Source organism: Melozone crissalis, unplaced genomic scaffold (assembly GCF_028551555.1).
Source record: "Melozone crissalis strain CALT ecotype California unplaced genomic scaffold, PUWL_Pcris_2 ptg000012l_1, whole genome shotgun sequence".
Classification (NCBI taxonomy): Eukaryota; Metazoa; Chordata; class Aves; order Passeriformes; family Passerellidae; genus Melozone; species Melozone crissalis.
In genome coordinates, this window is record NW_026535790.1 from 16,046,513 (window position 1) to 16,114,471 (window position 67,959).

Consider the following 67,959-nt stretch of genomic DNA (forward strand, 5'->3'; position numbering starts at 1 on the left):
TGCTGTGTGCACTCTGATACAGCTGGAATGCTGTCCCAGCCTCAGCCAACACTAGATGGACCAAGCAGTACACTCAGAGCTGGCTCGGGTAGAGCTCAGGCTCACAGCGTTCAGGGATCAACCTCACATGGAGCCTGAGACAATTTTTCTTTAAAGCAAGAAGTATTAGAGCATATCCAGCTTTCAGAGGGACAGAAGAAGAGGAGCTGGAAGCAGCAGCACCTTTCCCAGGACCAGGAATGCTGTCCAGGGCTGCTGCCCGCTGGAGGAGGGACATCAGATTGGTTTTTTCCACCAAATTCCTTTGTCTGTCAGATATTATCAGTACGGCCCCCCCACTCCTCTGCTGTGGTGAGGGATGCTGCATACTTGGCATTCATTTTGTGAGTAAATAGAACATTTTGTGCTGCTATTTTAAGGTTAGAATCTGTGTTACTAAATCTTAACATCCCGAGGCAGGATTTCAAAAAGAACCTGAGGCAGGCACTCAGAACATTTGTCAGATTTAAGCTGCAGGAGAGCAGAGTTAAAGATTAATGCTGGGAATAGGCCCCATCCCGGGAGGAAGAGTGGCGGAATAATGCAGCAATAGTTCGCCAAGGATCAGCACTCGGCAGGGCAGGAATGAGAGTGACACAGCATTGCTTGCAGGTGAGCAAAGAAGGCAGCAGAGGTGTGCACGGGCCCTGGGGAGTGAAAGGAGGTGGGTTCTTCATACTTTTCAAAAATTAAGAAGGTGATACTGATTCCTTGATGTGCTGGCCAGATCTGCCAGTTCCCCTGAGTAGCACACAGAGAGTTTGATAACAGTATAAACCCAACAGATTTTGAAGTCTCGCTGCACGACACAAAGAGGGGTGATGGTTTTCACTGCATGCCTGTTACCTCTGATGTTAGATGTAGGTGCTCCTCTGTGGGAGAGGACTTGGGGAAGAACAAACCCCAGCTGCTTCCTCTAAGATCCGAGGGCAGGCTGCACTCTTATAGAAAAGCTTTTGTTCTCCAAGGAACTCGTGTCCTGGGACTTGGACCCTGGATCCCCAACCTCCCCATCTCATCCTCCATGCCCTTGTGCCTCTGAGGCTCCTCCTGCCCTTGCCTGGGGGTGCTCTGCTCGTGGTGGGAGCACAGCTTGCACCAGAGCCTGGCTGGGTTTTGGGCAGATACCACAGAGGGGGCAGTGGCCGCGGTCTGTGCCGAGCTGCCCAGGCTGTGGGGGGCTGTGAGCCCCGGGCTGTGCTGCCCCAGCCCTGCAGAGTGAGCCAGCCCTGCCCGGGCACAGCAAGGCCAGCCGCGGCTTCACAGTCCTCAGAGCTGCTTCACATCTGGGGAGCCCAGCGAGGCCGACGAGGAAACGCTTGCTGCCTTTTAACAAATCCAGTAACGGATGGAGAGTGGATTGCAGTTTCCAGCCCCTGCCTGGCTGCTGCTGGCCAGCTGTGGGCCCTCGGCTGTCCCTGCTGTCACCACCCACTGGCTCCTGCCACAGGGGGACTCCACTTGTGCGCCAGTCTCCGTGGGTCACTCATCAACCTGCCAGTGCTGGGAGAAGTTATTCCTCTTCATACGGGATAAAAGAAATGGCAAGGAGCAAAAGCTGCATTTGAACATGCCTGGATGACATTTTTGCGATGTATATTCTCATTTTAAAAGTTTTCTTCCTACCTTTATTTCCAGTGTTTCCAAACAGGCTCCTTCCTTGCTGACAGCTGGAAGCTGCCCCAGGTGAGCCCCAAGGCCCTGTTTTGGGGGCTCCTCCCTGGCACAGTGCTCAGAGCTCAGCCCAGAGCTGCTCAGGGCAGGGTTGGTGCCAGGTTTGGTGCCAGCCTGGGGTGGGTCCTGCTCTGCCCCATCAGCAGGCTGCACCTGAGCAGAGAGGTGATAAATGGGGGGTGTAAGGACCCGCTCTCCATCCTCCGTGCACTGACAACTGTGTCCCCTTCCCACAGCCCCTGGGAGGGAGGAGGAGGAGCAGTGATGGAGCAGGAGCTGAGCAGGGCTGGGGGCACAGCGGGGCCACCCCCTCGACAGGTACAGCCCCGAACCCTTTGCAGGTGGGAGCCAGGCCTGCGTTACATCCCTGCTCTGCTCCGGGCTGCCCTGGCCACAGCAGGGTCACCCGAGCTGAGCCAGGGCTGTGAGCCCCCGTGTGTGCCAAGGGTGCCATGGCCCCTCTCCTGGCAGCACCTGCATCCCTGGGGTGACCAAAGCCATCCTAGGAGAAACCTGCTCCCGGTTCCAGCGGGGTTTCTCTGTGCTGAGGACGTGTCCTCCCTGTCTCCAGCAGCTGATCCAGCCCTGCCTCATCCCAGCATCACCCTGGGTGAAACTCCTCCACCTCACAGTGACATCACGCTCCCACATTACGAAATGATCCTGTTGACTCTCTTGAATCTCCTCTGGGGTTTTCCTAGGGCAATTGCCACTTGGAGGAAATAAAGTCACGAGCAAAACTTGCCCCACTCCTGGAAGCTCCAGGGTCAGATATGGGCAGCAAAACCACGCTGACACTACCAGCCTGATGACACTGTGATTGCTCAGCACTTTCTCTCCTGAGACACACCAGTCACTCCTCTCTGATGAGCAGCTGCTCATCTGCCATCTCCCCTGAACCCTGAGGGAAAAGCCTAGTTTTCCTAAATGAGACATCTATACTCTCTAGTGGTTATTTTGGCAAATTAGAGGAATTTCTTTTATTACCTCACAAGTTTACAGGTTGGCAGTTGGAAAAGTGGAGCAGCCACGTGCCAGTGAGCAATGGAAGCCTGTCTCAAGGTGGGGTCAGAGCTCCCAGCAGATGCCCTGTGCTGCTGGTGCAGGGACAGTGGCCAGGGCACACAGCGCCAGCTCCACCGCCCACGGCTCCGGCCCACGCAGGCGCCTCCGGGGCTCCGGCCCACGGGCAGGCGTGCAGCACTCAGGAGTATTTACAGTCTGGAGCTCAGATAGCGCTGCCCCGACTCTGTGTGTGTGCCAGGCGCTCTGCTCCCGCTGCCCTGCCTAGCCTGAGCTCCCTCTGCTCTGCAGCCGGGCTGGGGCTCCTGGGGCTGGAGGAAGGAAGGCTCCAGGGAGAGCTCAGAGCCCTGCCAGGGCCTGGAGGGGCTCCAGGAGAGCTGCGGAGGGACTGGGGACAGGGATGGAGGGACAAGGGGAACAAGGGGGAATAGCTTCCCACTACCAGAGGGCAGGGATGGATGGGATATTGGAAAGAAATCCTTCCCTGAGGGGTGGGAAGCCCAGGGCTTGGAGCAGCCTGAGGTAGTGGAAGGTGTCCCTGCCCAGAGCAGGGGGTGAAATGAGGTGGACTTGGAGGTCCCTTCCAACTCAACCCAATCCACGAGCCTGTGGTTCCCATGATGTCCCTCTCTCTCGGACCATCACAAGCCGTGCTCCTCATGTGCCAGGAAGGTCACATTGTGAGCTCACTTGGCTGCTTGGGCAAGGAATCCTGGACAGTAAGAGGAGCAAACCCCCAGCACCAGGGACTGCATCCCCTGGGATGCTGCGGGCACACTCTGCCCCACTGGGAGCACCATCCCGGGGGAGATGGCACATTTCCAGTACCAAACCAAACACTGAACTACTCCACCAAGATGCGGTTTGCTCCCATTCTCTTTTACCAGGGAGATTAAAGGAAACCCCTGGGTAAATAAAGGCTAAATCCGAACTACTACCCCTTGCTGCACACCGCGTACACCCCAAACCCCTGTCCAGCACGAAACCCGCCCCGCTGCTGCCGGACCAGGCAGAGACCGGGTGAGCTCGGGTGTGTAGCCGTGTCAGACACCACGGCCGGTCCCGTCGAGCCGGTCCCTGGGGCCCGGGGCGCTGCCCGGGATGCCCGAGGGCGCTGACGGATGCCGGGGCATCCCTGGGCAGGGCCTCGGCCGGAGGGACCGGCAGCCGCCCCGCACGCCCTGTCCCGGCCCCCCGTGCCCCGTACCTGCCGCCCGTGCGGCTCCGGCCGCGCTCCCGCCGACACCGGCCCCGGCCCCGGCCCCGGCCGCGCCGCCCGGCCCGCCCCGGCCCGCCCCGCCGCCCTGGCCGGGCCCGCCCTCCCGTGCCGCCCCCGCTGCCCGGCCCGTCCCGGTGCCCTGGAGCGCTGCTCTGATCCCTCCCGGCACATCCCGGGAACGGCGCCCGCTTCTGCTGCTCCGGCTCCCGGCGAACGCAGCCCGGGATCAGCGGCGCGGACCTCGCCCGATCACAGAGTTACCCGGTTAGGAAGGGACCTTGGGAACGGAATCCTGCCATGGCTTGGGGTGGAAGGGACCTCAAAGCCCATCCAGTGCCACCCCTGCCGTGGCAGGGACACCTTCACTGTGCCAGGCTGCTCCAGCCTGGCCTGGGCACTGCCCGGGATCCAGGGGCAGTCACAGCTGCTCTGGGCACCTGTGCCAGGCTTCCCCCCCTCCCAGGGAAGGATTTCTTTCCAATAGCCCATCTAACCCTGCCCTCTGGCAGTGGGAAGCCATTCCCCCTTGTCCCCTTTGTCACCTCACTGCTTTACCTTCCCTGGTGCCAACTGTCCCTGGTGCCAGGCTTTTGACTTGGGTAAATAAATGCAGGTGAGGTGCATTAGTGTTTTGAAACAGTTTTATAAGCTGTTTTAGAAAGATCCTATAATCTTTTTTCCTTGGCAGCGGCTGCCTAGGACAGTAGTGGAATCCCCAGCCCTGGAGGGATTTAAAAGCCATGTGGATGTGGCACCTGGGGACAAGGGTTAATGGTGGCCTTGGCAGTGCTGGGGAAATGGTTGGACTCAACGATCTTGGAGGGCTTTTCCAACCTGAATGATTCTTTGGTTCTATGTTAATTTATTTTTTTCTGTAAAAAGCCTCCCTTCACAGCTGTTTGCTCCCTTGCCTGCTGCTGGCAGGAGTTTGAGCACCCCGAGCCTGTCAAGTGTGGACTAGACAAAATATTGATTTTCAAACAGAGAGGGCAGAGCTCGGGGCCACCAATGGACTGATCTGGACCTTGATGATCTCTTTCCAGGAGAAATGAGCCATGTTTCTATAAAATGACAGAATGAAATAAACATGGCAGTGGCATTTCTGTTTGTTTCAGGGCTGGGAGGCAGCAGCTCAGAGGGGCCAGGGTCCTCCCAGCCCAGCTGTCCCCGGTGATTTTCACGGTGATTAGTATGTGCTTTGTGATTTCATGACTTAATCTCAATATTATGTGTCTTGCACGCTGCCTCCTGTTGATCTCATAATTAATCCCTCGGGGGGCTGCAGAGACATCCCCCCTTTTCTGTATTCTCCTAGCCCAGGGCCAGCCCGGTGTGTGCCACGGGCTGGGATCCCTCAGCCCAGCCCTGCTGTACAAACACGTTTGGGGGTAAAATCCCGAGCATCTCGAGTGAAGTGGCAGACGTCAGCTCCTCACAACAGAACAGTGAGCATGTACAAACCTCCTTGGAACCATAAATCACTGCTGAGGGCACAGCATTGCACAGGGGAGTGATTGCCTCTTGCTAGGAGAGGTAATGGCAGATTCTTGTTCAATCAGGACTTGGTCAGACTTTCCCAAATGTCCTCGTGTTCTGTTATTTGGGAACAAAAGGGATTTTATTTTTAACTGGCACAAGTATAGCTCATGCCATTATGTCAGGAGTGGAATGCGGGATTGTGTTTGAGAAGTATCTCCAAGGGAAGCTGGAACGAACAGGTTGGATGGACCAGGACCTGCCGGGTTCCTCTGTCCTGTCACAGTAATTGCCCTGCTGTGGGCACTGCTCTCCCAGAGAACAATGCCAGTTACCAGCTCTGGCAGCTCCAGTCCTGGAAATAGAGCGGCTGGCGTTTGTTCCAGGGTTCGGAACATCAGCTGCGCAGCCAGCAAGGCCAAATGACCTTGAGCTGCTTGACTTTCCATCATCTCTCAATTGTTTATGAGGAAGTTTATTTCATAAGCAAAAACCTCCTGCTGAAAATACAGCTGAAACACCACAGGAAGCTCCCCTGCATCCCAGGCATTGTTTCCCCAGTGGCGTGTGGTGCTGGCACGATGCACTGCTGACAGCAGCTAAATACAGCTGGGACACCAGATCCACGGGGAAAACCAGCCCTGAAAGTGACTCCATCTGCCCGACCCACCACCTTCCAAAAACATCAGCTGCTCCTAAACTTGTCTGATGGAAGGAAAACGTTTTGATGGTGGCTGTGGCCGGTACAAAGGCAGCTGGAATTTTGCTGGATGCTGTTAGGTCTGGATGTACAGATGAAGAGCAGAGGTGCTTGTTCCTATCAGTCCCCATCGGTCCCTGTCGCTGTCACCCACCCAACGCTGGTGCAGGCATTGTGTCCCCACACAGGGAGGCTGCTCCTGCCCCTGCCCCTGTCCCTGTCCCTGTCCCTGTCCCTGTCCCTGCTCCTGCCCCTGTCCCTGCCCCTGCCAAAGGAGCTGTGCACCCAGCCTAGGCTCATCCAGCCCGGTAATTGCCAGGTTTATCACTCGTGTGCACTTCCAGAGACATGCCGCTGTCACTAAATGAAACAGAGTCATTTCGTTGTGACCAGTAAAAGCCCGTGAAGTGACAGTGAGCATCTCACAACCACCCTGCCCAGAGCCCTGTGTCAAACCTGTTAACTGGCCTGTGTTTGCGTTACAAAGATCAGGCAGTAAAACCCAGACTGGTTTTGTTTTACAAGGCGCAGCAGAGGGAGGGAAGGGGCCCCGTGGCTCCTGCTGGCCTGGCACAGCTCGGTGGCCGGTGGCACAGCTCAGTAGCCAGTGGCACAGCGAGGGCTGCTCGGTGCCAGGGTTGGGCACTGGGCTGTGGCACCTCCACGTGTGGCCCTGCCAGCCCAGCTGTGGCCGCAGGGACAGAGGGATGGGGCAAACCCCTCTGGGGCCCAGCTTGCTCAGCCTCAGCACGGTGACCTGGGCACTGAGTCCCAGTTCCCCTGCAGATGACACTGGGCAGGTTCAGCACAGCGCTGTGATCATTTGTCACTGGTGGGGTTTCCCCGACCAGCTCTGTAACTAATTGTGACAGGGCATTAATTGCACTCATCTGCCTTTTCCGCTGTACGAGTTTACTGGAAAAAATATCCGTCCTGCTGTGACTCCAGCATCCTGGGATGTGGCAGCTCAGGTCCTCTGGATGCCCCCAGGCCGCCCTGGTACAGGCCGGGAGTGCCAGCGTGGCTCCAGCAGGATGCAGCAATGTAAAGGTGCCCTGGGCTGGTGCTTTATGGTCCCCTCCCATGTCCTGGGGCAAATGTGAACTATTTTGTGACTGATGACATTTTATAACAAGACCAGAGCTGATTTATAGCAAACCCAGGAGTGATTACCCCTGTATTCCCAGGGGAACAGCTTGTACCGTTCAGGATTCATTATGTAAACTTGGGTGAGAAGGTCTTAAAACCCAGAGGGACGGCACTGGTTGTGACAACAGGGTGATTCACCCCGGCTGGAGCCAGCTGCCACCTCCGCTGTGTTCTGGGTGATCACATCCCGCCAGGACGGCGCTGTGCTCTGCAGCAGGTGAATAAATACAGGGAACGCATGGTTTTAATCCCTAGAAACACATTTGGAAAAGCACATGAGTGGAAGAGAGAGATGTGACCCCTCATCCCACCCCTGGTGCTGGATGGGGCCTGCCTGGCTCAGTTGCTCGGGGATTTGCAGGTTGGGTTGGTTTTTTGTCACCCTCCCCACAGTGTCCCCTCCTGTAGTTTGTGTCTCACAGCTTTGGGAACACTGCCAATGGCAAGGCTGCTGGGGTCACAGTGCCACCGGGGTCCTGGGGGGCTGGCAGGGCTGGCAGCCACGTACCCAGCAGTGAGGGGGGCTCAGGTCCTGACAGGGTACAGCTCCCACCCAGGCAAACTGAGGTAGATGTGCACCACTGGGAGGGACAAGGCAGTGCAGGAGTGTTACAGGAAAGTGCTGAGGCTTGGCTGAAGATTCCAGAGGACAGAGGCAGGAACACTGTGTCCACAGCCCTGGGGCCAGGTGTGTTTCCCTGTTTATGCCCCCGGCTGTGACACAACCAGGCCAGGGAGCAGGCATGGCTGCGGGTCAGCACTGGGCCCGCGGCTGCCGACAGGGGCAGGGACAAGGACAGGGAGGGCTGGAGAGCCCCTGCCCTCCACCACCACTGCCCCAGGGCCTCCACTGCCCCTTGCTGCACACCAGGTACAACCCAAATCCCTGCCCAGCCACTTCCCCAGGGCCGGGTGCCCTGAGTGCACCCTGCTCTGGAGAGGGGTGCCCAGCCAGATGGGACGGGTGCAGGCCGTGCCCGCGTTGCCCAGGCCGGAGCGGCACAGCAGGCCCAGTCTGGCAGCTGGGATGGCAGTGCCCAAGCTGGCCCGGGGTTCCTGCTCCCCCTCCTGCCTTGGGCACTGCTCTCTCTCAGTCTGGTTCCAGGGTGAGCCATGCCCAGTGTGTGCCAGGGGGTGTGGGCAGCTGGTGAGGGCTCCGCATGTCCCGGCCTGTCCTGCTCCAGGGAGAGGCCGCCATGGGGATTAGTGTGGGGCCATGTGGTGGCATGTCCCTGTGGGGGAACTGCTGCAGCCTGGGTCACACTGCCATGGGGATTAGTGTGGGCTGTGTGGTGGCATGTCCCTGCTGCAGCCTGGGTCACACTGCCATGGGGATTAGTGTGGGCCCTGTGGTGGCATGTCCCTGTGGTGGCATGTCCCTGCTGCAACCTGGGTCAGACTCTGACTCACCTGGAACCGCTGTGGTGCCACCACTCCTCCCTGCCATGGCCTGGCTTTGGCTGGGGATGCTCCAGCTGCTGGAAAATGCTTCCAAAGCACTGAGAACAGGCTGGTGGGGATGGGTCAGGCCATCTGTCTGGTATGGGGAACTGCTCCGGGGCTGGCTCACCCTGCCCTGGAGGCAAAGGGGTAAAATTGAGCCATCCACACTGTTTGGCCTCCCCAGAGCTGGGCTTGAGCACAGAGGCTCAGAGCCTGGATGGATTTTCCATTTCCATAGGCATGTGCTGGAGATGCCTTTCCCCAGCCCAGCCCCATTTACATTAATGAGGCATTTAACTCCCAAACCTGTTTGTGGACCACTGGATGTCACCCAGATGTCACCATTCTGGAAGGGACCTGGGCAGTTTTTAACCCTGTCGGTGCTGCCTGGCTACATCTGCTGGGACGGCTTTGGGCAGCTGCCCCTTCCTTCCACTCTGAGGGAGGCTGGGGTCTGCTCTCCAGCCTGACAGCCCCACACGGGCAGGTTCCTGCCATCCAGAAAATCTCTGTGCAGCTGCATTTTCCTCCCCCTCAGCCACTCTTCCCCCACAGCCCCTCCATCACCTCTGGCTTTCTGCCTGCTGGCAGCGGCTGTGGAGGAGCAGAGCGAGGTTCTCCTGCCGTGCCTCCTCTCCTCCAGGGCCGGTCCCGGGCTGCCAGCAGCCTTTCCCGTGAGTCACCGGCACCTGCTGCCCCAGGTTTGTTTCAACACCTCTCCCCAGCCCGTCCCTGGCCAAGGCAGTGCCTGCCATGCTGCCTGCACCTCGGCTGTGGTTTTGGGTACTGCAGCTGCTCCCCGCAGCCCTGCGGTGGCACAGAGCTGCAGCTGTGGGTCTGGGGTCATCACAGAGCTGCAGTCGTGGGTCTGTGGGTCCGGGGTCATTGCCATCCCTGCCCAGAGCTGCCCGCTGTGGCTGCAGCTGTACCCCAGGGACAGGGGGCAAGCAGGGGCTGGGGTGAATGAGGGTGCCTGCTCTGGAGCTCCAAGCAGGGCTGGCTGGGCTCCCAGTGCCTGCCGTGGGTCTCTGCCCATGGCAGGAGACCAGGCTGTCCACCTGAGCCCAGAGCCAGCGCAGTGCAGCAGGGGATGGTGCTGAGCCCTGGGTTTTACAGCCTGTTGTTCCCGTAAACTCCGAGCTGAGTTTCTCAGGAACTTTGGGTTTATGATGTTCAGCGTGTGCCAGTCCTCGTTCTCAGACCCAGTGCCTTTCTGTGTTTGAGGTGACTCAGGAGTTCAGCACAGTGCAGTGTTTAACTCATGATGAAGTAAGCCATTTCTGTAGCTCCGTGGCTCTCTGCCTTCTGAGGATTATTCATACAGAGAAAAGGCGTTGCACCTGCCCAAGAGTAACTGCAAACAGCACCTGCAGAACACCTGTGCTTTTCCAAAGAATGTAAAGCAAGTGCTCTCCCAAAGAGGCATCTATCAGGACACATATCCTGGGCTTTCAGTGGGAGAGCCCTGACATTTCTGCTGCTGGACCACTACAGGTTAGCAGCCTTGCTCTCCATCAAAGGATAGTCCCCTTATTGGAACTGCAGTTCTTGCTGTAAAGTCTGACCAGTCCTACACCTGCTTTTGTGCAGGGTTGGCACTACTCTGTTTATTTTTCAAGGTTTTGTTTTGCTCTGGGGAGGCTTTAGAAGCACAAACCCCTGCCCCATCCCAGGCTGTGCCAGCTGCCAGTGCCTTCCCCAGCCCTGGAGCTGGGCTGGGGGCATCCCTTCTGTCAGGGGGCTGATTGCATGATCAGCACTCGCTGATTGCCTGATCAGCACTCCTGATATAACGAAGCTCTGAGGGCTGCTGGGGCTGGGCAGAGGTGCTGGAGCAGCCTGGGGGGGAGAAGAAGCCCAGTACCAGCATCAGGCTGAGCTGGGGCAGGCTCTCCTTAGCACTGCCTGCAGCAGATGTGAGCAAACCCTGTGGAGAGCTGCGGTCTCAGGTGCTGCTGCGCACGCAGGTACAGATGTGGATTGAAGAGCTGTGCTATGCCCACTTTGTGATGTTTGCTTGCTTTCCCCGGGAGGTGAGCCCCCCAGTGCTCCCTGCAGGCTGTGCTCCATGGCAGCTGGGGGCAGCTGACCCCTCTGCCATGAAAGGCAGGTCCTCAGTCAGGTGTAACGGGGCCAAACCAGCCCCTGTGCCAGCACCACCAGGCTGGCAAGGAGGGGGTTTGTGGTGAGGTGTTCCTTAGCTCTGCACTTTGCTGTCACTCCTGTCCCTGCTGTGGAGGGGACAGCTCATGCCTGTAACACCAAGGGGAGGTGGGGCTGCCCTATTCTGCTCTAGCTCTGTTCTGCCACTGCTGCCCATGAGGCAAGATTGCCGCGATGATCTGGTATTTGGTGCTGTTAGAGGGGATGGGGATGAAGCATGGCTCGCCCGGGGCTGCACCAGGGGCTGAGGCAGATCTGAGGCAGATTCTTCCTGCAGCCTCCAAGGGACTGCTCGGGTGCAGAGCTGTCTGGGCACAGCTGAAGTTCCAGTGGTTTTGGTCTCTTGCTGGTTAACATTGCTTTGTGAAAGGCCTTTTCACCGTTTGTGCTTGCACCCCATGCTCCTGCTGCCTGCTCTGAGCTGGGTCCCACAGAACCCCCCTGCTGCAGCTCTCTGAGAGGCCTGGGGTGTCTGAGAACCCACAGCCCCTGGGCAGGCAGAGACAATGCCTCTCAGCTCTCAGGATGCCTGCAGGGAACTAACTCATACAGCGGTGATTTAAAAAAAAAAGGGCAAAGCAGTTACTCAAAAATATATCTTTATTTTTTCAGTTTATCATATATTTAAATAATTCAGTTAAAATAGGTTTTATTGCACATTAAAGAACCTTTCTGGATTCTCACTGTCATGTATAAAATAAGGTCATAGAGAAAGGAGAGACTCTTCCACTCAGACACCCCTGACATGCTCTGCATGGCTCTGGCCCGACAGACCCCACCAGCCCGTGTGGGGTGGGCTCTGCTCCTCATCTCCACAGGGAGCTGAAGCAGCACGGTGGGCTGTGGCAGGAGGGAGGCCCCAGCTGCCCCAGGAGCACTGGTGGCTGCGCTGCACAGCCCCTAGCCCTGGGGCAGCAGCACAGGAGGTAAAACGTGGGTACTGACACTGCTCTGTGGATGGGACTGTGTGGGGGCAAGGTGGATGAGGTACACAAGGAGCAAAGCTTCCTCCAGGCATTGCCAGCTCCAGCGCAGGCAGGGGGGGAACTGGCTGCAGGAGGAAGTCCTTGCCTGCGGTTGAGCAGGAAAAGAGCAGCCAGCTAACCCCTTGTGAGGCTTCTGGGAAGTAATTTAATGAGCGCCTTGGAAGTTATGTTTAAGGGCTGCTTGAGTGATGTGGAATGGAACAAGCTTGCAGAGGATGCACTTCATTACTGTGCTCCAAATTGGATTTCATGCCCTTTCAGATGATTCTTTGGGGATGACTCGGGCTTTCTTACCCCAGCTGTGTAGTAACTTGCTCTACAAGCCCATTTTTGGTTGTCCTGGCTTTTCATCTCACAAGAAAAAGCTCCTCAGGCCACCATTGGAATTGGGTTTCTAATGAAAATTCAAGTGAGAGCTTTCCTTTCGTGCTCTTTTGTGCCTTGCCCAAGCCCCTGTCATGCCCTTCTTACAAACGCCATCCTGGATTCCTGACAGCCTGGGGTTTTTCCCACAAGTCCAGCCACACAGCAGAGAGCAATTAGTGTTAATGCTCAATGTGGCATCAATCTGCTGCTGTGGAGCAATTCCTGCCCACATGCAATGGGGTGTGTGCAGCTGGTGGCTAATGCGTGCCTTTGCCTGGTGAGACATCCCAGCTTAGCACCACATCCTGCTCCAGCCATCTCCTGCCATCATTAACTCGAGAACTGATGTTGCTTGAAGCTCCCAACGTCTGTGAGCCCTTGGCGTCTGTGTCTGAGCTTTGCTCGGGGCAGCTTTGAGTGCCAGTTCAATCCCTGAGTAAGGGTCTGACCTGGCAGCCCTTCAGTGCTCGTCCGGACGGGTGCCTGGCCCCGGACAGGCGTGTCCGGCCCCCACCCGGGGGCGGGCGTGCGTGTGGCGGGTGTCAGTGCTGGCCCAGCTCCAGCGTGTCGGGCAGCTGCTCTGCGAAGGCCGTCTCCAGCCGCAGGGTGCTGTAGTTGGGCGGGGGAGTCCTGGGCAGGGGGCCGTCCTGGGGCAGCGGCAGGCGCAGGGCCGTGGTGAAGGTGGGCAGGTCCTCGTCGGTGCACGCGGGGTTCTCGTGGCCCTGCCTCTCCACGTCGCCGGCCGCGGCCTGGGCCGCCCTGCCCTGCTGGCGGCTGCTCCACCACTTCTTGGCCCTCTGCCACTGGCGCCGCAGCACGATGGACAGCGAGTCGATGAAGAACACCTCCACGATCTCGATGACGCACACCACGGAGCAGCTCATCCACAGCCCCAGCTGGCCCCCGAAGTTGGACAGGAGAATGACGAGCTGCAGGAGCAGAGAGCGCAAGGTGAGGGTCTGCCGCGGAGCCGCGACAGCAGGCAGGGAGCCGGAGCCGGGGCACCCGATGCTCAGCACTCCCGATGCAGCGGGCCCATCTCTGCTGCTGTTCTCTCTGGCTCAGCTTCAGAAGGAGCCTGGAGCTGAGCTTGCTGTGCAGCCCCTGCACAGGGCTCGGGGCTGGACAGGCAGAGACGTGGCCCGAGATAAGGGCTGGAAAGGGCAGGACCAGCCCAGAGGTGCATATCTGAGATCAGCTTCCTGCCCCTGCCCGTGTGGCATTGCTCCCCTGGGCAGGTGAAACCTTCCAGCCTGCGTGGGAGGAAGCGCTGCGTCTCCTGGGAGTAGGGACCAGCATGCTCACTCACCGTGTTGGCAGGATTCTCCGAAATGAATCTCTCGTTCAGGTCCTTGTAAAACACCATGAGGTTGGCAAGGTCTGTCCTGGGGAAGAAGGAGGCAGGCAGAGGGTTTAGTAAAACAATAACATGAAACATACTGAAAAACTATGCAAATAACCAGTTGGACCAGTAGGGCTGGGCTGCTCCAAGGGAGCTTTTTCCCCAATTGCCATCATTAGGGCTGCTGAGATCGTATCAGAGCTGGAGGTGCAAGGCAGGAACACACAGGGGGACTTACTTGTTCAGCTTCTTGTTGAGTTTTTGCCCTTTGTCCCAAGAGAGAACTCGGAGCATCCAGTCCTGGAGAACAGACAGAAAATGCTGCTCTAGCTGCAGGTTCTTGTGCAGAGACCCTTGGGAAGGGACTTGTGCTCCACATCTCCTTGGGCTAGTATGGGTACCAGAACTGAGTGTGTGACAGGCCAGCTGAGCCCAAGGGGATCTCCCAAGACAAATTTCAGTTTAATGATGAACTGCTTGAGGGGAAGCCCTGAGCTAGAAATTACAGACTGGTCTCTGGGCATGGTATCACTGAATGCTACTGACTACCCCAGGGCCTCCTGCTTTTGTGCTGAGCCTCTGGGGTTACTCAATGCCTTGTGCCAGGCTGCTGTTGTGGTGGAGTGCAAGTGGGGACTGACCTCTGACACGACGGATGGCCACTGAGCAATGCTGGTGGTGAGCGCCCACTCCTTGAAGCTGCAGAGAGAGGCACAGTGTCACTGGTGAGCTCCAACTCCCACACACGCTTCACCTCTGGCTGTGGCAAGGACTTACCTGCAGGCGTCTTTGCAGATCTGCTGGCAGCCCAGCTGCTCCTTCACAAACTTTTCGTGCAGTCTGTAGTAGCAGTACACTGCAGGGGAGGAGCAGGATGTGTGTGAGAAGCCAGAAAGAAAACCTGCTACCTGGGCTGGGGTGGGACATCTGGGGCATAGGTGGCCTTTGTGGCCATCGCCTACATGGTGGGGATAAAAAGATTTATCCTATAAATATTGCAAAAGGCTCTTGAGAAGTGGCTGTCACTTGATATAGGCATGAAAACTGCCACAGCTGGTCAAGCCCTCCACTTGACCGTTCTATGGTGGGCACAGGTGACAAGCCATCAGGGCAAGTTTCACAAGCCAGTCAGTGTGAGCAAGGGAGCCAGTCTGGCTCTGGGTGTGGGGGCTTAAGTGGGTTAAGGCAGATTTGGCTCATCCCAGCATGCTGGGTGTGCAGCAGCTGGGACAGGGACACTGGGGGTGCCGGGGCTGTGTGACAGGGACACTGGGGGTGCTGGGTGCAGGGGCTGTGTGACAGGGACACTGGGGGTGCAGGGGCTGTGTGACAGGGACACTGGGGGTGCTGGGTGCAGGGGCTGTGTGACAGGGACACTGGGGGTGCAGGGGCTGTGTGACAGGGACACTGGGGGTGCTGGGTGCAGGGGCTGTGTGACAGGGACACTGGGGGTGCTGGGTGCCGGGGCTGTGTGACAGGGACACTGGGGATGCAGGGGCTGTGTGACAGGGACACTGGGGGTGCCGGGGCTGTGTGACAAGGACACTGGGGATGCTGGGGACAGGGGCTGTGTGACAGGGACACTGGGGGTGCTGGGTGCAGGGGCTGTGTGACAGGGACACTGGGGGTGCAGGGGCTGTGTGACAGGGACACTGGGGGTGCTGGGTGCAGGGGCTGTGTGACAGGGACACTGGGGGTGCTGGGTGCCGGGGCTGTGTGACAGGGACACTGGGGATGCAGGGGCTGTGTGACAGGGACACTGAGGGTGCATGGGCTGTGTGACAAGGACACTGGGGATGCTGGGGACAGGGGCTGTGTGACAGGGACACTGAGGGTGCATGGGCTGTGTGACAGGGACACTGGGGGTGTTGGGGCTGTGTGACAGGGACACTGGGGGTGCTGGGTGCAGGGGCTGTGTGACAGGGACATTGGGGGTGCATGGGCTGTGTGACAGGGACACTGGGGGTGCTGGGGACAGGGGCTGTGTGACAGGGACACTGGGGGTGCATGGGCTGTGTGACAGGGACACTGGGGGTGCAGGGTGCAGGGGCTGTGTGACAGGGACGCTGAGGGTGCATGGGCTGTGTGACAGGGACACTGGGGGTGCTGGGGACAGGGGCTGTGTGACAGGGACACTGGGGGTGCTGGGACAGGGGCTGTGTGACAGGGACACTGGGGGTGTTGGGGCTGTGTGACAGGGACACTGGGGGTGCTGGGGACAGGGGCTGTGTGACAGGGACACTGGGGGTGCATGGGCTGTGTGACAGGGACACTGGGGGTGCAGGGTGCAGGGGCTGTGTGACAGGGACGCTGAGGGTGCATGGGCTGTGTGACAGGGACACTGGGGGTGCTGGGGACAGGGGCTGTGTGACAGGGACACTGGGGGTGCTGGGACAGGGGCTGTGTGACAGGGACACTGGGGGTGCAGGGGCTGTGTGACAGGGACACTGGGGGTGCTGGGGACAGGGGCTGTGTGACAGGGACACTGGGGGTGCTGGGTGCAGGGGCTGTGTGACAGGGACACTGGGGGTGCAGGGTGCAGGGGCTGTGTGACAGGGACACTGGGGGTGCTGGGGACAGGACTGGCAGCTGAGGCATGGGCAGTGCCACAGTGTTTCAATACTAACTCCAGTTTGGATTCTTCTTGTAGTTGCAGTACTCGGCGCCAGCGGGCAAGGGCTGTGCGTACTGGGCACAGCCACACGACTCCACCATGGCCTTCTGGAAGCAGGAGTGCAGGCAGATCTGGGGACAAACAACACCTGGGGGCTAAGAAGCAGCACCAAGCTCCAGGCTCCTGTGCACCTAAAAACACCCTGCTTATGACAACAGCAGTGGGATGGGAACCCTGTTTCCCTGGGCCTTCAGGCTCTGCTGTGAGTGAATATGGTGCATGGTGGAGGGTTGAGGTTCCAGTGCAAAAAAAAAAAAAAAAAGAAGTAATCTTCATGGAGGATTACATATATGGGGGTTCTGTGAATGCCCCCACTTCCCCTACAGCCACCAGAAGCTTGAGTGTTGCAGTTGCTCTTTACAGAGTCAAGGAGAGCGTTTTAGGCCTGCCATGGCACGTGGCCCATGAATCACTAACTAGGTGTGGGAAGTGACTCACAGCAGCAAACCCTGCTGGTGCCTACTGAGAGAGGTGAAGCTGGGAGGATTAACAGGGCAGCAGAGCTGTGGCTTGTGCTAAAACACCGGGACATGCAGGAACAGAACTTCTCTTTTAAATCCCAGTCAAGCCTTTCGGTCCCAGTCCCAGCCCTCCTGAGCACTGAGTTTCGGTGAAGTAGCGTTATTAAAAACCTGAGACCATGTCTGGGTGATCCTACCTGGCACTACACCAGAGCAGATTTCATATTTCCCCATAAAACAGAAATTCAGCCCAGACCTGGCCTTTGCAGCAGGCAGGAGCTAATGTAAGTACGATTCTTCAAGTGGAGAGTGGCAGAACAACTGACACTCTCCGAGAGGACCCAATTACAGAAACCATGCAAAATTAGTGGAAACTTACTCTGTAAACAAACATCCTGCTATCTGGATACTGATTAGATGGTTTCTGTTATTCTTGGAGTCCTAAAGGTCACAATTTCTGGCTTCAAGGGTTACTAAGCTGCAACCTTTACTTGGCCAATATTTTCCAGTCTCACATTGCTTGAAAATTGCCTAATGAGCTCATGTTCTCTCTTTATCTAACAGGGTGCCTGAGGGAACTTCAAACAGCAACCACTTAGGAATAAAGTTGGATTTTAAGAAGTGCTGTTTCATTTTACATCAGTGGTAAAAGCAACAACCCTGTGCTCAGGCTGTTCCCAGTCTCAGGTACTCAACCACAGACTGTTATAAAGTTTTTCATGCAGGTAGTTCTCAAGCAACTGATAAACCCAAATGCAATGGCTTTACCTGGAGTGAGTAGCTCTTGTTATAGAGATTTTCCACAGGTATGTCAGCTCCTGTCTCTGTGCAGTCACTGTAGGGTTTGCTCAGCTTGCGAGACTGAGTCTGGGAAACAGAAAAGAAAAAACTTGTGGTTTTGGAGTTCATAGACAGACCAAAGCGTTCAGTGACACTTTATCCCAACTCTGAAACTGTAAGTGATAAGGCAGCTTTGAGTAGAATGTTTACCTTTTGCTACCTAAAGTGATTTGTCGATCCCTTGTCAAAACAAGGCTTTTTTTGTCACTAATATCCGTTTCCCAAAAAAGCTGCTCTGCTGGGATTCTCTGCTGTCTTCCTGGAAACCTTCTGCAGGAATGCAAGGTGGTGCAATCGTGGCAGCGAGGACTTTTCAAAGCACAGTAATCCATATGCATGTTCTCTCCAAGTCTTAGAGGCTGTGTGTCTTTACTCTGGATGTTTGTGTTCTGAGGGAGGGCACTTGTTGTCGGGGGTTTTGGGTTATTTTCTGTGAGGATCCCCACCTGCCTGAGCTGCTGTTGCCTGGCTGCTCCTGTGCTGCGGGTAAATAGCACTTGAGGCTCCACTGGTGCTCAACAGCACCTCTCTCAATGCACTCTAAGTCTCCCTCAAACCTTTTTCCAGGTGCTGCTTTGACCCTTCCTCTCAAATGCTAATGACTTTTCCCAATCTCTGCCCAGAGCAAAGAGCTCTGACATGCCAAGCCTGTGCCTGCAAGCTCTGTGAAACCAGGGCTGGGAGCCCTCAAATTCCCAGATCTGATCCCAGCTGCATGGACCACTTCCTGCAGACTGCCCTACCTCCCTCAGCCCCTGCTATCTTTCTGCAGTAATTATCCACTTTACAATAGAGTGGCCTGAAACCACAAGAAACATCCATTTAAGAATCCATTCACTGATCTTTCTCTACAGAGTTTAAAATTAGAATTTAAAATTCTTCACAAAGGATCAATCCAGCAGGAACATGAGAAAGGCTGTTACCCCTAAGGCACTGAATGCAGCTCCTGAGGCCACCTGATAAGAGCATACCTCACCACTTTGTCTACAGCCAGAGAAGGCTCTGGGCCATTATGGTGCAAGTCAACACTTTTAGAGATGTTTCAATCTCTCTTTGGAGGGAAAGATGGGATTTCAGTACTAGAGATGCATTACTTTTGAAAACTGACTGAAACCAGCTTTTAAATTCCACATGCAATGTAGTGCCAAGACACTACCTCAGTCTGCTCCTGGGGCTTCCAAGAGATGATCGATCTTTTGTATAGAATTATTTTGTTGTGGCTTATGCTCCTACAAAACTTACTTGTTCCTTCAGGTACTGAAATAATTTCCAAACGAAATATTTAACTAAAGCATTGTAACTCTGACCAAGCAATGCCTTGTTTGCATGCCAAACAGGCTGGAATATTTTTGGAGGTGGAGGGCAGTCCTAGCACCCAGCAGAAAGCCATGAGCACTAACCAGACACTGATGGCATGGTCAGAGCCCAGCGAGCAGCAGCGTGAGGGACACGGCTGCTGTGTCCTCCTTGGTGACCTTGCACGCGGGGACAAACCCTGAGCTGGCACCTCGGTGCTGCAGCCCTGTCCTGACAGCCCTGACCCCCCACCACTCAGCAGGCTCTCTGCAGTTGTCTTTTCCCAGCAGGACAGTGATCCCCAGCTTTTGTTCTGACACCAGAAATTGTGCCCAGCTTCTATTTTGGCTGCCTCATTAGGATGCAATTGGATCCCTTCCTCATGACAAATCCTTTATATACAGACATTAAGATGTGCCCAATCTTGTTTTTTATACTACAGCAAAAGTTCAACCCTATTGTTAAACATATTGTATTAAATATTGAGACTGCCTTGTGTGACAGAGCCTCAGTACGGTGTGATGGTGACAAAGAAAAGTCTTGAGAGACTTTGTGTCCTCACACCACCCTGGTTCCCAACCCTCTCAGTCATGACTGACCAAGGAGCTGCTGCCACACTTTTCCAGACAGCTGGAAGACAGTTAACTATTTGCATTTTGTGAAACATCAGCCCTCTTTTAATGCCTTTTCTAATGCAGAGCCTATCAATATTCGGCATACCCAGATAAGCAGGATAGCTGATGCTCCACCAGACCACCAGAAAGAAAGGCAGAGCTGAAGTGCTCACTTAACAGCCCATCCAGATGAAAGGGGCCCTGGCATAGCTTTCGCTGCTGTGCCGAATCCCCTTGGGCCAAACGCCTCCTCTGAACCACGCTAAATGGGGAAAGCAGGAGCTGCAGCTCTCCTGGCCTTTGCTCACTGCTGGCAAAAGCAAAGCCGCTGCCCAGGGCGGTGGTTTACTGCTGGGATACAGAGAAAACCAGCAAAGTGAGGCTTACAGCCACAAAACACTTCAAGGGGTTGTGTTGCCACCATCCCTAAGGACCCGAGCCCAGGTGGGGACCCACAGCTCCAGCTCTGGCTCCTCTGCCCAGGGACCCTCGTGGGATCAAACTCCCTGCTCGTTGCTAAAGCCAAGCAAGGCACTTGGCAACGCATTTCTGTGGTTGTGGATTTTGCTGTGAAAACAAAACCAGAAATCCCCTGGAAAGCCAAGGGGTGAAGAAAAGGGAGAGCAAACAATATCCCAGGCCAGTTTGGTTTAGAAAGACCTGATTTTCCCACGGCCTATTTTTCAGAGAAGTGCTGTCACAGGATTTCCTTCAGGGCACTTCAGCTGCTGAGTGGGAGGCATTTAAAGGCCTTCGAGCTGCTGGCTCTCAGAAATCACCCCATCAGTTCCTATTTACAGCTGTACCAAGGCAAAGTCGCGCCCAAAAAGGAGATCGTTGCCACTCACAAAGTGCATCCCTATGGAGGTGGCCGCTGCGGTCTCAATTTCCGTGCCAATGTCTTCAATGAAGGGATACTCGTTTTGGTCGTGGACCATGATCTTGGCTCCTGTGGATGTCACCAGGAAGGGGTTGTAGTCTGCTTCATCGATGTACAGAACAACCTGCAATCCTGAACCACAGAGACAAGGCAGGAAGTTACACCAGGAGCTAGAGCCACGTTTTCTGGTCAGGGAGGGCAGGTTTGTTTCATGTTATCTGGCCTTAAGCAGAACTGTAACAGCCAAGCACAGCCTCTGCCCAGCCAGACCAAGACACCTGCAGCCAGTAACATCCCTTTGTGGCACCGAGTACAGCAAACAAATAACGTCTGCTGAGAACGTGGCTGGAACTCACTTCAAAAAGTTATATAACTGGGCAGCAGTAATTTCAGCTGGAAAACATTAGTGATGCAATGATATTATCTGTATTCTCAGGCAAGAGTTTGCACTAGTTCAAACAGGCATTTCCCCAATCAGCCTGTACATCTACAGCCAACACATCGCTCACGCTCCAGCAGGATCCAGTTTGCTGCACCACTTGTTATCAAACAGTTCCTCTGCAAACCGCCCTGGAACACCACACGCGTGCAAACCGCCCTGGAACACCACAGGTGTGCAAAGGGCCCTGGAACACCACAGGTGTGCAAAGTGCCCCGACACAGCCCAGGTGTGCAAAGTGCCCTGGAAAACCACAGGTGTGCCAAGGGCCCCGGCACAGCCCAGGTGTGCAAAGTGCCCTGGAAAACCACAGGTGTGCCAAGGGCCCCGGCACAGCCCAGGTGTGCCACGGGCACTCACCGTACTCGCTGCCGCCCGTGGAGGTGCTCAGGATGGTCCCGCTCTCGCCGCTGTTGAAGGTGTAGCAGTTGCCGTGCAGGGGGTGATGGAAACGAGTGAAATGCCTGGAATAAATCGAATAGCATGACATTGTTCCCTGTAGTTCTGTCTGTGGGAAAAAGGCAGCGCGTTTGGACTTTGGTTTTGACAGGGACAGACCAGGACTGCACGGGGGGTTTATTACTTCTTTGCGAGAAGTTTATTTTGCTGGAAGATGTGGGTCTCTTTCTGAGTAACTTGAAACTACATGGCAGTATGATCTAGTTTAATATTTCAGGAGATGGAAACTCGAGGAAATTTTAATGTGGGAATGGGGGTTAATAGCACGGGGGAGGCAGATTCACAGAACCAGTGGTGGCTCCTGCTGGAATTCAGCAAATACCAAATATTCCATTCCTACATATTATGGACTTGGAAATAAGCTGTTAAGATGGCAAGAATTTTCTGTGCACTGACCTTTTGTCACAAGATAGGCCATCAAAGAAACATGTCAGTAGAAGGTCCTCGGCAGAATAACTCAATTTTTCTTTAATCTCCAGGGGAATTTGTGCCATGATGTTCATGTAATGCAGCTTGTACCACTCCTGGATGGCGTTAACCCCCGAACTGAACGTGTACAGGGCACAGTCGCTGCTGTTGTTTGCGTCACACTGACAAGCACAGAGGGGAAAAAGCATTTCAGATGGACTGAAATCAGGGATTCTACAAGGCAGGTGTAAATTAAGGACTGTACATCTGATAGTGTTTCTCTTCCACAGAAATAACCATGTATGAAGTTACAGTGGGCATCAAAGACTTTTTATGCAGGGCTAAGTGATATGACCAAATATTTCAGGACCAAAAGCAGCCATGGAGGCTTGGGCAGAAGAGCAGGCAGGGTGCTCTTCACCACTGTGCACTGCAAAGCCACCTGAGCAGGCAATAAAACCTGCCATTGGGACACCGACCCCAACACAGCCCCTTGCTGCCCCACCGGGAACTTGCCGGCCAGGGCACAGTGACACTCACCAGCTGAAAGCCAATGATGTCATTGGAATCGCCCGAGTTCACGATGGACGAGTCCTTGTGAAAGACACTTCCCTCTATTTTCCTCTTCTGCCCAGTGTGCAGCTCAGTGGCTGTCCTGGAGAAGTCCTCGACCTTCAGCAGAGGGATCTGCTCGAAGAAGTCGCTCCCTGTGCTGTTCCAGTCATCCACCGACCGGCGCACCTTGGACTTGCCCTCAGAAAATCCATAGAAAGTTTCCAGAGCTTTTTTTGTCTCTTTGTCCAATTCGTATAAATATTCTTTCATGGCACTGTACCTGCACGGGAAACAAGGTAACAGTGATATCCCATCCCACCTCTCTGCCTGCTGCACTGTGGATGCCGTGGCTTGGGACAGAATTCCCGGTGGTCTCCCACCAGGTTCTCACATCGGTGAGGGCAGACAGAGCTACATCCATGCAGGGATCTTGGAGCAGGGACCCCAGGGAGCAGAGCAGACTGAACTACAGAGAAAGTTCTCCCAAGACTCTCAAGCTCCTTATGTTAGGAAGTCTGAGGAGGCAGAGTATGTGGAAATAAGACTTCATCTGTGAAGCATCATTAAAGAGCTGGATCCCCATGGGGCCCGGGGTGGTGGGAATCTGGCAGCAGAACAGAGAGCAATGTAAAGCATGATTTGACAGGAGAAAAAGTATTGCTGATGAATCATGTCAAAATATCCCATAAGGAAAGAAAGAAGCAAGAGAGGAGTGAGAGATCTGCCCTTTCCACTTTTTAGGAGATGATGCTGTTTGTAATCCTGGAACTTCGGTCCTGGGAAGAAGGGAATTTGAAGAGAGCCAAAGAGCTGACAGGGACTGTCTGGAGCAGAAAGCACGAACCGAGCCGGCAGCAGCGAGAGGCGAGAGTGTAAGCCACACAGCACGGAGGGGGATGCGGCACACCAGGCGCCCTCCAGGGAAAAGCCGCGGGAGGGAAAGTGCCGACAAGGAGCGCCGGGACGAGCTCGGGAGCTCCCATCGTCCCGCCAGCCCCCCGAGCCTTACTTGTACGGGTTGATGTTGCAGATGGTGACGGCGGGGAACGGCAGCTTCTGGAACTGGACGGTGACGGACACCGAGGCGCTGTAGTAGTTCATGAGGAGCTCCGCGCACTGCCAGAGGATGAGCCCCACGGCGCTGAGGGTCAGCACGATCCAGAGCAGGCGGCGCAGGCGGCCGCGGGACACCACGATGCGGCGGCAGCCGTGCGTGTTGGTGTTGAGGCAGTACCAGCGCATCAGCTCGCTCAGCGTGGGCGCCTGCGGGCCGCGCACCGGCAGCGTCCGCTTCAGCCGCGCCGTGATCTTCTTACCGGGAGCCGTGGCGGCCGCTGCGGGCGGAGCGGGCACTGAGCGGGCGGCCGGGGGATCGGCGCCCGCCCGGTGCCCCGCCACACCGCGACCGCAGGTCCCGTCCCGCCAGGAGCCGTCACCCGCCATCCCGCCCCTTCCCGGTGTTTGATCCCCCGGCCGGCCGTCCCGGGGGGGATCGCGCTCGCCGCGCCTCACCTCGGCCGCTCTCGGGGCCCGGCGGCGCCATGCTCCTCTCGCAGTCCCGGCGCCGCTGCCGATGGGCCGGCGGGCGGCCGCCCCGGTACCTACCCCCGCCGCCGGACCGCCCCGCCCCGGACCGCCCCGCCCCGCCCGCCCCGCTCCGCGGCCGCGCAGCGCCGCCCCACGGCGGCGGCCGGGGCTGCGCGGGGTGCCCGGAGTAACGGGCCCGAGCGGGGCGGGCCCGGCCGGGCGGGTCCCGGGAGCGCTGCCCGAGCCCCCGGTGAGGAGCGCGGGGACCGCGAAGGGCGGGGCCGGGGGCGGGACCAGCGCCGGGACCGGGGGCGCGGCCGCGGGGGTGGGGCCCGGCCCCGCCCTCCCGGCCCCGCCCCGCGCCAGCACCGAAGATGGCGGCGCTGCGGCAGCGTCTGCCCGTCGCCAAGGTGGCGGCGCGGTCACGTGGCGGCGCGCCCCGCCCCGCCCGCTGCATGGCGGCGCCGTGAAGCGGCGGAGCCGCGGCCCGACCCGGCCCGGCGGGATGCGGCGGCCGCCGGGCTGAGCTCCGGGCCGAGCGCCGGGCGGGCTGAGCGGGCCGAGCGCCGGGCGGGGATGCGCGCTGCGCCGCGCCGCCATGTCGCGGGTGAGCGGCCCCGGGCCGGCCGGCAGCGCCAAGGAGAAGCGCTCCTTCAGCAAGCGGCTTTTCCGCGGGAGGGCGGCGGGCGGCGGCGCGGGCTCGGCCCCGACCGCCGCCCCGGCCTCAGCGCCGTCCGGGCGGTCGCTCGGCGGGTTCATGAGCCGCGTGCTGAAGACCCTCTCCACGCTCTCGCACTACAGCAGCGAGCCCGAGACCCGCGGCGCGCTCGCCCCGCGCCTGCCCCCGCCGCAGGCGACGGGCGGCCTGGGCAGCTGCTTCCCGCCGGGCCCGCCGCGCAGCCCCGAGCCCCCGCCGCGCCCCGCCGGCGGCTCCGAGGCCGTGCCCGGCGTGGCGGGGCTGCGCAACCACGGCAACACCTGCTTCATGAACGCCATCCTGCAGTGCCTCAGCAACACCGAGCTCTTCGCCGAGTTCCTGGCGCTGGAGCAGTTCCGCGGCGGGCCGCCCCCCGCCGACGGGCCGCCGCCCGCGCCCGGAGAGGTCACGGAGCAGCTGGCGCAGCTGGTGCGGGCGCTCTGGACGCTCGAGTACACCCCGCAGCACAGCCGCGACTTCAAGGTGAGCCGGGGCCTCGTCCCGTCGAGGCGGGAGGAGCGAGCGCCAGGCCAGGCCGCCGGGAGCAGCCCCGGAGGGCCGGTGCCCGCGGTGCGGAGGCGGCGGGGCTCGGGGCTCAGCCGGTGCGGCCGTGGCTCACAGCAGGTCCAAACGCGACGCGACGGGTCACCGTCGCACCGGCACCGCGGGCTGCCCCGGTCACCAGCTGCGGAGGGTATCCTGCCGGGCCGAGCGGCCGCGCCGTGGGAAGAGCCCTCTGGCCCTGCCAGCTGCGTGCCAATGGCCCTGGAGTGCTGCTCCTGCTGCCAGCATCCTCCCCGGGCAGCACACCCTGCCCAGGTGACAGCGCTGGGCACCCACGGCAGCGCCCTGGGGATGGGACCGGTGCTGCCGCCGTGCTCTTTGCTCATGGTGCTTGATGCTGGCTGATGGCTCTGGATGGTTTTTATCGGTGAAAATAACCATTTTACTGTTTCATTCCTCTACTGTGCTACCATTAGGGAAGTTGCAACTAACTGTTGTTTGTGAGTTGTGAGTATGCAAGGAAGGAGGCTGTTGAGAGGTGTGCCTTGAAGTCTGCTAACCAAGAACTCGTGAGTCTCGGCTGATTTGGGGAGTGTGTTTCAGGAGTAGCTGCTTGTCCTCTCTTGCTCGGACTCGCTGGTGGTTGGCCCCGCAGTGTTGGTTCCATCCAACAGCCCCTGCCCTGCCCGGGCCTCGCGCCTGCCCAAGGAGCTGTTGGAGCACAGGGCTTGGTTCTTGTGCTGTGGTGTAAAAACTCCCTGCCGTGGCTTTGGATGAAATCGGGCAGAATTGTTTTAAAACTGCCCTAGGCCTGCTTTGCCTCCTGGAACAGGGAGAGGTATTATTCCTGGCACAGAAGACTCTGGCTGTGTTAGAGAATCAGAGGGTGGGTGGTAGCCTCCACACCATGAACTTAGAGACACTCAGGGGAATGTCTCTACCACTTGTAGGGGCATTTTTCTTGCAGGGTGACTTGCAGAGGAGATGTTCAAATGCATGGAAGCAGTGAGAACATTGACACAGTCTTGGGCCCTCTGTGTGCAGTTCAGCCGGGGTGCACAGCAGGTAGAGACTGCGTCCCAAAGTCAGCTCTCCCTTGGTGCTGCTGGGTGGTGGGATGTCCTAGAGGGTTCTCTGAGGTGGCAGTGGCCTTTGGCACCCTCAGTCATTTGCATGGCCAGCACCTCTTCCCTCTCTTGTCTTTGCTTCTCCTGTGGCTCTTGAGGCAGCTGCACCCACCTGTCCTGCAGGGAATAACCCTGGAGACCCTGGCTGTTTGCCTTCTCTCAGGATGCCTGCCACAAGGACCACGTGTGGCTCTGGTCTTTTCAGGAGAGGTTTTTATGGGAGAGCACTTGGAAAGCTGATCACTCTCTTGAGTCCAGTCTTGGCAGCACCGCGGGGCACTCACCTTGACCTGTCACTGCTCCTGAGGTGGTGTGGCAGGAGAACAAATTGTGGATTTCTCCTGAGTAATAGCAGGAAAAACGGTGAAAGCAGGATTGTCTTCTGGCAGTGGAGCTGATAGAAGGGGGAGCAGCTCTCTTTCTAGGCCAGGCTGTGGGAGCAGGGACACGAGTGGCAGCAGGAGGAAGAGCATCATGGCCAGGGATTAAATTAAGGCCATGTTCCGCGGGTGCTGAGAGCAGAGCTTTGCTGTTTGCAGGCGCTGCTGACGGTAAGGCAGCGCTGTTCTGCTAGGGATGGAGCTGGAGCCCATCCATCCCCTACCTGCCAGGTCCCTGGAGGTGCTGAAAAGCCTCTTGCTGGAGGAATCTGGTCCCAGTCGATCCAGTTCAGCACTGCACGGTGCCAGCAGCCTGGGTCCTGCTGCAGGACTGTGTCATTGTGTCAAGTGCTGTTCCCTTACTGAGGTCAATTACTTCTAATATGAAATTAATGTTTCTAAAGACAGTTAAGTTGCTGAACCTACTATTAAACTTTTTCTCAACAGCAGATTTGCACAGATCATTTACAAATGTAAACGATGCGCTCAGATTGGAGAAAGGTGAAGATCAGTATTTTCATTCTGGAAACTGCTGCTTCTCCCCAAAACAAGGAAAACATCCCCCCAGCTTGTTCTCCTTAGAGGGTGGAACATTCCTGCCTTGATGTAATTGTTTTTAAGGGTGTAAAGTATTTTCACAGAGTAACTTTGGGCTTTCCCTCCAAGAGTAATAGCCACTGACAGTAATATTGATTTGATAGGCAAAAGGCTCTTTATTCAGCATGCTTTCAAATCCATGTGTTGTTTTGTTTGCTATTTTTCCTCTTTTGGCACCAAATGTAACAGGACAAAAGCACTTGCTAATTCCTAAGTACTTCTCTGCAGCTACTAAATGTATTTTAGGACAGAGGATGATACTTATTTTTTTGCTCATTCTTATATCTGTAGGCTTCTATCTTGGAAGAGAGGAAATTATTTTCAAGGAAGCATGTCTTGGAGTCCTTGTGGACAGGGGCCTTTGAAGGGCTGGTTTCTAGCATACTTTTTACCCTCAGCTGGTTTTCCTTGGTAGTGTTTTCTCTCTTTTTAAGTTGGTCTTCAGGAAATAACCCATGTCATGGGTCTCTGAATGGTGCAGCTGCTGAAGCTAAGCAAAATGCAGTTTGAACAACTGGTTTGTGATAAATGGTTCATCTGTAGTTGCAGGTTGAGGGGAGAGCCTGGCAGAGAGCTTGTGCACAGAGAGGGGAGGTCGGGGATGCTGACAGAGCAGGGGGAAGCGGCGGGTGTAGAAGGCTGAGGTGGTAGGAAAAGGTCCCCAGGGACCGGACTGAGGGGTGAAGCAGAAGGGTTTGGTGCCTGGTTGGGAACAGAGCAGGAGCACCGTGGCAGAGCACCGTGGCAGGTGCTGGGTGTCTCTGCTGAGGGTGGCTTTCCCACCGGTGCTGGGCTCCTTTGCTGTTTCTTTAACAAGCCTTCTCTTCCGATTGCTCCGTGGGTTTTGTTTTCCTGCCCAAACAAAGCTGCTGCTGTCATAACAGGGGCTGATATTGCAGCCTGTGCTTCCTCTTTCCCCTTTGTGATGGGGTGACAATGGTGACAAACATCTATTGTGTGAGCAGGGTTTTGGGGTTGTTTTTTGCAGGGAGCTGTCCCGTGCTGCCCGCAGAGCTGCCGGAGTGTCAGACCGGGAGCACAGAGTGCCCTTTGTGCGGCAGCCCTCCGAGGGGATGGTGGGGGTCGGCAGTGAGAAGGATTGTGATTTAAACTAATTGGGCTTGGAAAATTATGTTCTTATGCAAATCCTCTGCCTTCTGTGGAGTGTGGGCCTTCTGTGAATGATGAGGCTCTTACTGTTTTGAGACTTTCTCTGAGGCTCCGGGGCGGTTGGCCACTGAAGCATGCCCGTGTTTAACGAGACCCTTTGCACGCCAGAGCTGGGATTGCATTTCTCATCCTACAAGAAGATGGCCTTGGCTGTGACCTGCAGCATGTTCAGCAAATACAGCACAGTCGCCATAACTCAGCTGGGTTGGATTGTCAGAATTGGATCTGAACCCAGAATTAATCCCTCTTGGTAGAGCAGGTATTATTGTGCCAGGTTAAAAGTGCTGCTTCCTTTTTTATTTATTTATTTTTAAACTTATGTTTGGTGTGGGATTTCCAGGTAGCTGTTTGAAACTCATTTCAAGGTGTTTTGGGAATGCATTTGGTGCAAATATCTCACTTTGGGACAAGCAATCTGTTGGGCACTTGTTTGGGAGTTAATCACTAACTCGTGAGTTATGAAGGAGCTCCTGCAAGTGTTGACATGGTCAGATATTTGCCTCCTGCTGAGGGTGCAGTGAGAGCTGCTCTCACTGGGGCTGCTGGGGCAGTGTGGCTGTCAGGAGCCTTTGGTCCTGCTCACGGAGCTGTCAGCCCCAGGCCCTTCTGCTCCCCAGAGCCCTTGTGCCTTGCTAATGGGGCCAGTGATGTGTCAGATGTGATCTCCAGGATTGTATGTAATTGTCTTGCTCTCTGCCCAGCACAGGATCAGTTATTTTATTCTGGGTAGGGTCAACTGCTTATTCCTAAGATATTTCTGCAGAGAGAAAACTGTCCTCCCTCTGCACAGAGGGATGGAAGAAAGGGACTTGAAAGAATAAATGTGAGACCCTTCACCCTTCCCTTCTGGTAGCGTGGCTGTTGGTTCCTGGTGCTTCAGTTTCTGTGTTGCTCTAAAGAGGCTTTGAGTGGGTTAGGTAATGTGGGATGTTGAAGTGCTTGTTGCAGTTCAGTCCACGTGCTTCCAGTGGTGGCATCAAACTGAGGAGATTTGTCCTAGGGCTGCTCTGGCAGTTGGAGTTGAAACACTTTCCTTGAAACAAAAAGCAAGTTACAAATTTTCTACATCATTTTTCTGATGGTTCTTGACATCACAGGAATGTGGTTCACTGGGATCACAAAGGTCTGGCAGTCCTGCCACTTTACACCTTTTTTTTTTAATGTTCATTATCAATAAGATGTAAGTCCATTATTGCATGTATGGTTTGTTTTGTTTTGCTTATTTTCTTGCCTATTTTTCCTTACAATTGCTTTACTCTTTCTACACGCATAAACCCCTTGGGAAGGGTTTCCTGCAGCAGTTCTGGTTGCCTTGAGGCAGCTGTCTGACTTACCTGTGAAATCCAAATGCTTTCTGGGGATTTCTGTGTTGTGCTTCAAACTTTGATCGGAGTGAGTGCAGCACAAGGAGCCGAGGCTGAGCAGCAGAGTCCAGAGGTTGGATGTGGTTTGCTGAGGGGGTTCTGCTAGAGGGGCAGCAGAAATGTGCTGTGGATGCTCCTTTCCAGAGCAGAGGCTTGGCTGAGGCAAGAGAAGGGACCCCAGTGTGGAACAGCACTCCTGCCCCACTGCCAGGCGCCCATGGGGGTTGGCAGGACCTTCTGTGAGGCCGGAGGGAGAATGTGCATCATTGCCAACATGTGTTTTCTGTCTTCTGAGCTTCCAGGTTTTTATTTCCGTGCTGCTTGTGCAAAATGACACATGGTGAAAGTATGAGAGCTGTGTGGTGCCTGGCAGCCCGTGGAAGCCGTCAGGGGGATGCATGTTCCCAGGCAGCTTGATTGGATCTGCGCTGCCCTGTGCTTTGCACATGGCCACACTTCATTGGAGTGAGCCCATTCTCCCTGCCGGTTCAGCACAGCACTGCTAATGAACTTGTTTGCATATGGCTGTGTCACTGAAGTGAGTGTTTGTTATAATGTGCAAGGGGAGGCTTCTCAGAGTGGTAATGATGGGATCCCCCCATCTCAGTTTCTGTGTCCAGCTTGGGACCTGCAGTAGAGCCTGGGGAGAGCAGGAGAGGTGCAGGTGTGCAGCTCCTTGGGCTCTGAGCCCAGCCTTCCCGTCTGCCCTCTGTGCCAGCATTTACCGATAGTCCTTTACTGGGCCGCTTCACGTTTGTGGCATTCTCCTGCTCCTCAGTCCCTTATTCTTTTCAATCCCACCAGTTGCTCTACTAGTGTAGCAGGAGAACAAGTTCTTGCTGAGCAGTTTGGGATTTCTGCTCTTTGTGAGGTGCATTCCCCTGGCAGCCAGCGCTGGCTCCTGGCAGTGCCTCCTGGCAGCAGGAGCTGCCCTCCTGGGAAGGGCCTGGAGAGGAGTGTGCCAGCTGGGCAGTGCAGCACCCATCCTGCCTCTGTGTCTGTGCACACTGCACAGCATCACCTGGGCAAGCTTCGCTCTCTCCCTGTGGCTGAAGGAAGGTGCTGAATGAGGATTAACAGGCTTCAGCCTGGGAGGGTGAGAGTGGCTGCTGGCATGAGAGGCGTTAGGCAGGGGCAGGGCGATGATGCTTCTTGTCTGGGCTTGTTGAACGTGGTGGAGAACCCCTCTGGTGCTGCTCCCTGTGGTGCTCCTCATGGCTTTGCTTCCTGAGCTACTCTCATGAGCGCTGTGCTTACTCCCCTCTGCCTTGCCCAGGGCAGGATGTGTGGGGACACGGGCTGCTGCCTGCAGAGCCTGGTGCCTCTGGCTGCCCAGAGGCCAGGGAGGAGAGCTCTGTCCTGCCCCGGCCGCTGGGACAGACATCCTGCCGTCAGAGCTCCCTTTTCCCTGTCTGATGCCTGTGCTAAGGCCAAGTCCACAGGGATCTCCTCTGCCCCTGGATGGAGGAGCTCCCCTCCTGAGCCCTGGGGCCTGAGCCACGCTGCTGCCTGGGAACTGGTGTCCCCAGAAAAGAACATCTCCAGAGAGGGGGAAGAGTGTCTGTGTGTGAGCAGAGAGGGCAATTCGGGTAACTGGTTGTCTGCTGTAGAACTTGCTCAAACACAAAACTGTGGTTGTGGGCTTGAAGAAGAGAAATAACGTGCTTGAGCATAACTTACTGTTGAACAGAAGATAAAGAATGGCCTTTCTCTCCTGCTCATGTGTGTCATTGGGTCAGGTCTCTGCTGAGCTGACTTTGTATCTGCAAATCCTTCCGCGGTTGCTTCCTAGCAGGACCACACTAGAAAGTAGCAGGCTGGCATTTTTCCTCTCGTTGTCTTTGTGATCTGGAACAATAATAGCAGCAAAGAAGAGGCCAGTAGTTCAGCTCTGTTTTGATCTATTTATTGCATCTATTTGGAGCGGTAGATGAATTATTATTAAACTTTCAGTGGCCTGGTAAAAATGATAATGTGTCTATGCTATAGATCTGCTTCATGGACAGGCAGGGACTGAAAAGGTTGTAGGGTGCTTGTATTAGGGGATATAAGTGGGATTGATGGGAAATTTTGATTTTTCCCCTTATCTCTTTGGATGGAGCCACTTCACTCAGGGTGTCTGTGTCCCACTGCCTGCACATCTGGTGGAACGGAGGATGCACCCACCTCCTGCCAGGCCCACAGGGGCTGAGCTGAGGATAGGGCTGGAGGTGCTGTGCATTGTGGAAGGTGTTGGGAGGCAGTGTCAGCGTCCATGCCCACCCCTGGTGCCTCACAGCTGAACCAGCCACACCAGAATTGTTCCAGAGTCATTCTTAACACCCTGCAATGCTGGACAGAAGCTGGTCAGATGTGCCAGCTCTGCTTACAGGAGAACCAGATTAGGGGCAGAGGATTAATGGCTCCTGGGGGTTGGTAAATGTGGTGGTTTCATGTGTTTTTAGAGCATTTGCATCCTAACCCTGTGTCTGAATCCAGTTACAGTTGCTGTTGCTGCAGGACCAGCAAAATTAGGTGTTGTCTTAAGTGATGAGCAAAAGAAGGGTGAAAGTTTCGGGTTATGGCAAGAGCAAGAAACCTTCTGCTGGGCTGGAAGGGCAGACTTGGAAAGTAAATATGGAGAGGTGCTGGGTGGCCAGTGCTCAGTGATGAGGCTCTTGCTCATTTGTCTGCTTTGCCTGCCAAACGTTCCTGGAGCTGTTCAGGAATGACCAGTCTGGCTGCTGAGGGGCTGCAGTGCCCCATCCACAGCACAGGGCTGGGGGGACCCCCATGCTGGACAGCCCTGTCTGTTGCTGGGGGCTGTGGGGACCCCCATGCTGTTCTGCCTGCTGCCCTCAGCCCACCAGGGAGCAGGGAGGTGTGTGGGGCTGTGTTTGGTGCTGACCCATCAGCCTGGGGGCCTGCCCTATGGGAGTTCCTGGTATTTGTCTCAGTTGTAAAGTTGTCAATTTGAGTCGGCACCTCTGTCTCTCAGATTTAATCACGTCCCTCACCACTGACTGTTCTGTGTGTCCGTTGTTCCCCCCACACCCTGCGTGTCTGGGCTTGCTGCCACAGCCCCTGACAGGGGCTGGGAGGGGGGCACACACACAGCATTCCCTGGAGCAGCAGCCACAGGGGTTCCAGCAGTCACAGACCCACCTGTAGCCCCTGACAGGGGCTGGGAGGGGGGCGCACACACAGCATTCCCTGGAGCAGCAGTCACACACCCACTTGTAGCAGCGCTGGCAGGAGCTGTTAGTGGTGCTGGGAACACGCTGCTGTTTGTTTAGCAGAGCCTCTCATGAGGAAGTTGCATCTGATATTTTGTAGTGCTTCCTGAATCACTTCCAACATCTTGCGATGTGTCTCCACAGGCAGCTCTTTATCCTTAGTCCACTCAGGCTGCAAGAGTGCTGAGGAAAGCAGAGCAATTATCATGGAGATGCTGCTGAGCCGAGCAGTGGCACAGATACGGAGCAGGGCACGTCACTGCTGTGCATCCCTGTTCCCTGTGCTTGGCATTGGTACAGGCTGGCTGCTCTCTGGGCACACTGCATCACCAGGGACACGCATCAGCAAAAGCCAGGGAGGCTCTGGACTGCACTGATGTGTGCCTCTGGGGAAGAGGCAATAACAAGTACTGGCCTGGATCCTGAAGTCCTTGTGAGAATCCCTCCATGTCCTGTTTTCAGAGGTGCTGGGGTCACACCAGTGTGGCACAGAGTGTTGGCTAGGGACCACTCCCATGGTTCAAGCTGTGTGCACATATTTTATGTGGGAGAGTGCTGGTCCCTGCACAGCATGGGCAGTAAATCTGCTGTCAGAAGGTCTGCACATATGTAATGAGAGCAGATTATTTCTGTTTCCCATTATTTTGCAGCCTTGAGACAGTGGACAGATTATAGAGCATAGAGGGTGTATGTTTATCAGTCCTTTCCTGCCTCTTTCATCACCACCCCCCTCTCTGGTGACCCCATTTTCAGAGGGATAAAGCGAGCAGCCCAGCCTCATTTCTCAAATCTGGTGCCAACTCTGATTAGAGGAGTGGAGGAGCTCTGGCACGAGGCACATGTGCAGCCTGCTGGGCCTGGGCTCCTTCCCACCCATTCCTGCCCTGCAGGTGCTGTCTGGCCTCTGCCCTGCCACTGTCCCTCCTGGGGACCCTGCTCTGTCAGTCATAGTCCTGTGTGAACAGTTTCTCTCTGTTCACACAGGTGTGCCAAGGGCGTATGTGCAGCACAGCGTGGCACAGGTGCTGCTCCAGCATTGGGAGCACTGGCTCTGGGGTGCCATGGTTCCTTGTGTCCAGGGAAAGCTGCAGCTCCCTGGCTGGGATGGCAGTACAAGATAGTGTTTAGGATGAGTGAGTTATGCATAGTGGAGTCTTGATACCCAGTGGAAAAAATTCCATGGTGGTCTGTCCTACTCCTGTGCTTGACACGGTGCTGATGGGATGTAATTTTGCTCTACCTGCATGATGATGATTGTAGAAGCACCTGTGATTTAGATGTTCTGATCCTGGCTGAGTCCAGGAACTGTAGACCTAGATTAGCATTGATCACCTGCATCAAGATTTTGGGAAAAGTGTGACCCCACCAAAACTGCAGTCAGCAAGACAGAGTGTGTGGGCATTAGGAGTCTAACTCGTTGTTTTGCTTCAGCTGGAGCAAACGGAAGGTTTCACAAGGGCAGCAGTGTCGGGGGCTATGTGAGGCAGGGTAGGTGTGCTGGAGGGGCCCCAGCCCTGCATTGGCTGCTGCTGCAGGGTCTCTTCTCCCCACAGAACATCGTGTCCAAGAACGCGATGCAGTACCGCGGCAACGCCCAGCACGATGCCCAGGAGTTCCTGCTTTGGCTGCTCGACAGAGTCCACGAGGATCTCAACAACGTGCTGAATTCCGGTGGCATGCCTCCACTCAAGGTGAGGGGTGCTGCTGGGGACACTGCGGGAGTCTAACTCGCACACAGGCTTTCCTGGTAAAGTAGTTCTCCCCGTTGGCTTCTCAGCTTCAGTAGTTCAGATGGAACAAAAGCTTGCGTTAAAATAAAGTTTGTTTCTGCCCTGGAATGTAACCAGCTGTTCCACTGATCCCTGCTCCCTGGGGCAGTTGTGTTTGAGTGGCTCTGCAATAGCCAGGAGGGTTTACTGGGGGCTGCCAGACCCTGTCAGGTGTGAGCCCCATGCCCTTCCTGGGGTGCCCTGCCCACCTCACCTTCCTGCATGCCCACCCCTTGGAGCAGAGTGTGCTTGGTAGTTAAAAATGCTTGTGGCATTTTCCCAGTGATTTTGGCTAAGGAAAGTGCAATTTGACTGGGGTTCTGGAGGCACCCTCTTGGTGCTCCCCCCACCCCTGGGTGTGCCTCAAGGGTTTGTTCTCTCTTTTAGCCGCCGCTGGAGGATGATGTGCTGCTTGAGGGCCCAGCCTTTCCCATCAGTAGCACTTTTGTGCAGGAACTCTTTCAAGCCCAGTACAGGTATGGTATTCTGTAAATTTGTTGAATGTATGGGTGACCCCAGTATGATTCTAAACTGACACTGGCTCCCAGTACGGTTGGGACTGGTGTCACTCTGTTGACAGCTGCTTCTGAATTCCTGCTGAACTAAGACCTTGCTCTAGAGGAAAGAGAGATCTTCACTGCTTCAAAACTGGTATATTCTGTGTAAATCTGCAGTAAATCTGTACCACTACACCTGTTCCTGTGCATCCTGAGAGTGAGTCAGTGCTTCATGGGCAAAGGCTCAGGAAAGCCTAGTGCTCTGGGGCTCACCCTGACTGTCAGAGGGAAGAGCCCATGGCAGGATCTAGAAGTGCCTGGGAGTTAGAGATCCCCCAGTGTGTGCAGAGTGCTTGTCATCTGGCACTTGGGAATTCTGAGTGAAGTTATCACTGTCCCTGCACGGCTTTCCCTTGGGTTTCCCTTCTTTCTGAGAAGAGAGCTTTCTAATTTAGAGCTATTGGAAGAGAACAGCTGAATCACCAGTGTTCCTTGATGACTTGTGCCTGTACTCCTGTAAGAATTAAATTGCTGGGCTTCCTCCCCAGTATTTGCCAACTTTTTCTTTGGAAAGGTAAAACCTTAAGCCTGGTCTAAGACACAAAGCCCTTGTCAGGTGCAGATTGATTCTGAATGAGAATGGAATTCTGGAGAATGAGAATGGACTCTCATCTGGAGTTTTCCCTGCGTTAGGGCTGTGTGCACCCCAGTGCTGGCTGTTTCCGTCCCCGTCCTGTAACTTCAGCTCTCCCAGAGACAAACCCTTCCAGGTTTCCCGTGGCGGATATGGGATTTGATGGTTTATACATTGCCAGTGAGGTGTAACTGCCCTGTTTTCCATGTTGTCCCAGGTCCTCCCTGACGTGCCCTCATTGCCAGAAGCAGAGCAACACCTTCGACCCCTTCCTGTGCATCTCGCTGCCGATCCCTCTGCCGCACACCCGGTACGGAGCTGTCCCGAGCTCTGGCTCTGTCCCCTGCGTGTCCTGCTCCTTCACTCGCTGCTGCAGGGGACAACACCAACAGCATTTCTGAGAAGTCATTAAAAAGATGGATAGGACCGTATGGAGATTAATGTTTTGCTGTTTAGGTCAAATGGAAAATTGAGGCTTTTACTTGAAAGGCCTATCCTTCCTATAGAATTAATTTTGGGAGAAAAAGTCGTTGCTTCACATAACCAAAATATTTTGCTGTTCCCTTGATTTATAGCATTTTAAAATTAAAAAAGGGAAAAGGTTGAAACACTGTTTTTTAAGAGCAGCCTCACTGGTCACTCCAATTTCAAAAATTGAAGTTAAAATCTTTCCTGCAAAATGTTTTGCTTTTTTGAAAGACAGCTGATGCAAATAAAGAAAAAACTGAAGGGGAGGAAAAAAAATCCAGATAAAACATTCAAAGTGAAGATAGGGATGCACAGCAAAAGTACCTGTGGTATAAACAAACTCCTTCACCTGGTGTTTGCATCCAGAAAACTTGTGTAGGTTCCAGAAGCAGTGGAACAGAGCAATGATAGGGCAGATGAAACATTGCTGTCACATTTGCTCTGGAAATCCCTGCTTCACCACTGGGTGGAGGCTGAGTGGGCTGTCCAGGGAAGGTGTCCCCTCCCTCTTCTCTCCCCAGGAGTGCTGCTGGCTGCTGTTGGAGGCAGGATTGAGGCAGCCTGTTCCCAGCAGCAGCTCTCCAAGTACTTCAGGGTGCTGTCTTATACTGACTGTCCCCAGCTTCCTTACTGGATCCCTGCTGGAAAACTGATGGCTTTCTCCTAGACAGTTTTGGTTTTAACTTTGTGGGCCCTTTTGAGATGTTCTGCTTGTGGGAGCAGGTAACACCAGGCCATACAGTAGGCAAGGAGTCTGTAATCAAACAGCCTGGTCAGGCTGCGGCTGAGTGCAGCTGCAGTGAGGTGGATCCGGACAGTCAGGAGGGCCCTGTTCCTGGTGGGCAGCCTGGGTGTGCCAGGCTGGGCTGAGGCTGCTCGGGCAGTGCCCAGGGGTGCTGAGCCCGGCCTGGCAGTGCTGCCGTGCTCTCCACAGGCCTCTCTACGTCACCGTGGTGTACCAGGGCAAGTGCTCGCACTGCATGCGCATCGGCGTGGCCGTGCCCGTCTCCGGAACCGTGGCCAGGCTGCGCGAGGCCGTGTCCTCGGAAACCAAGATACCCACGGAGCAGGTGAGGGGCTGGGCTGCTCACCTGGGTGCCCTCCCTGCGCTGGGAGGGAGAGGGGAGGCTTTTGTCCCTCGTTGGATGTGTAGGAGTCGGAATTGCCTGCCCATGGTTGAACAGGGAAGCGAGGTAGTGCTGGAAATCTGGATCATGCTCTTCCCTGTGCATTGCTGTTTGGATCCTAGTGATGTTGGAATAGCCCTCAGTGCAGTGTGCAGACCTGCCTGACCCCATGGTGTGCGTGCTGGCAGGGAGGCAACCACAGCAAATTCTTCTCTAGGAAGAGCTTCAGGAAAGCTGTTGAATTCCCTCAAAACCTCTCCATATGTTGCTTTTACCGCAGCTTCTCGTTTATGGCTGTCCTTTTCCCTGTTCCTTGCTCCTGGCTGATGACAGGGTGTGTTGAGGAGTGCCATCCCTTAGCAGGAAAATCCCAGCTGAGAGATGGGGCACTGAGCTGGTGTGGGTGCTTTGATGGGTTCTGGTTTGCTCGTGGTGCCTGCAGATCGTGCTGACAGAGATGTACTACGATGGGTTCCATCGCTCCTTCTGCGACACCGACGACTTGGACACCATCCACGAGAGCGACTGCATTTTTGCCTTTGAGACCCCGGAGATCTTCAGGCCTGAGGGCATCCTCAGTCAGAGAGGTGAGTCAATAACTCTTAATGCCCACCTTGGGTGACTGGTGAGAGAGGTTTGTGTGGGAAAAGAATGAGTCCCACAAGCTGTTGATGTTCTGGTGTATTGATTTCAGCTCTGACTTTGTCCAGGCTCATTCCAGAAGATTTAATAGTGTTGTCAGCTGGGAGGTTATCAAGCAGTGCTGTACACTCCTTTCTGCCTCTTCTCGAGGCTGATGCTGCAGGCCAGGCTGGCTTAATGGGAAAGCTCTTGTCAGGCTTAATTTAAAGGCCTGCTAGGGACCAGATGAAGCCACTGAAATTGTGTTATTTAAAATCAGATTGCTAGTGATGAATAAACAGTCTCAGGAATGAACAAACACTTTCTCTTTCCAAGCTCAAACTCCTCGGCCTCTTCATGGCCCCTCAGTGAAAGGTAATCATGGTATCCTGGGCAGGTGGGGTGTAATCAAAGGCAAATTTTATTATTGGAAGTAGCAAGTTGGGTTCTTGGCTCTTCAGTGTTTCTTGCGGGCAGTAAAAGCTGGAGTGCTTGTACAACCTGCTGTGAAAAATCAGATGGGGAGCACTTGCAGATAAACACTGTGAAAGGAAGTTGCTCTTTGAAGCCTTTGTCCAAGTGATGGAAATGCTCCTGATTCCACACTGACCTGCTCCTCTGTAGCCCAAGGAGGGCGTCTTGAGGGGGGCATTAGGGCACTAAAGGCAAATGACATAATGAAATGTTTCCTTTCTCCTAATTTTTCAGGAATACATGTGAACAATAACCTGAATAACTTGAAATGTGGCACTGAGCACTCCCGAACAATAGCTTACTCTCAAGGAATGGTGAAGTCTGGAAAACTGGAACAGTCCTCTCCTAAACTAGCAGCAAATGACAAGATTGTCTTGCTGGTGTGTAACAGAGCGTGCACTGGACAGCAGAGCAAAAGGTGACTGGCAGCAGCGTGGCTGGAGTTACTCTTCTGGCTGCTTCCTAAACTGACCTGCATTTTACTGTCCTGTAGTACAGGCTCAGGTGAAGGAGCAGCATCAGGTGCTAAAGAACTTGTTGATCAAAAAGCATTAATGGGTGCAGCAAAGTATTTCTAATTTTGGTGAACTTCACGTATTGCATTACTGCAAAGAAACAAATGCAGCCCAGTTGAGAGGATACACCACGTTTGTCTGGTTTGAGAGCAGCATGTTTGACCAGACCCTGTTATGGGTGGGAATTTTTAATTGGAGTGAAAATGGGGGGAAGGAGAGAAGTGAGAAACAACCATGGCAAAGGCATTTGTATCAGCTGGAGGCTGAGAACTGCCTCAGCCTCTGAAGCTTCACAAAACTTCACACGAAGTTCTCCCCTGTAGTTTGGGGTTCTGATTGCTGAACAGAATAACCTTTTAATTGTTCCTCAAATACTTCTTCTTCCCATAGGTTTGGCTTGCCCTTTGTGTTGCACTTGGAAAAAACAATTGCTTGGGATATTCTGCAGAAGGAAATACTGGAGAAGATGCAGTATTTCCTGCGGCCTGCAGCCTGCTTGCAGGTGAGACAAATGGGAGCTGTTGCATGCACAGGTTCCATTGCTCAGCCCTCTGTCAGCTCATTGGCACAGGCATCTTTGAGACCTTGTACATTTGCTTTGTCATGTCACACGTGTTCTAGGGTGAAGTCTTTGTCAGCCAGGGGCAGGCTGGCTTGGAGGCACTGAGGTGTCTCTGTTCTCTTATCGCAGGTTTGCCCGTTCAGCTTGCGAGTGGTCAGCGTTGTGGGCATAACATACTTGCTACCTCAGGAGGAGCGACCCCTCTGCCACCCAACAGTGGAAAGGTGAGCTGGCCCTCGGTGCTGCGTGCTTCCCAGCAGTGCAGAGAGCTGCGCTAGCTGGGAGCTCGGTGCTTGCCCTGCAGAAATGAGCAGTCCTGGTGGGGATGTGTGGAGCGCACTGCAGGGGCCTGAGGAGCAGGGAAATGAGGGAGCATCCTCAGGAAGCTGTGTGAGAATACCTCAGTTGTGTGTCATGCCATCTGGAGTCTGTCCTCCCTGGAAATGGAGAACAGAATGAAAATATTACTCTCACTATTTTTAATTTTTTTCTTGTGCCTGTTGTTCTTTGGAATGTTGATAAATGCCTGATCTGTAACGGGTGTATGTTGCCTTACAGCACTCGCATACTTGGGTGAAGGCATTTACCAGCTTTGCCAAGTGTTTTGCTGCGTGAATTCCTTTTACTCCTTTGCAAACCTCAGCTGTGGGAGTGAAGGAAGGGTGAAGGGCTTGTGGAGAGAAATTACATGCCTGTTGAAGATAATGTAGACTTTGAATTGAAAGGTAGTCTGACTTATTTCTGCTCCTCCCTGCAGGGCATTGAAGTCATGCGGACAGGGGGGAACTGCTCATGTGAAATTAGTGGTAGAATGGGACAAAGAAACTAAAGATTAGTAAGTATGAAGTAAAAACCCTTAAACTGTGTTCAGCCCACAATTGCTGTTTGCACCTTGCTTGTGTGAACTGTGCATCCTTCAGCAAACATGAGACCTCTCAAACTCCACCTGTGCCCAGCCCCTCTCTGCAGGGGCAGCCTGGGGAGCAGGGGGATGTGCTGGTAAATGTGGTGTCTCCCTGATGCAGCTTGTTTATGAATACAGAAGAGGAATATATTCCAGACTCTGAAAGCGTCCGCCAGCAGAGAGAGCTTCATCATCAACCTCAGATCTGCACTTTATCTCAGTGTTTCCAACTGTACACCAAAGAGGAACAGGTAGATACAGACTGTGTGCTCTGGCTTGTTCACATGCTGCAGGAACTCCCTCACTCCAGGCAGCTCTGTCGTGCAAACACTGATTCCTTGTGACAGAATAGATTTGTAACACCAGATTAGTTATCTGTGCTGCTAACGGAGCTTCTTTGCAGTGAGCAGCTTGTGGGAGGTCCTGCTGCTGCGTTCTTTGCCTCCCAAATGTTGATACAAGGACTTAGTCCTCTCTTTGGCAATTTCCTCTGTGAAATACAGTGAATATTATAAAGGGTCAGGACAGTGTGGCTTCATGGGTTCAGTTCTGCAGGGAGGTGGCCGCTCCCCTGCTCTGGCTCTGCCGTTGAGTGAGCCTGGAGGGACAGGAGTGATGGTGTGCACAGGCAGGCTGGAGAGGGCTCTGACCTGGCCCTGCCTGCACATGGGAGCCATCTGAGTTCCTTTGGTGGTCTCTAATCTGCTGCACAAAGGGCTCATCTGGAGATAGTCTTTGGACCCAGGACTGAGCTGTGATAGTTTGGGAACCTCTCTCTCTTGTTGGTTCTTTCAGAGGTGGGGGAAGAGTTAAATCTCTGTGGCTGCTGAGTTCTCTGAGCACTGGGCTTGGAGGAAGGCTTGGGGGACAGGGAGAGTCTTCAGTGTGTAACTCTGGGCTGTTGGGACTACAAAGGAAGGAGAGGGTTCCCAGAGGGCAGTGAGGTGTCAGAGGGGCATCCAAAGCACACCTTTCTTCTTTCTGCTCTGATTTTTTTCTGCTTTTTTATCCCTGCTTTTTCTCTACTACTGGTTTTCTTGAGACAATACTTTTCAGGCTGCCAAACCTGCCTGCCTTTTGCCTTGGTTTTTCCTTTTCCTTCTCCAATTCTAAGGCACTGGTGTTTATAAGGTGCAAAAAGTCCTCTGCACAGCAGCACTGGCTGAATTCTGCCTTGCAGCAGAAAGTGCCTCCTGAATGAGACACACATATTTCTGCCTGTCACTTTGAAAAGCATCATTGGGAACCCTGCATTTCCAGTGAGCTCGATAAGTGCTGGAGGGAGATGAGGCAGAGGGGTCAATGTCTGCACGGGGCTTGGGGCAGCAGGGGAGCAGTGGTGTGGTGCAAGCTGCCTTGGATTTGCAAACCAACACCCACTCCTGCCTGTTCCTTGTAGCTTGCCCCAGATGATGCATGGCGATGCCCACACTGTAAGCAGCTGCAGCAGGGTAGCATCACACTGAGCCTCTGGACCTTACCTGATGTTCTCATCATACATCTCAAAAGGTTTAGACAGGTAAGGATGCCTGTGGTGTTGCTGAGGGACTGCTGAGTGATGTGAGTGAACTCCCCTCTTTAGAAGCAGCCGTTCCGCCCTGTGTGTTCCTCACCTGGGCTTTCCCAGGCATGGTGGCCTCGGCCTCTGCAGCTCGTGCTCTTCTCTGTGCACAGGAAGGAGACCGAAGGATGAAACTTCAGAACATGGTGAAGTTTCCCTTGAGTGGCTTGGACATGACTCCTCACGTTGTGAAACGCAGCCAGAGCAGCTGGAGCCTGCCATCACACTGGTCACCTTGGAGGAAACCCTATGGCCTCGGCAGGGATCCTGAGGACTACATCTATGACTTGTATGCTGTCTGCAACCACCATGGCACCATGCAAGGGGGACATTATACAGGCAAGTGTCCTGCTGTGCTGTCTGTGGGGGAGCCTTTCACAAAGATGCTGGTTATATTTCTGTTTGCAGTCAGAAAGGGAGTCACTGATGGGAGCAGTGTCACAACTTACGGAGGGTGAAGGGAATGGAGCCACCCCAAATGATGTTCTGTTCTGAGTGGTAATGGTGGACAAAGAAAGTCCTGAAATGTAAGCTGTTTATAATGTTCTGGCAGCCTGAGGCTTCCATCTTGCCAGTCAGACTGGAAGATGATGCAAGAATCCATCTGTTCCTCGCATTGTCTGAGTCCATCATAGCAGATAACCTTACGTTAAATGTCATGCAGCAAACCTGAGAGCGGTAGGAGTGAGAGAGTCTTACAGTAATGTATTGTTCCTTAGCTTATTGCAAGAATTCTGTGGATGGCCAGTGGTACTGCTTTGATGACAGTGAAGTTCAGCAGCTTTCTGAAAGTGAAGTCTGCAAGCAGACCGCTTACATCTTGTTCTACCAGCGGCGCACAGCGATCCCCTCGTGGTCTGCCAACAGCTCGGTGGCAGGTAGGCCCTGCTGGCCCTGTCCAGGGCTGCCTCTGACTTGTCTTCCTCGGGTGCTTTGTCCTTCTGGGGAATTTTCCACCCAGCTCTGCTTAAACCCCCATTCTTGTGTCCCAGAACTCAGCGAGGCTTGTCTGAGTCTGTGGCTGGCTGTCAGAGGCCATGGGAACTTTCCAGCTCTTCTGCTAAGGCAGTTTTGGCGGGGAGATGGGGGAGCCCCTGTGCCCCACGGGTGACTGCTCAGAGCTGCCCTTGTGCAGGACGTCAAATCGTGACTTGCTCCTTCCCTGTGGCAGCACTCTCAGTCCTAAGGAGGTGCCCATAGTGCATGTGTTGGTGGAATCCAGGGTGAGCTGTGGCCCCTGGAAAAAAGGGATTTTTGTGGCCTTGGGGTGGAAGCTGAAATGCCCAGTGCCTGTGTGCTGGTATTCACAGCACGCTGGGACAAGTGCAGTTCTGACCATAAATGCTCCACAAGAGTACAGCCCCATTCCTGTGGCAGTGTCTGGGTGCTGGGGCCATGAGGGCCAGCTCCGGGCTCAGGTGTGAGCCAGGGCAGTGCAGCAGTGCCTGACCCGGGGCTGCCCCGCTCTGCTGACACGTGTGTGTGTGTGTGTGTGTGTGTGTGTGTGTGTGTGCGCCCCGCAGGCTCCACCAGCTCGTCGCTGTGCGAGCACTGGGTCAGCCGGCTCCCGGGCAGCAAGCAGCCCAGCGTGGCCTCGGCCGCCTCCTCGCGCCGCACCTCGCTCGCCTCGCTCTCCGAGTCCGTGGAGCTCGCCGGGGAGCGCAGCGAAGATGATGGTGTGTATCTCTCTCACAGGGGGCTGCTTGTCTTCCTGTGGCACGATCCTTGCTAAAACAGCTGCGACATCTGTGGTTGCGAGGGATGGTTAGTCCAGCTGAGACAGGCAGGAGCTGGCTCGGTGGGAGCACGGGTGGGCTTCTGTCTCATAGGAAAAGTTGGAGGACAGCGGGCAGGAACCTTAAGGAGCCTTTCAAAGAAAGCAAATGCCATCAATCAAACCTTTCAGTCAGGAGCTTCTCGTGCTAGTGTTCTCTCTGGGTCTCACTGCATCACCTTTGCAGGGTGGCTGACACAGTCCTGGCAGATTTAACATAAGCACTAATTACCTGCTGCTGTGCTTATGGATGGTCCCAAAGAGGGAGATGAGAACTTACCCATATGTGCAAGTTACTGTTCAGTTCCTGGCTTTGCCTGGTTCCTCCACACATTGTCTTGTAGCTTCTGAAAATGCAGAACTTCATGGGTCAGTCAGAACATTTGGAAGCTGCTGTGGAGATGTCCCTGCAGCAGTGCTGTGACAGCTGTCAGGTCCAACCATGGAAGTCACACTTCTAAAATACTTATATTTTGTGTTTCTAAATACAATTACATCACTTGATCTAGAGGTAGGAATCCTACTTTGCCTTTCACAGAATGCTCTGGGAAATATTCTTTAATACAGAATCATAATACTAGCTGGTGATCTTGCCAGTTTCAAGGACTTTAGGGGTGCAAACCTTGTGTTTGATCTGGTGCTCAGGGATGAGAAAAGAATCTGGGTTATCAGTTAGAGGCTTCAGAAAGCTGCTCCTGGGTGACCCCTAGCACATAACAGTTGTTGGATTCCTCATTCAGCTTTTTTGCAAGGAGCTGTGCCTGCAGCCTGCGTGGAGAGAGACGTGGTGAGGTGTGGGTGGGCGGCTTGGCTCTCGTGGGGAAACGTGGATGGGTGGGGTAAACCAGCTGCAGCCTTGGCTTTCCCACTGAGACTGTCACGTGCTTTCTCTGCAGGAGGATTTTCAACTCGACCATTTGTAAGGAGTGTCCAGCGTCAGAGCTTGTCATCCAGATCCTCTGTCACCAGCCCGCTGGCAGTGAGTGAGAACGGTGTCAGGCCCTCGTGGTCGCTCTCTGCAAAGCTGCAGTTCCGCTCCAACTCCCCATCGCGCTTCTCTGGAGATTCCCCAGTACATACCTCTGCTTCCACTCTGGAGAAGATTGGGGAAGCTGCTGACGATAAAGTTTCCACCTCGTGCTTTGGCAGCCTGAGGAATCTCTCTAGCAGCTACTTGGAGCCCTGTGACAGCAGTCGGCGAGAGCACAGGACAGCTCGCAGAGCCCCTTTGGCTGTCATGGAAGGGGCGTTCAGGGAAGAGTCCGTTGTAAGGACGTCGAGCTCAGACCTTTCAGATGGCTATGGGAAAAGCTCTGTGCAGCCAGACAGGAATCACCCTGCTCTGGACCCTTTTGATAACAACAATCAAATCGCCTTTGTTGACCAGAGCGATTCTGTGGACAGCTCCCCAGTGAAGGAGGTGAAAGCCCCAGCTGGGACGGGGCTGGCTGCAGAGAAGGCACATGACGCCCCTAAGAAGGGTCACAGCTCCAAAGGAGCTTCTGAGCCAGACAAAAGTTTGAGGAAGGGAAGGACAGTCTTAGCTACCCAAGAGAGCAAAGTGTCTCACTCTTCTCCTCCACTGAAGAGCTCTCAGAAAGCTTCCCGGTCTCGAAGTAAGGCCGACTCCTCGAGGGTCAGCGGGCGACACGGGTCTCCCGCTCCCACGCAGGCCAGGAAGGACCACGGCACAAAGCCCCTGGAGGCGTCTGTCCCTTCAGCTCCACAGAAGCAGAAGTCAGGTTCTTCTCCATCCTCCACGGCTGCCAAGAAAACCCCATCGGGCTCATTGACTAAGGGCTCTTCCTCCGGGAAGAGCCGGACTTCGGAGCGCAGCCTCAGCAGGGAGGGCTCCAAGGTCAGCCTGGGCTCGGACAAAACGAGCGTTACCAGCGGCTCCAGGACGAGCTCCCCGCGCATCAGCCACTCCAGGAGCGACAGCAGGGCGGCGGACAGCAGGCACGTGCGCAGCTCCTCCATGGCCAGCCTGCGCTCCCCCAGCGCCGCGGCGCGCTCCGGCCTCAAGAGGGACAGCAAGTCCGAAGAGAAGGGTTTGTCTTTCTTTAAATCAGCCTTAAGGCAGAAGGAGACACGGAGGTCGGCAGACCTGGGGAAGACAACGATGCTTTCAAAAAAGACAGGGAGTGTCGGTTCCAAGTCAGGCAGTAAAAATGTGCTGGAGGACAAACCGGATAAAGGTGGTGTCCCACCAGCCTCTCAAACCAATGCCAACATTACTACAAAAGAAAAACTTGTCTCAAAAGATGCCACATCTAACAAACATTCTCTGCTATCCAGTCGCAAGTCCAAGTCTTCCCAGCTAGATCCCGGAGTCCAGTCTCCTCCTTCCAGTGGCAAGCAGTCTGCTGACAAGCCGCTGAAAAAGTTACCTTCCAGCATGCAGGTGTCTGTACGGCCTTCTCTGGAACCTCAGTGAAATGCTGCAATCCAGGTGTCTTTTCTTCTGCTGAGAAGCTAATTTATTCTGAGCTCTTGTTTTTTGTTCATGTGCCTAATGTATGTTTTTGAGGAGAAGTTAACTGCAAGTTGTTAAAGCGCCTTTGATTCTGCCATCAAACCAAATAGCCACAGGCAGCCAGCACTGGTGCAAGTAGCCTAGCTGGAGTCGTTGTTGAACGTGAATGCAGCTGTCCCATAGCACTTGTACAGGAGTCTCTGTCGAAAGTGCAACAACTTTCTTCAGATTTGAGGGTTGGGACCTGCCCGCAGTTGTACTGACACTGGTGTGCTTTGTAGAGCTGTGAACTGATATTCCTTTGGTCTTGTTCTGAGTGGGCTGTGTCCACACTGGTGTATGGCCTTGTTCTGAGCTGTGGAGGATGCGAAGGAAACTGGAGAGACTGTCGCTTCTTTCTGCTCTCAACTCTCTGTCCCTGCTCCCCTCCATTTCCAAGCTTTCTAAAGGGCAATATTTCAACACTAATGTTGTTTCTCAGGTATATACTCAGCCAGTATAGGAGGGACTAGCATTAGTGACGGACAGAAAGGTACCTGTGTGTCTCTGTGCACGTCTGTGTAATAGATTTCCTTTTTGCATTCCAACAGCAGGAAGTTTGAAATGTAACCTGCGGTTTTTGTTGCTATGTCTGTGAAGAGTTTTGCTTTGTCCATACCTAAGGCAACCTCTAGCCTGTCCTGTTTCACTACTTTCTTCTGAAATGCTCTACTAAACAACAGAAGAAATCCCTGGGCAGCAGCTGCTGGCCAGCTCGTCCTGTGGAAGCAGTGCCATGGGAGAGTTACATCCACGCACCTGGATGGCCGTGATGCTGTCAGGATGGCCCTGTTCAGTCTCCTGGGAAGCATTTCCTGATGTGCTCAGACCCTTATCCTAGTGGTGTAATTAAGCCTCCATTTCCCTAGGGGTGATGTTTAGACCAAGTGTCATCCTGCCCTCTCTGAGCATGCTTTGACAGGCCCCTCTGCGTGGGTTGGAGGGGCAGTTTTCCTGTTCCCCAGAGTGCTGTACATTCTTCCCTCTGGCCTGCCTGTCCCCTGCCTGTGGGGCTGGCTGCCACATGTCCCTCAGTGGAAGGTTCCCCTTCTTGTTTGGATGGCAGCCTCCACCAGGGTCAAAACACTACATCTACTGATGTCTTTGTTTACATGCCCTTCTTACAGGGGAGATTCCTCAAGTTCTGTAAGGTTCCTCTTAAGGTGGATTTCTTAGGTCCTTTTACATATATGTGGTGTAATCCTTTTTTTTTTTTAAATCCACCAGTTTTTATTGACGTGCTGCATATCCTTTATCCGCAGCCTGTTGTGTAGGTTGTGACAAGCTGGGCAATGTGCTGGGCGGGCTCTCTGCTGAGTGAGGTCTGTGCCTGTCCAGCCCAATGGCAGGGCTTGGGCCAGGGACGGTGTGCTCTGTCCCATCAGCATGACAGACTGGCCTCTGCCCCCTCCCTTGCTGAGGTCCTGCTTGCCCTGCAGGCAGCCGTGCCCCCAGGACACCTTGCTGCTCTGGGATCAGTTTTCTGCTCAGCACACACCTGCAGCAGGCTTGGGAGGGAGGGGTTGGGGGCAGCAGCTCCTGGTGTGTGTGGGGCTGGGCCGGGAGTGCCCTCGAGCTGGGGCCAGTGTGGGATGAGCCCACGGAGCCCTTGCAGGGTCCTGGTGATGTCCTGCTGCATCCCCTCCTCGTGCTCCAGCAGTGCCCACAGCCTGAGCTGGAATGCCCTGCCTGTTCCAACCCAGACATGACTGTCCCCCCGTGCATTCCTTCGCCCAGGCGTTGTTTCAGTCTCATTTATTGCAGCAACGAGAAGCAAAGATTGCATTGCTTGCTTCTGAAATGTATGACTTGGATTATTCATGGATTATTTTCTGTTACATCCAGCAGAGCAGATAAGACTTGCTTCACATTGCAGTACTTAAATTACTCCCTGAAATGTTGATGTTGAAGTATTTGTTTAAGGTTTTATCTGTATTAAGGTCTTACACTGTCTTGGCTCTTCTCTTGTAACAACTCTTGTAGCAAGAATGTAATTCCGGTGGCTTACGCTGGCTCGGTTTGGGATCTTTCAATAGACAGAACTACTTTCTGTGCATTTTGCCATGGACATTTGTGAAAGGTTATTTTTATCAAGTGACATTTTTTTCATGTTATCATTCACTGGAGGAGTTTAAACTGGAAGCTGGTGTGTGGGTTTTGAGGTGGTTTGCTCCTGTGCTGCATGCCTGACTGAAGGGAATTTGGAGCCACGTCCAAACCTATGTTTTAGCTGAACACCAGTTCAATGTTTCTATCTGTAGCAAGATAATGGTCCTTGGAGCTCTCATTTGGGTAGAAGGGAGATGGAGGTCCTGGTATTCCAGCAGCTGATAAAAGTAATTGAACCCCTGCAATCCCATGAGAAGCCGATCTCACTCTCTTTCTGCACATTCTCCATAATTCCTGATGCTAATTGCTGCCAGCTCCAGCCCTATCTGCTCTCTCAGTGCAGCCAGCAGGGTTTGTGTCCCTCTGGAAGGGCAGCTCTGTGCACAGCTCCTTGCTGTGCAGTGTGAGCGGGCAGGAGGGCTGCCCTGGCAGTGCCCTTGTCCCTGGGCGGGTGGGGCTGCTCCTCTCTGCTGGGTTCCTGCTCAGGGGGTTTGGCTTGGGGTGTCCTCAGGCAAAGGGGTTTGGCTTGGCAGGGTGCACCAGGGCTCCTGTGGGACACGAGACATGCACTGGGCACAGTGTGGGAGTGCATCCTGCTCGTGTCTGTGTCTGTGCCAGGGCCCTTGGGAGCAGCCCCTGCTGTCCCTGCACAGCTCTGCCTGTCCCTGCACACATCTTCAGTAGTCAGCGAGCTTCCCTGCACAGGACAGGCTCGAAGGGTGTGGGAAACGCTGTTCTCTGGGAGTGTTAATCAAAGCCTTGTTGCTGTTACAGTCCTGACTCCATCAGTGAAGTAGGATAAATGTTTCTGAAACGGCATGTAGGTTATTACAGGCCCCGCTTAAAGGGATTTGGGGAAAATCATCAGTCCTCTCTCCTTGCTTTAAAGCAGACTTCTCTCTTGTCCCTTTCATGTGTAGGAGCTCCTGTCCATGGTGTTGTGTTGTCCAGCTGCCAGGATGTGGCATGGTACCAGGGAACACTCGAGAGAGGGACCTGCCAAGTCCTAGATGCCAGCACCACCGTGGCTTTGCAGATGGATCCTTCAAGCAGCAGTGGCTTGAGGCTGTTCTGGAGCAGCTGCATGTACATGGTCACGTCTTAAAGTTCCTGTTGGCCATCAGAAGCACTCGTGGCTGTGGGGGAGGTGGGCACTGCCGTCTCCCAGAGGCTGCTGCTGCCCAGGGACCTCTGCCTGCCCTGGGTGGTGGCATGTAGGGCCTGGAAGTCTCACTGGCGTCTGAGTGTGATGGGAACAGCTCTGCCAGCTCTGTCCTGCCCAGCCTGGCTGGGTGGCGGGGTCTGGGGCCTTCCTGCCAAGGTCCTGGAAGCAAGGTACAGCTCGCAGTGCTGGGCAGTGCCTGGGAAGGGAGCCCAGGCGTGCCCCTGCTCCCAGACAGGTGAGCTCCGAGGCAAAGCAGCGTTCAGGCAGAGTGTTTCCAGCTGGCTTTGGTTGGTTTGCCTGTGCCAGCGTGGGACCTGCATTTCACCCCACGTCCCCAGTCTGCCACTCGCTCCTGCTCCTGGAATTGGCCCCTGGGCGCAGGAGAGCAGCGCCTTCATTCCAGTGCTCAATTCCTACAGGAGTCACCTAGAGACTTTTTTTTACCCTTTTTGGGCCGTGTCTTTTGGACAGTGTTTAGTAGTATTCAAGTTATAAGCACATTTTCAACGACATGTATTGAAGAGGCACCTTTTATTTGTATTAATCACATTTGATAGACAATTTGGTGCCTGCAGTTCTCTGTAACTTGTGTCTCACTTTGGGTGTGTAAATTGTTAACCCTTTCACACTTATCAAATACGGATTAATAAAAACAAGATGCTTAGGATAGAAAGCTAGCAGCTTAATTGCACTTCTCCCACTGCAAGTGCCCTCATCGCTGTCGCCGCAGGGGTTTTGCTTTCTGAAGCTGCAACTGGAGCATGCCCAGCATTGTCCTCGGTGTGAGGCAGCCTGCATGGCCCTGCTGTCCCCCTGCATGTCCCTCCTAACTATGCAAGCCTCTCGCCCAGCCGTGGCTCTGGAGCGGGCTTGGAGCCTGTGCTGGCCCCGCTGCTGGCACACAGGAGCATGTCCCTGGGTTCTGCTTCCTTTGCACATCTCTGGCTCTTTCCTTTGCAGGATTCTGCGTTACTGACAAGGCTGCAGCGTAACGTAAGGTTAGAGGGATCGGAGCAGGGAAATGAGAACAAACTGATTTCTCTTTTGTGTTGTTTTTCCTTTTGTTAGCAGGGCAGCCCGCTCGGGTTCTGCGTGCAGCCTGGCATTGCCTGCAGCGTGAGGGGCTGTGAGCAGGGCGCACAGCGCTGCTGTGAGTGTCCTTGTCAGGGCAGCTGTTCCCTGCTGCCCAGGCTGCTCTTGGGGCTGTGCCTGCCTCTCTGGGGGAGCCCTGGGCTGCCCGGCCGTGCTCAGAGCGCCCTGGTGCTGGGGCTGGAGCCGTGTCCTGCCTGTGGGCAGCCCTGTGTGCTGCACGGCCGGGGCAGCTGCCCTGGGCTTCCTGCAGGTCCCAGGACTCCTCCTGTGGTGCCCTCCCCTTGGTCAGCTGGCATGGAGAGGGTGTGGAAACAACATTCCAAATAATTTCACTGTTGGGTGGTGGTGTTTTTTTTTTTTGTTTTGTTTTGTTTTTTGTTTTGGGTTTTTTTTTTTTTTAGTTTAGTTTGGTTTAGGTTTTTTTAAATCTTTGTCATTTGCCTACTAATCCAAAAGAATTTGGCAGTATCTAATGATACCTGTGGAGGGAACTGAAATTTAGTTTTAATCTGTGGTGAGATGAAAGTCCTACATGGTTTTCTCAACAAAAGCATCGTAAAGCAGTTACTGTTAAGAGCTTTATTTTGTAGAAGAAAAGCACCTGAAGACTTGTACAATGTCTGTGTTAGATCTGAAGGCTTAGGGACTCTGTTTTTTAGAAGGTGATAGCACTCAATTTATCTGCAAATAGTGTTTTTTAAAAGACACAGATTAAAACTAAGTGTAACCACCAGTCCCGGCTCACTCAGCCCTGCAGCGCACACGGGCCGGCCTCAGGCTCGCGTGCCACTTGTGAGTGCAATAACCCCTTTGGAGGTGCTACACTGCCTTGGGTAGGGTAACACAAGGGAATCCAGGCCACCGGTGGCTCCTTCATTGTCCTGTGGCCTTCCAAGTATGAATTTGTACAGATTTGCTCACCACCTGTGCCTCACCATTGGTTAAAATTGAATTTTAAGTCCTGTTGCAAATGCAATTTCTCTTCTGGACACAATGTCAGATTTTACACTGGAATATCTACAGTTCTCAAACTGCATGTCACATCACTGTACCTGGTACAGGGACGTGGGGCTTTCCCACACCTTTGATATTCTCCTCTGTATTTTAATGTTTTTGACCTGTACAGTAATTGGAAAGCAGGCTGTCTACTTGGGGTTGAACATTGTACCATAAATTTTAAATTATTTGAGGACAACTGCATGAGACTGTGTCAATGCCTTTTATTATTTATTTGTATGTTTTATTATTCGAGGTGTATGCACTTTTAATATGCAGAATTTATATTTTTATGTTAAAAATCATTTTCTTTCAGAAAGAAGAGTTTGAATATGAGGAATTGGAATTAAGTGCAAAAAGGGGAATATGTAATAAAATACAATAAATTTATTACTAGGCATCCTGCCTGAGTGAGCGTTTTTCCAGGCTGCAGCTTCAGCCTTGCTGTGTTCCTGCCCTGCCTGCTCTGGGCCCAGGGTGGGGGCACAGGAGCTTCCCCAGGGCAGCTTTGGGGACCCAGGGCCAGAGCCTGGCTTGGGCTCGGCCTGCGTGCTGGGGAGGGGAGGGCAGGGCTGCTGCTGCCCCTGTGCTGTTCTGATGCTTCTCTCTCCACAGACCCTCAGCAGCGCTGCTCTGCTCCGAGGGGCGTGGGACCTGCACCAGAGCCACTGCCGGTGAGTGGGGCCCTGAGCCCAGGGCAGGGGCTGTGCTCGGGTTCCTCTGTGGTGCTGGCGGGCGCACAGCTGCCCGGGCAGAGCTGGGAGTGCTCCCTGCCCGCCCATCCATCCATCCATCCATCCATGGTTCCATGCATCCATCCATCCATCCATCCATCCATCCATCCCTTGTGTCTCAGCCCCCCGCATGAAGGGGCTGCTCAGTGCCAGAGCAGTCCCCTGCCACCCCCAGCCCTGCCCGTGCCCCCTGCCACCCCCAGCCCTGCCCGTGCCCCCTGCCACCCACAGCAGTGAGGCCAGGCTCCCCGCAGCAGGGACACGTGGCCCCAGGTCCTGTGGCATTTGGGGCCAGGAGACCCCCAGGCACATCCCCGCCCGTCCAGGGGACCCTCAGGCCACCCTGCTACAGCATGGCCAGAGGTATTGGGGGCTGGGGTGGCCTCAGGGGTTCTGCCATCAGCAGACACGGGAGGCCTGAAGCTCCTGCAGCTCTGTGCTAATTAAAGATCATTTTTCCTTTAGCAGGGTGAGCAGCGGTGGCTCCAGATGTGGAGGAGAGCGAGGATGGGCTGCTCCTGCTGCCACCCCCAGCCCAGCGAGGAGGAGGAGGATGGAGCAAGGCGGGAGCAGGACAGGCTGCCTCTCCTGGTGCTGAATGGAAAACCTCTGTCCCCGCTGGGTTGTTTGCAGTGACCCAGCCGGGCTGGGAGAGCTGCTCCAGCTGCTCCAGCTGTGCGGGCACAGCCCCTGCCGGGCTGCCCAGTCTCGGGGCAGAGGGGGCACAGATTGGGCAGCCCAGGGTCTCCTCTGGGCCCAAGGATGGAAGATGATGTGCCCCACCCTGAGCCTGCAGCCCTTTGCGCTGTGCACTCAGATCCTCCTGCTCCAGTGAGCCCTCGGATCAGTGCATCAGGGGCTGGCGTGGGCATCACAAACTCGCCCTTCAACACGATGTTTGATTCTCAAGGGTTCCTTTTCTCTCTCCTCCTCCGTGCGTATTTTTGCAGGAGGGGACTGTTGCACAGGTGAGCAGCATTGTCACCCCCATGCCCTTCAGTGCTCACCAAAGGGGAAGTTGTCAGCTCCCCCTTGTTCCCCAAATCCCCAGATGGGGTTTCCTGTCTCCTTGCCTGGCAGTGGTTACACAAATGGTGATGTTGGTGTGTCCATCAACAGCTGTGCTGCATCAGCCCTTGCCCACAGGCTCCTGGGGCCCTGGAGCATGCATGGCCCCTGCCAGGGAGCCTTGGTCTGTGTTTCCATCCATCCATCCATCCATCCATCCTGCTGGGAGTGGTGAGCTGGCACTGAGCCTGGAGCTGCCCTGGCCAGTCAGGCACACGAGTCCCACCCCTGCCGTGTACCAGAGGCACTGCTTCACAGCTTGTGTGGAAATGGGGATGGCAGATGTCATATTAAATCATGGGGTCATCATTTATTTATAGGTGATTACATTAAAGAGAGATTAATATAGCCGAAGGCTTTGCAGAATTAATGTACTCGTGTTTATTGTATTTGCCAACATTTCTGCAATCCAGCTGGGTTTTCTGGCCACAGGATTTAACAGTGAGCCCAGTGCCATCCTCCAGCCTCCCTGGGAGGGGGGTGCAAGGTCCGTGTAGAACATCTGAGAACTTTGATCCTGGAGTGCTCAGTTCTGCTGCCTCCCACGCTGAGGGTCCGTGGGCAGCACCTGGGGCAGGGCAGGGCCCAGCAGTGCTTGGAGTGGGTCGGGAGGGGAGCCCGGGGCTGGGGCTCCCAGGCTGGATTATGCTGTGTTTAACTGGGATCAGACCAGGCAGAGCTGGGCTCTGAACCCTGGGCAGGGGCTGTGTCCCCGAGGAGCAGCCGTGGGGCAGTGCCAGCTGTTTCCTTGGCCCTGTGCCCCCAGAGCCGGGCCGGCTGTCACTGTCCCATGGGCTGCTGCCAGCTCAGGGGGCACCACAGAGCTGCCCTGCTGATGGGTGCACCAGAGGAGCCAGGAGCAGCCTGTGTGTGCTGGAGGTGCCAAACCACACAGGAACGGTCCCTGGTTGTGCCAGTCAGGACTGAGGGTGCAGAGTGGCTGTGTGACTCCCTGTGCTGCCTGGTGGGACACTGCCTGCCTGAGAGCCACAACAAACCCAGCTTTGGGAGGCTGGCAATAAATTGGAACACATTAGGCACTGTCACCCCTACCCCTGGACTCTTAAATTTTGCTCTAATTGGAGTATTGCTTTTCCTTCCTCAGCACTTTTTCCCCTCGGCCAGGTATCGATCCTGGCTCTGTGGGGATCTTGGCTAACTGTTGGCAATTTATGGGAACATAAAACTAGTCCATCGTAGAGCAAAAACCCCGCTTTTAATAAGAAATGGCGACATCAGCCAGAGGCTGATTCCAAGGTGGGTTTACCATTTTACAGTGGGTACCCAGGTCAGGGGAACGGGCTGTTGGGGAAACAGAGCATTAGAAGCCTCTTGGGCTGGGCAGGGGAGGCCTGAGGGGCTTTTGAATATGTGGGGTCTCTTTTCTGGTCTCCTGTGCCCTTTCTCATGGTGGCTGAGGGTCTGGCTGGGTCCCCTGACCCCACAGGACCTGGGTCCATGATCTGTCCCCTCCTGCCTTGGTCTCTGCTGTGTGTGGCAGGAGCTGGTGGGCAGCAGGCTGGGCTGGGGCTGCAGGAGATCACTGGGAATGAGGGGCTCTGGTGCTGGGCAACCTCCCCAACCCTTTCACGTGTCCTTGCTCAGCTCCCCCAGCCCCTGGGGCTCTGCCCTGGTGATGGGTGCCGGTGGCTTTGCAGACTGAGGCTGCTTGTGAATTCCCAGACCTGTGGGCCTTCATCCCCCTGGGCTGTTCCTGCAGCTTTGGGGCTGTGGGGTCCTTGGGGAGCAGGTCCCTGGGAACAGGGGGCACCTGGCACTCCCAGCCCAGCTCCAGCCCCGATGGGAGCTCCCGAGCATCCCTCACTCCCAGCCCAGCTCCCCCAGCCCGTATGGGAGCTCCCGAGCATCCCTCACTCCCAAACCAGCTCCAGCCCTCGCTCCCCGCCCAGCCAGCGCTGCCTCCCAGCCTGCAGACGGTCGCTCTGCCCTGTCTGTGTCACGCAGCGCCAGGGCGTGTTGTGTTGGGTGTCCCGGTGCTGTAACAGCTGCTCTCCCCGCCATTTGCTGCCATCTAATTGTGGTTTTATTGAAATGAGTCTAAATTGTCTGGGAATACATCAGCTCGCTGTCCCTGTGGCGCGCACTCCGTTAGATGCGAGCGCTCCGCAGCTCGCTCCCGTTTTTAATCTTGCAGAACCGGCTCCCTGGAGAGCGGCTGCACTTCCCAACAGCCCTGATGAGTTTCCAGGGCTGGGGTCAGACTGTCTTGGCAGCGGTAATGGGGCCGGGGGCCGCTCTGTGCTCCAGACTGTGAATAACGCCGCGGCTGCTGCCCCGCTCCCTCTGCTCCAGTGTGAGCGCCGCAAAGCAGCTCCCGCAGCCCCCAGGACGGTCTTGAAGCGCTTCAGTATTTTGCGAATGATTTATTGAGGGTAACGAGCAGATGATAGACCGCATTTCAAGGTGTGGATTATCTATTAGAGCTCATGTTGAAGGCATCTGCGCTGACAAGCTGCTGCCCAGCGAGGCAAGCACCAGCGGTCTGCTGTGTGGCAGGAGGGGTCAGCACCTCCTGCCGCAGCTCGGGACAGCCCAGTGCCCTCCCGCTGCCCTGGGGCAGCGCCGAGCCCCTGTCCCTGCCCGGGGGGCACCGTCCTGCCACGGCTCAGAGCTCCTGCCGTGCCCGGTGAGGAGGAACCTGGTGCTGGTTCCCCGGTGCTGGATGGTTCATGGGCTGCGGCATCACCCCTGAAGCTCGCAGGGAGGGAGGTGGGCCGGGGCTCCACTGATGTCTCAGGTGATTTGTGTTGCAGCTCTCAGGGAGGCAGGGGCTCCACTGATTTCTCAGGTGATCTGCGTTGCAGGGCCGGTCGTGCCCCCGGGACCTGCGGTGCTGCTCCACCCGTGGCCCGGCGGGTCCGCGGTCCCCGGAAGGCGCTGCCTGCGGGACACGAAGCTCTTTGCGCTCCAGGGTCTGCCCTGCACCCTCTTTCACACCTCCTGCAGTCGGTGCTGCCCGTCCCCGTTGGCACAGCCAAGCCGGGCACAAAGGGGGCTCGGAGTGACCGCGACTGGACATTGTCCCCTGGGCACCCCTTCTCTGCTGCGGGGGCTGCCCTATTGCTGTGCTGGCTTCGTTACAGCGAGATTAATGCTGGTTATTGGGAGTTTTTATCACCTCGATGTTTCCCCTCAGCTCCTGAAAACAGCTTCTGCCCGGATTTAATACCTGGCAGATAAATACAAGTGCAGGTTTATTTTGTCTCCCTGTTCATCAGAAAGGAATGAAAATGTAAGCAAAATAGTAAAAATAAAATAGACTCAGTTTTTCTTTAATTGACCTTTGATTTTTAACGTAATACCTTCCCCATGTTGCTGCTTCAGCCTTTAATTTCTCTCGGTGAAGTGGCTGTGTTCAATGATTCATTCTGTCCTGAGGCAAAGCACACACTGTAATTGGTTTTTAACTTCCTGGAATGTCAAAGCCAGGATTGAAATTTTACGTATCACACCACCAATTCAATACTGGCTTTAATAATAATGTTGCAGAAAGGAAAGCAGATTTACAGCTGTAGAAAAATGTAATCAAATTTTGAGCCTGAATGCAGTAAGTCCAAATGCTAGTTTTCATTTGGAAACTTGTTAGATAGATGTGACATCACCTGAGCGGTTCCCAGCTCATTTCTGCTTCTCCGAGCCGCGGCCGGGGGAGCTCGGAGGTCTGGGGCAGGGTGGGGACGGCGGCTCCGCTGCGGCCGCTCCGGGGCCGGGGAGCGCTGCTCAGTGCCCGACACGGGCCGGTACCGAGCGCTCGGCCGGAGCCGCCCGCGATGGCAGCGGCCCCAGGTCCGGCCGAGATCCGGCTCGAGATCCTCCCGAGGTCCGACCCGAAATCCGGCCCAGGTCCGGCCCGAGATCCAGCCGAGATCCACCCGAAATCCGGCCGAGGTCTGGCCCAGGTCCGGCCCGAGATCCGCCCGAAATCCGCCCCAGATCCGGCCCGAGGTCTGGCCCAGGTCCGGCCCGAGATCCGCCCGAAATCCGCCCCAGATCCGGCCCGAGGTCCGGCCCAGGTCCGGCCCGAGATCCGCCCGAAATCCGCCCCAGATCCGGCCCGAGGTCCGGCCCAGGTCCGGCCCGAGATCCGCCCGAAATCCGCCCCAGATCCGGCCCGAGGTCTGGCCCGAAATGCGGCCGACATCCGGCCCGACATCCGGCCCGAGGTCCGGCCCAGGTCCGGCCCAGGTTGCGCCGCCGCCGCCGGGGCTCTCCCGGCCCGGTCCGGGCTGTGCCGGTGCCGCTCCGCCGGCCGGGGGCTGCTGGGGGAAACACCCCGACAGCGCTGCAGACACCAAACAAGCAATCGATTCTGGCCAATTAATGTCTGATAAAAACTAATAACCCTCCTCTCCCTTTCTTATTACCGAATGACCTCCAGCGATCCATTAGTTTAACAAATGATATGCGGACGTTCAGCATGGCTAATGGCTCTGGATTAACGCCGCTGACACCTAATTCATCAGCGTGCCCGCACCACAGAGCTGCCGTGCCGCACCCTCCATCACAGCGCGTTCACAGCGCCCGGCCCTGGCACCCCGTGTCGCCCCCGTGTCCCCGTGTCGCCCCCGTGCCGTGCCCGGTGCCGGTGCCCGTTCCCGGTGCCCTTTGGCCGCAGGCTCTGCGCATCGCCCCGCAGCGCCGCGCTCCCTGCGAGCTGCTAGCGTGTCCTAAAAAGCTAACTAAGCTGAAATTATTTTCTTTCCTCTGAAAAGCCTTTAAATAATGTATTGCCCTCACTCGCTGTTACTGAGTGTTTTTTTAAACACAGGGAACTTTTCCTTCTCCCTTGTGCGTTACATCTGTTTGTGGTAGGGTGTGAATTCCCTTGGGAGGATCTCTGGAAATTCCGTCTCACGGCCAGTGACCAGTGACCCCGAGCTCCCAGCCCGGCCCCTGGAGCGGAGGCTCTGGAGCGGCTCCTTGCAGAGGCTGAGGGGAAAAGCTCCCGGCCCTGTTTGCGGTGAAAAGAGCTGAGCAGCCCCAGAGACAGCGGGGAGAAGGATGGGAAGGGCCCCGCAGTGTTGCTCCGGGCTGGCAGCGCTCCATCGCCCCGGCCTGTGCCCGGCCGGCGGCTGGGAACGCTCCCTGGGCTCCCGGATGGCTCTTCCCAGCCAGCTGCCAGCGCTGGCAGCAGCGCGGCGCCGGCCCCGGCTCCAGCCCCGACACCGGCCCCGGCTCCAGCCCCGGCTCCATCCCCGCCACCGACCCCGGCACCGACCCCGGCTCCAGCCCCGGCTCCAGCCCCGGCTCCATCCCCATCTCCATCCCCGGCTCCAGCCCCGGCTCCAGCCCCGCCACCGACCCCGGCTCCCGCCCATCTCCATCCCCGGCTCCATCCCCGGCTCCCGCCCATCTCCAGCCCCGGCTCCAGCCCCGGCTCCATCCCCGGCTCCAGCCCCGGCTCCAGCCCCGGCTCCAGCCCCGCCACCGACCCCGGCTCCCGCCCATCTCCATCCCCGGCTCCATCCCCGGCTCCATCCGCGGCTCCATCCGCGGCTCCATCCCCGGCTCCAGCCCAGCTCCATCCCCGGCTCCATCCGCGGCTCCATCCCAGCTCCATCCAGCAGGATCCCGGGGCTGGCCGGGGCTCTCGGCTGAGCTGCAGCACCGCGGCCGGCCCCTATTGATTTCCACGGTTGCTAATGGTCTTTTTCATACTAGAAGAGGCTTTTGTGGGGAGAACTTAATCCAGTCCTATCACTGGGTGAAATTGCACTGCTCACTGCTCAGATTTCCAGGATGTGAGCTACTGTAATAGCAGAGGGAGTTTTATCTATTACATTTAATGCTCCAATATTTTCATGGCATGACAGGTTCTAATTGCACTGCTGCAGTACCAGGAGCACGAGAGCCCAGGGTCTGCGGGTGTGAGGGGGCTGTGCTGGCACACGGTGGCTCGTGGGCACCATGGCTGTCACTGTCACCAGTGGCTGTGCTGAGCCCCAGTGTAGCCACCAACACAGACTATTGAGGTGATGATGAGGCTGGTGCTGGAGATGATGGAAATGTGCAGGGAACAGGAACCGGGTGTTCCCCAGGGCCATTTCTGGTCTTTTCTCTCCCCAGCAGAGCTGCTGTTGCTGCTGGATGTTTGGGTTGGGGCCAGGGGCAAAGCCTCGGCTGCCCTTGTTGTGTCCCCGTGTCCCAGGACAGGCTCCCGTTGCTGTGCCCATGTCCCCGTGTCCCAGGACACGCTCCCCTTGCCGTGCCCATGGCCTGTGCCAGCCCAGGGCTCTGCCAGCTGCCCTCGAGGCAGCCAGCCCAGCCCTCCCCTTGTGGCCCAGAGCAGAGCTCGGGGCTTGGCTTGTGCAGGGCTGGAGATGTGCTCCTGCCTTTGAACCCACGTGCAGGGAGGTCCCGTGGACTGTGAAGGCCAGGATCAAAGGTTAGGGAATTTCTCTGTGTAACTTATGTAAATGAGGACTAATGAGGTTTTCATGATTACCTTTAATTAGCTTTTCCACAAGTAGCAAAGGTTTATATGGTCAGGACGGGTGGCACGTGCAGGTATGTGCACAGCCAAGAACCTTCATTAAAAACATTTCTAAAAAATTAATCTGCAAGATGCAAATTATCTATTAAATGCTCAAGAAGAAGGTTTCAAAGGAGAAAAAAAAAAGCCCAGGGAAAGCAGCAGCTCTGCCAGCCCTGCAGGGCTGTGGTGTGCAGAGGAGCAGGGCGGGCTGTGCCACATGGGGATGTCTGTCTGTCCTTGAGGCTGTGTGGCAGGCACAGAGCTGGTGCTGGGTGCTGCTGCAGGGCCCTGGGCAGCCTGGACAGAGAGGTTTGTACCAGGGTCAGGAGCAGCTCCCCTTGGAGCTCCCCTTGGAGCTTCCCTCTCGATCCTGAAGGGCTGCAGCCTCGCGTTGGGCAGGAGCAGAGCATACACGAAGAGACAGCAGAGTGAGTGAGTGAGATGGTTCGGACAACTGCATCCAATTAGCCTGACATTAATCCGGGGCAAACATGTGGAAAAATCACTGCAAAATTCAATTAATGGGAGAATTAGAGCCTGGGAATATAAATTCATGCCTGTCAGCGTGGTTGAGCAGAAGTAGGTCCTGTCAAACCGACCTGATTTCGTTCTTTGATGAGGTTCTGAGTTTGGTGGTGGCACAGCAACGGCCTGTGTTCCCCTCAGTGCCACAATGGCCTGGGGAATGAGTGATGAGAATGGATTGGAATGCAGGGCTGAGGAAGGGGAGGGAAGGCCTTGTTCTGCAGCTGGGGATGGCAGTGTCTTCCTGGGGCGCTGTGTCCCCGGCCAGGTGTGAGAGCAGAGGTGCCGTGGGGCAGGAACGGCTGGGGCTCGGGCAGGGGGAGTGGAGGAGAGACACGAGACAGGACAGTGCTGCTGCTGCTGCTCTGGGGCAGGGAATCCCTGCCTGGCACAGCAGCAGAGCTCCCCTCCCCACAGCGCTGGCTCTCTGGGGAAAACGTGTGTGCACAAAACGTTACGTTTGCTTTATTCAAACTGTTACATGAAAATGACTCTGAGTGTCGTGAAAGCAGCAGGAACTGTGCCCAAATCTCCATTGCCCTGGCAGGAGGTGGCATGGTCAGGTGGCATGTCACAGCCGGAGCACTCTGCCCGTGCCTGGGCACCCTGGTGCTGCCTGGCTGGAGGATGCTGCCTGTCCCCACTGCCTGGGAGGGTGACAGGCAGCCGGGCTGCAGGAACCGCTTGGCTCCAGCACTGCCACTAACGTTTCCAATTTCCCTCTGGAAATTGTTTCTGTCAATATTTTAATTTCATTTGGGCTCAGCAGGTGGAGCGGAGGCAGCGCATCCTGAGCAGATCATTTGTCTCCCGCTCTGGGCTTGGCGGGGACCCGCCACATGGCACACTGCCAGCAGCTCCTCATGGATGGAGCCAGGACGGCCAGAGCAGGAGGGCATCGAGCCTGCTGCCCCAGTGCCCTGCTGCAGGGCTGGGCTGGGGGCAGGACTCACGGACAGGGACCCACTGGTGTCTCCTATGGGGCCACCACACTCCCCCCGTGCCACGGGAGCACCATCAAGGTGGGAGCCTGGCTCAGCAAAGCCCCCAGGGCACAAAGTGCAGGAGGAGGCAGGGCTGGGGCTGCTGGAGCAGAGGCCACGGAGGGCAGGGAGCCCCTCGTGCTCCTCTGCCCTCCCAGGTGCCCCCAGTGCTCTCCCTGCAGTGAGGGGTGTTTGTTGGGGAGAGGAACTGGGTCTCACCAGATGGTGGGGCTGATAAATTGCCCAGGAAAAGCAAACTAGTGCATGCAGCTCGCGTTTCCTCTGCGTCTCCATTGCAAAGTGCCAAAAGAAATCTGTCTCAGGAATTATTTCAGAGAGGGTAATTTCTGTTTCCCAGTTGCTGTCATACATTAGAAATATCTGAAATGCCTCCGGTCGGTTTCCAGTGGTGAGGAGCAGCCAGGGGCTGCCATGGATGAGAAGCACTAAAAGAAAATAAATTAGCCTCTTGCACTCAGCCCTTCTCAGCAGCGCACCACGAGTGACGAGCAGCTGCTGCTTAAGTAACCACCAGAATAATGAGCAGAGCAAGGTCCGCAAGGGAATATTAACTCTGAGAAATAACGTTTTCTCCTCCTTTTGAAGTTTGCCCCGTCCTGGTGTGGAGGTGAGCCATGGCTGCTGCACTGCGCTCTGGGCTGAGCTGTGTGTTTCAGGCAGGCTGGCCCACGTTGGATGGAGCGGGTGGCTGTGGCAGCCAGAGCTTCTTGGTGGCCATGAGTGAGCCCCCGTGCCTGGCACAGGGCGGGGGAGCTGCTGGCACCAAGATCCCCTGTGGCAGCTCCTGGGCACCACGGGCCCACCTGTCCCTGGGCACCACGAGCCCACCTGTCCCTGGGCACCACGAGCCCACCTGTCCCTGGGCACCATGACCCACCTGTCCCTGGGCACCACGAGCCCACCTGTCCCTGGGCACCATGACCCACCTCTCCCTGGGCACCATGACCCACCTGTCCCTGGGCACCATGAGCCCACCTGTCCCTGGGCACCATGACCCACCTGTCCCTGGGCACCACGGGCCCACCTGTCCCTGAGCACCACGGGCCCACCTGTCCCTGGGCACCACGAGCCCACCTGTCCCTGGGCACCATGACCCACCTGTCCCTGGGCACCAGGAGCCCACCTGTCCCTGGGCACCACGAGCCCACCTGTCCCTGGGCACCACGGGCCCACCTGTCCCTGGGCACCAGGAGCCCACCTCTCCCTGGGCACTATGACCCACCTGTCCCTGGGCACCATGACCCACCTGTCCCTGGGCACCAGGAGCCCACCTCTCCCTGGGCACTATGACCCACCTGTCCCTGGGCTTGCCCTGCTGCTGTTGTGCATTTCCCAAAGCCAGAGATGTGTTTGTCTGGCCTGTAACAGGAGCGACCCAGAGCTGAGCCCTGCTGTGTAGCAATGAGCGCTTCAGGAGGCTCACCCCTCTGAAGATGTAAGCCAGCAGCACTCCTGAATTTCAATTCTTTTATCTCCTCTGGTTGGCTGAGTCATCCAGGGACCATTCTCCTGACGTATGGCTCCGTGCGTACACAATCCCCATTACACGGGCTGCAGTTTGGAGAAAGTGCCTTTTTTCCCAGTGGTGATTAATGATGATAATCTCCCCTCCCACTGAGCCTCTCAGGTACCTGTTGCAGAGCCACCATCCCCAGAGGATGCTGTGCACTTAATGTGCCACCGTCAGACAAACTGCACATCCTTCTGCTGAAAAAGACGCTGAACAAACCTGAACGGGCTGTGAGATTTCTTTGTCTTGTTTCCCACAACACCCATTTCACCTGTCCCACACGGGTGAGCAGCGGGGAAGCAGCGGGTTTGGTGTGCCCTCCCAAGCACGTGAGGGATCCCGTGGGGCTGTGGGGCTGCACATGGGGGGATCTCGTGGGGGGATCCCTCAGCTGCTCCTCTGGACAAGATGCCATCAGCAGTGGCTAATTGATAATTTGGACTTGCACTGATAATTTGTACTTGCATTTTTGCCAGGCTGCTGGTCCCAGGGAGGCAGCCCTTGGGAGAGGCAGCCCTTGGCAGAGCCTCTGCCTTGACAAGCTGCAAGTGCAGGAGTGAGGGCATTAAAATGCTTGTGTTGATCTGGCAGGGACAGCGCTGGGACAGCGACAGGCAGTGATTTGCTGGGAAAGAGGGAAATGACAATATCCTCCATCAACGTTATTATAGGGCTGTGCCTCGGGGTGGACAACCCAAGAGCTGTGAGAAAGACTTCAATTTGCTTTTCCTCCCCAAGGAGAGCAAATGGCGCTCGGTGCAGCTCTGGCCAGCAGCCACCCGCGGTGCCAGGGGCACCCAGCGCCCTGAGTGCCACCCCATGGCACGGCTGGGGGATTGTGCCCAGCTGGGGCCGGGGCTGGTGGGGCTGAGGTGCCCCCCTGCTCCACCCACCTCTGCAGAGACACAGCACATCTGAATGAGCTTGTCAAATGAGATTTTCTGTCTGGTTAGAAATGGATTTTCGAGCTCCTCGCTCACATGTAAACATTTTTAGTGGTCCCCAGCCAAATCAGAGCCAGTGAGAGCAAACATCAGGCTGAGCAGACCCAGTCCCTGCAGGGAAATCACTGGCCACGGAAGGAAACCAAATGCATGATGGCTTCGAAAGGCATCCATTAAAGTTGTGCTGAAGTGATTCATGGTGCTGGTAGTTAGACTTTAATTAGATCTTAATCATGTAATTTTATCTTTGTTTTAGAGATTAGAGCTAAATGAATGGATTGGTCTCATAACAGTGCTGTGACTAAACACAGCACTGCCACATGGCAGCTCCGTGGCAGGCAGAGATGGGGCTGAGAGCATGGGCCTCTCTGGGTGCTCTAAATAAAATTGGTTTTAAAGAAAGAAAGAAATTTATTTAAAACACACAAATCCACCAGGACCTACCAACACTTTCCCTCCTGGCTGCTCTTTTGGGCATCCCCAGAGCTGTGGCACAGAGCTGCTGTGCCCTGCAGGGTGTGGGAAGGATGAGCACGCCCTGAGTGGCAATGGCAGCGGGACCATCCCTCTGCTGGCATGCAGGAACCCTGGCTGTGTGTCCCTGGAGGGGTTTCCTCCCTTGCAGCTGTGGGACCTGTCAATATCTGCCCTGCCTTGCACCTTGCTCTTCAGTTACTTTATTTGAGCCCTACAAAATGGGTCCAGGTTTGCAGAATTATTCCCTATGGGTGTCAGGGCTGGGACAATGCTGCTGAGGCACAGCCCAGCTCTGTGGGGCACAGAGCCCACTGCCAGGGCTGCCCCTGGGGCTGGGATCGCCCATGCCTGGCACAGGGGCCGTGTCCTGAAGCACATTCCCCGCAGCCACGCCTGGCAGGGGATGCAGCAGCTCCATCCGAGCCTCAGCTTTTGCCTCTCTGGGCTCTCCGAGCTCTGCCCAGGGCTCGCCCCTGGGCTGGCAGGGAGGCGAGGTGGCAGCTCTGTGCCCCACGGTGCCGCAGTGCCCGCTGCCAGAGCCGAGCCAGCCCCGCTGCCCTTGAGCCCTGCCTGCCCTTGCTGCAGTGGCAGTGCCCCCTTCCCACCTTCCCTCTCCTGCTTGACATGCCACAGGAGCCACTCGAGCTCATTACTGCGGGAGATTATAGGTCCCCAGGTAATAACGAGCCTTCAGATAATTACTAACAGATTCTCTAATAGGAATGAACTCGGTTGAATCCATTCAGTCACTGGGTAAATATTTACCCCTGAGCTGTCCTTATCTCCAGCCGCTGGAGCGTGCCAGCGACGCTTTGCTGTCCCCCCGCCGCAGGAGCCGGCTGGGGAGCGGGGTGCGGTGAACAAAGGTAAGATCGGACTGGGGTCCTGGGGCAGCCCCAGTGGGGCAAGGACCATTTTGGGAGGAGAGGCTGCTCCCAGGCAGGAGCAGGGCTGTGGCTCCCTGGATGTGCCAGTGGCTGTGCTCTCCTGGGCAGGGCACTCACCACTGCTGGGAACGGGCCAGGGAAGGACCCCCTTGGCCCAGCTGCTCTCAAGAGCTCTCCAGCTGGATCAGGGACCACTTAAACCACATTCATTATGGTTAACCATTCATGAGCTGATAAATATTGAACAGCTGGGGTTCAGGCCTGAGTGCACCCATCAAAACACAGCACGCAGGACGGGGTGGCTGCTGTGGGGACGGCTGGGGCCGTGCTGTGCCAGGGATGGCTGCACGCAGTGCTGTGACAGCCCTGAGAGCAGAGCCCCTGTCCCCGGGGGCCGGGCCGGCACGGGGGTCCCTCTGGCAGCCCCTGTGCTCGGCATCACCTCTCCAAACCAGCAGCACCCCATGTCCTCACCAAACCCTGCCGTCCTCACCAAACCCTGCCATCCTCACCAAACCCTGCCGTCCTCAGCAAACCCCTGCCCTGCCTCCTCCGCATGCAAATTGCCTGCTTGGGGCTTTTAAAGCCATTTTTAAGAGCTCCTAATGTGCTCTGCATTTTCAGTGCAGCCCTGCCTGTGCCCTCATTTGCTCACCCTTTGGAAAGCTAATACTTGATTTAAGCACATTTCTGCTCCCTCCATTTGTAAGGACAAATGTAAAGTAATTGTTTGATATCGCAGCAGTTTCCTCAGGCTCCAGCTCTAATTTCCCACTAATACAGTATTGTCAGAAGGATCAATCTAACCTGGCACCTTCTGCCTCCTTGGAGTGGATTGGAAATGGCTTTTCTACTGTGAGGCTGGGATTTGTGAGTCTCGCCGTGAATGTTTTTCTCCTTTAAAGGAAAAATCATACAAGCAAATATCCCATTTTCCTGTCAATGGCCCTTAATTCCCATCTCTCCCTCCACCTGCCCATACCTGCCTCTGGGTCCCCTCTCTGCTGTCTTCTCCTGTGGCTGGCATTGGCAGAGATGCAGATGGGGCTCTCTTAGGTGTCCACTAATTAACTCCAATTTTTTCCTATTAGAGCTCACTGGTCACTAATCACTCTCAGTAAGGCCTTGCAAACTGGTCCATGGTATGTTCCATCCCCATACGGTCACTGTGCACCATTCTGAGACATGCCAGCCTGTGCCAGGGGATGAGCCTGGGCAGCCCCAGGCAGGGCTGTGCCACAGCTTCCCCTTGGTCACGTCAGGCCCTGTCCTGCCCGAGCCCCTGCCCGTTCCCTCGCCTGCCTGCGGGTGTGGGGGCTCCCCGTGCCCCCCAGCTCTGCCCAGCCCTGTCCTAAGAACAGCCCATGCATTCGGACTGGTGGAAGCCACTTTATTTACATGAAGGGATCACAAGCTGAACAAGGAAACTAGTGCCACTAAAGTACCCGTAACAGCAGGATTCTGTGCTTTATTCACAGGACAAAATATCAGTACAACATTTTCCATAGATTCTTTGTCAAGCAGATACATCTCACTGTCCTCAGGGGTACGCATGGCGCGCAATGACAAAGTGCAGCTCTGCCTGCCCGGGACAGGGCCTGGCAGGGACAGTCCCACTGCCGCTGTCCAGGAGCACCCATTGCTTTGGGACACAGAGGGCTGTGCTTTGGAGCAGCCTGGGCACAGGCTGCAGACGGGGCCATCCCCGTGGCCCAGGGACCTTGCGGTGCTCAGAGCAAACAGGAGCCCACAGAGGTGGCTGCTGGCCCGCTGGAACAGGCAGTGCTGCTGGGCACCCATCCCTTAGCTTGGTGGCTGCAGCAGGATCTGAGTCTTCCTTGTCTTGGTTCTCCAGAGCACTGCAGACTCCTCAGGGACAGGGGACCCCCGTGCCTGGCTCTGCCCGCAATGCTGGGCAGGATGGGCTGAGGGGTCCTGGCTCCAGCCCCTTGGGCCCTCCTCAGAGAACACTGCAGCTTCCTGTCAGTGCAGCTCTGCTCCCGGCCTCTCACTCCCACCTGAAGTCCTGCCCGACCGTTTCATAGAATTTGATGTTATAAGGTCTGTAAAAGTCCCGAAGCTGCTCGATCACCTCGGGGTCTATCTGCACGTGAGTCCTGCCCTTGGACTTGCCGAGGCAGCGGGGCAAGCCGCTGCTCTCTGACTTCTTCAGGCACGGAAAGCCTTTTGTCTTGTTGAAGTAGAAGTGCTTGTCTGTGATAACCCGTTTGATGCCCAGGAAATCCTGGACCTTGCCCATCTCGCCCGCCGGGTCCGTGATCAGCCTCTCGCCGCTGACGAAGTGGATCTGGGACAGGGGGAAGTACTGGAGCCAGCTCTGCAGGTGCACGGCGTACATGCCGATGCGGATGGCGTTCCAGGAGGTGTCCACCAGCCCCAGGCTGCGGTTGCGGAAGGTCAGCCCCTCGAAGGTGGGGATGTCCGGCTTCTTGGACAGCGTCTGCGTGTAGTCCGAGATGGCGCGGGTCACCGGGTTGCGCACCACCACGATCAGCTTCGTGTCCCGGGACATGTTGAAGATGCGCCGCGGGGCCTCCTTGGTCACAAAGTAGCTGGGCGTCTTCTCCACCGTGATCTGGCTGTCGAGCGTTCGTGGCATCAGGCTCCTGTGGGCCAAGCAGAGGGGCACGGTAAGGGAGGAGCCGGGACTGGCACCGGGGGCTGGTGGCGGCGCCATGGGGCTGGTGACGTGTCCCCTCCCAGTGGGACCACGCAGGCACAGA

General features: G+C 55.6%; 4 protein-coding genes across 6 annotated transcripts in view; 1 reads left to right on the forward strand and 3 right to left on the reverse strand.

Annotated features, from left to right (window-relative positions):
- Positions 1-3,971, reverse strand: part of SCNN1B (sodium channel epithelial 1 subunit beta) — a 13,075-nt gene extending 9,104 nt beyond the window's left edge. Inside the window, exon 1 of the mRNA XM_054271274.1 lies at positions 3,944-3,971. The gene's annotated coding sequence lies outside the window, so the exon portion shown is untranslated. The remainder of the gene's footprint in view (positions 1-3,943) is intronic.
- Positions 3,972-11,468: 7,497 nt separating this feature from the next.
- On the reverse strand, positions 11,469-23,784 carry SCNN1G (sodium channel epithelial 1 subunit gamma). 2 transcript variants are annotated; one of them, XM_054271279.1, is made up of 13 exons: positions 23,719-23,784; positions 23,216-23,540; positions 22,192-22,486; positions 21,640-21,833; positions 21,145-21,248; positions 20,314-20,477; positions 17,484-17,582; positions 16,208-16,325; positions 14,358-14,436; positions 14,222-14,279; positions 13,819-13,880; positions 13,548-13,623; positions 11,469-13,167 (listed from the first exon to the last, which is right to left on the reverse strand). In XM_054271279.1, exons 1-13 carry the CDS (start codon positions 23,747-23,749, stop codon positions 12,781-12,783), a joined length of 1,992 nt encoding a protein of 663 aa, XP_054127254.1. In that variant the 5' UTR covers positions 23,750-23,784; the 3' UTR covers positions 11,469-12,780. The 2 variants fall into 2 exon arrangements, with proteins under 2 accessions (XP_054127254.1, XP_054127255.1); XM_054271280.1 differs by lacking the exons at positions 23,216-23,540; positions 23,719-23,784 and adding an exon at positions 22,598-22,640.
- A 547-nt stretch (positions 23,785-24,331) lies between these two features.
- Positions 24,332-50,661, forward strand: USP31 (ubiquitin specific peptidase 31). 2 transcript variants are annotated; one of them, XM_054271260.1, is made up of 17 exons: positions 24,332-24,913; positions 34,341-34,478; positions 34,944-35,032; positions 35,905-35,997; positions 37,090-37,225; positions 37,725-37,869; positions 38,612-38,795; positions 39,283-39,394; positions 39,584-39,678; positions 40,212-40,289; positions 40,480-40,609; positions 41,758-41,877; positions 42,033-42,258; positions 42,639-42,797; positions 43,443-43,595; positions 44,590-48,720; positions 49,238-50,661. In XM_054271260.1, exons 1-16 carry the CDS (start codon positions 24,332-24,334, stop codon positions 46,128-46,130), a joined length of 3,981 nt encoding a protein of 1,326 aa, XP_054127235.1. In that variant the 3' UTR covers positions 46,131-48,720; positions 49,238-50,661. The 2 variants fall into 2 exon arrangements, with proteins under 2 accessions (XP_054127235.1, XP_054127236.1); XM_054271261.1 differs by having other exon boundaries at positions 44,590-46,650.
- A 16,002-nt stretch (positions 50,662-66,663) lies between these two features.
- HS3ST2 (heparan sulfate-glucosamine 3-sulfotransferase 2) overlaps positions 66,664-67,959 on the reverse strand; it is a 10,156-nt gene continuing 8,860 nt past the window's right edge. The window contains exon 2 of the mRNA XM_054271297.1: positions 66,664-67,842. Coding sequence (XP_054127272.1) covers positions 67,224-67,842 — 619 coding nt within the window. The 3' untranslated portion in view covers positions 66,664-67,223. The remainder of the gene's footprint in view (positions 67,843-67,959) is intronic.

Excerpts from the sequence above, each read along its gene's own strand:
- SCNN1G (XM_054271279.1), bottom strand. The coding sequence starts at position 23,749 with ATGGCGCCGCCGGGCCCCGAGAGCGGCCGAG. Across the intron at positions 21,249-21,639 it reads GGCCTATCTTGTGACAAAAG|GCATTTCACTCGTTTCCATC; the intron begins GTCAGTGCACAG and ends GATTTATTCCAG. Across the intron at positions 13,624-13,818 it reads CTCAACAAGAAGCTGAACAA|GACAGACCTTGCCAACCTCA; the intron begins GTAAGTCCCCCT and ends CTTCTTCCCCAG.
- USP31 (XM_054271260.1), top strand. The coding sequence starts at position 24,332 with ATGTCGCGGGTGAGCGGCCCCGGGCCGGCCGGCAGCGCCAAGGAGAAG. Across the intron at positions 35,998-37,089 it reads ATCCCTCTGCCGCACACCCG|GCCTCTCTACGTCACCGTGG; the intron begins GTACGGAGCTGT and ends TGCTCTCCACAG. Across the intron at positions 41,878-42,032 it reads ATCTCAAAAGGTTTAGACAG|GAAGGAGACCGAAGGATGAA; the intron begins GTAAGGATGCCT and ends CTCTGTGCACAG.